At 39.8% G+C, this 71,944-nt stretch overlaps 1 protein-coding gene across 1 annotated transcript; it reads right to left on the bottom strand.

Moving 5' to 3' along the window:
- Positions 1-19,695: 19,695 nt before the first annotated feature.
- IL23R (interleukin 23 receptor) lies at positions 19,696-70,474 on the bottom strand. Its single transcript, XM_004588752.2, has 10 exons — positions 70,386-70,474; positions 68,545-68,841; positions 61,970-62,093; positions 48,861-49,021; positions 47,337-47,482; positions 38,942-39,098; positions 28,864-28,953; positions 26,439-26,541; positions 23,051-23,141; positions 19,696-20,632 (listed from the first exon to the last, which is right to left on the bottom strand). The coding sequence occupies exons 1-10, from the start codon at positions 70,453-70,455 to the stop codon at positions 19,994-19,996; spliced, it is 1,878 nt and encodes a 625-aa protein (XP_004588809.2). The 5' UTR covers positions 70,456-70,474; the 3' UTR covers positions 19,696-19,993.
- Between the last annotated feature and the right edge of the window lie 1,470 nt (positions 70,475-71,944).

Here is a 71,944-nt window from a genome sequence, read left to right as displayed (position 1 = left end):
GGGGATTGGCAACTGCAGGTGAATGCCTAGGGATGATTGGTGAGTGGGTGGAGTCAGGGAAGGAGCTGGAAGATTGGGGGTGGGATTCTCAGGTGGAATGCCAGGTTACATCTGATTGGTGAATGGCTGGACTGGCACGAACTTCGTGATCAGCTCCTTGTTTATGACCTGGGAAAGCAGCAGAGGATGACCCAAATCCGTGGGCCTCTACACTGACGTGGAAGACCCAGAAGAAGCATCCAGGGCCCGGTTGTGGATCAGATTAGCTACGGCCGGTGTGGCCATTTGGGAAGTGAACAAGAGAATAGATGACCTGTCTCCTTTCCTTTCTGTAAAAATATGCTTTTCAAATAAAAATAAACAAACACTTTTTTGGTTTGTTTTTATCTTTACTTTTGTTAAAAGAAGAACAGAGAGGGACCACAGGGCTTGCTTCCACCTATCCCCTCTCTTCACAGCAGTCTTCCTGTCCCCAACTGAATCTCTTCATAGCCAGGTGGCAGCAAACAAGGCTGGTTGCACAGACATGTGATATGTGAAACTGCGCAGACCCCAAGCTTAGGAGACTCTTCCTCTTGATTTACTGCTTTGCCATCGAGTCTTGCTAATTTTGTAATGAGTGGCTCCACCTTGTCACATGGCACTGGGCTCCTCATCTTAGGTAGTGATTTGGCCTGTAACTAACATGCCATCTTATCACTTTAGCATGCTCCTTGGGACTTGTGCCTTGTGAGAATTGTTGTACATAAGCTTCTCAGGATACTGTTTAAAACTTTTGAACTAGAATCTGTTTTCAAATTTGCTCCTAGCAGGTTGAATGCACAATAAAACTCAAGAAGTATCAATTCAGGTCAGTTCATCCCTACATATTTTAAGTAGAGCTAACTGTATCCCTGGCTCCTGTGCTAGGCATTGATCTAATATGGCAAATGACAGCAACTCATTCCCTGGCGACAGTGACTATTCAGTGTAAGTATGTGGTTCATGTTATGCCAGGCAATCTGTATATTAGACTTTGTGTAGGCATTGCTCAGCCAATGTCATTTATTCCCCGCTTGGACTGAGTAAGGTAATGCGAGCCTGATGTTGTTAGGGTTGCCATCCGAAGCCTGAAAACTGGGCCAATAATGCAGAAGGATAAGGAGACCCACGGGGAGAAAAACCTCTTGATACTATTGCCTGAACTCTTGGGTCAATGTGTACTTAAAGTTAAAAATATTGTTGGGCTTTTCAGTTTCATCGAAGCTATTTTGAGTCAGATTTTCTATTCTCTGGAACAAAAATAATGCAGATGGGTAAATAGCTCTTCCGCTCACATTTATAGCAGGCAGACCTCAAAGATAAGAGAGCTATTTGGTTGTAACAGTGCGAACGCACACTAGGTGAATTATTTGTATGAATTATCCAGTTTGTTTACCAAGTTACAGAAGTTCACAGGATAATTGACAACTTTCCACTCCTTTCTGTTTTGCTTTAAATGGCCTTGGCACTCCTTTGAAAGTCGTTTGCAGGTGTTTTCCAGCTATTGCCTTTTTTTAAATATATTTTTATTTTGAATTTTGAATTGTGAGGTACAGTTTTGTGTAGGCTGGGATTCCCCCCCAAACTCCTACTCCCCATCAGATTTTTCCCATTTTGGTACAATAGTGTAGTCCTTCATAAAGAATCATAATTCTATCAGTCTCTTATTTAAGTGTACTCTGACATTGTTTGTACAGACAGTGTCAGACAGTTCAGCATACAACTTGCTTGTAGCTACCAATGGGATCGGGAGTGGGGGGAGAACAGTCAATTTCAGTGTGTAATAATACTTTCTTCTGGAGTGAACGTTTTCAACAACACGGAGAATGATGAGCTCCTATTTGCACATGATGCATATGTTGCTAGAAGACTCTCAACAAAACCCACTTCTCCACACTACAGTTAACGGAACTGTAACTCAGGTTCCATTAACTAAAGGAAATGATTAACCAAGTTTTTGTAATACTATCTGAGAGTCCTGTTTTCCCCCATCGCAGCATTCCAAAGCTGTTTTATTCACCCCTGACTGGGTGGTTTAATCCTCTACATAAAGTTCACAATACTCATAAACAGGTTAAATCTTATATTTTAATGTTACAACTGTATCTGGAACATTATGCCTAGAAGGGACCTTAAAGATTCTTTAGCTAAATCCTTTAGACACAAATCCACTTTTTAAAAAAAATATATAAAATAACATAGATATCTTTCCCATTCACTTCCTTCGCTGACTAGAGGTGATCATTATGGTGAAGTTGATACAGGATAATCCAACATATATTTTTGTACCTTTATGATATATTTTGTTGTCTGAAAATTTACATAAGTCAAATAATAATAAAGGTACAGTTTTTTTTTCCTCAATGTAATTTTGCAGCTTGCTCTTTTTTTAAACTAAAAGTAACTTTCTGAAGTTTATCCATGTTAGTACATGTGGTGTGTTTGCATATAGGCACACAGGAGAGGAACAATATAGACAAATCGGGGCAGGCATGGTGGCTTGGTGGGTTAGACTGCCACTTGAGACACCAACATTAAATCTCAGAGTGCCAACTAAATCCCACCTCTTCTTCTGACCCAGCTCCCTGTTAATGCACTTGGGAAGGCAGTTAATGATGGCACAAACATGTGTGTTCCTGATGTCTGTGTGTGAAACTCTGATGGTATTCCTCTTTCTTGGCTTTGGTCTGGTGAAGCCCTCATTATTTGTGGCATTTAGGGAGTGAATCAGCAGATGGAAGATCTCTACCTCTTTTTCAAGTTATTTATTTATTTATTTATTTATTTATTTATTTATTTATTTATTCATTCATCTATTTATTTATGTAAAGTTATTTTTAAGAAGGAATACAGGGCTCAAAGTAATGGCTCAATTGGCCAATTCTCCGCTAAGAAGCACCAGAATTCCATATAGGCACTGGTTCGTGCCTTGGTTGCTTCACTTTCCATTTAGTTGGTTGTGTCTTGGGAAGGCAGTAGAGGATGGCCCAAAATCTTGAGTCCAGTCGCAGCTTCTGGCTGTGAATCTGCTTGGCTCCAGCCGATGTAGCAATTTGGGGAATGAACCAGCAGATGGAAGATCTTTCTCTCTGTAAATCTGTCTTTCCGATAAAAATAGATAGATCATTATAACAAAAAAGCATACAGATGTTCTATGTAGTGCTCTTTCTTATAATAAGGGGAAAAAAAAGTGAAAGCCCCAAATGTAGGGAACTGGATAAATTGAGGTCTATTTAGATAATGAAGGCCAATCCACAGCTAAAACAAAGAACTAGGGCCTGGTCCAGAGAAGTGATGTGAAATAGCAAATGTCACTCAGATGGATAAATGGCAAATCAGAATTTGAAACAAGGATTCCCGGGTCTAAACCTGGTGCTCTTCTCTTTGAACTTTTTTTTGTGAAAAATGTGTTTGAAAGAGAGAGAGAGAATCTTCCATCTGCTGGTTCAGTCCTCAAATGGCTGCAATAGCCACTCTGGGGCAGATGGAAGTCAGGAGCCTGGAGCTTCTGTCAGATGTCCCATGCAGATGCAGGGGCTCAAGCACTCAGGTCATCCGCTGACATTTTCCTAGGCACATTAGCAGGGAGCAGAATTAGAAGTGGAGCAGCCATAAGGGATGGTGGTATTACAGATGGAGGCTTAAATGGATACACCACAATGATTACCCAAAATGCTTTTCTTTATTAACTTTATATTTTAGAGTTATTTAAATTTTCAGAAAAATTGAAAACTAAACACAAAGAATTCCCATATACCTCTTATGAGATTATCTATTTTAACATTTTGTCACATTTTATTCATTTTCTTTCTTTCTCTCAATGTGTGTTTTCCCCCAAACCATCTAAGACAGACTGCTTCCATCCATTATGATTCTTTACCTGTAATCATTGTTTTTCATTTTAAATGAAGATGTATATTTCTAAAAGATGTATTTTATTTATTTGAAAGGCAGATTTACAGAGAGAAGGAGAGACAAAGACCTTCCATCTGCTGGCTCACTCCCCAAATGACTGCCTTGTCTGGAGCTGAGCTATTCTGAAGCCAGGAGTCAGGAGATTCTTCCTGGTCTCCCAAATGCGCACTGGACCTAACGCTTTGTACCATCATCTACTGCTTTTCCAGGCCAGAAGTAGGGAGCTGGATGGGAAGTGGAGCAGCTGGGACACAAACCTGTGGCCAAAAGGGATCTAAGTGCTTGAAGGGGAAGGATTAGCCAGTAGAGCCATTGCACTGGCCCATTATAGCACATAGCGTCATACACTGAGACTTTAGTTTCTATCCAACTTGGCTGTCCCATGTAATACCACTTCAGCCTGTTCACAGCAGGAGACGTGGAAGCTGACACTTAGGTCATTTCTTCCCCAACTTCTGAGAAAGTTACCTGGTTTCTGTACAAGCAGTGATAGAGGTGCTTTCTTTTTTACATGCTACACCCATCACCCATGGTACCATGCGAAAGATGTTTGCTTATGTAGTCACAGAGAAGGAAATTTGCATCAGCTTGCCTGAGCATTTTGGTTAGCCATACATTACTCACATTCTGAAACTCAACTTTGTAATCTAGAGGGAATTTCCTGTACTTAGATGATATGTAATTTCTTAGTCCAGGAATTATTACCAAGATGGAAAATGACAATTATAAACAGTACAAAATTAAAATACATTAGAACTTAAAAGTAAAGGGCGTTAGAACTTAGTTTGGTTCTTCACATTTCTAAATTGGATGCACAATGACTGGGTAATACAGCCCAATGTTTCCTCATAGGCTTTGAAAACAACATGTTTTCTTCAAGCTGGATTCATATATTACCAATTCTTTTATCTGTTATTGCAAACAGATTTTTGCAAGATGACCTAAGGACTAACTCCAACAACAATTTATCGCAAAAAATGCAAGAAATTTTTTTTTGTGTGTGTGGTGGTTCCTCTTCAGTTTCAGAACAAGGTACAGCAAACACCATCAGCCATTGCTAATCATTGCTTCATTTTTAAGATTTATTTAGTGGAAAGGCAGAGTGGTAAGGGCCAGGGTACAGTAAGACAAAGACAGAGATCTGAGAATCTTCTATCACGTGGTTCACTCCCCAGATGGCCACAGTAAGGCTAGGGCTGGGCCAGGCTGAGTCCAGGAGTCAGGAACTCCATCCTTGTCTTCCTTGAGGGTGATACAGACCTAAACACTGCTCGTTCTCAGGTGCATCAGCAGGAAGCTGAATTGCAAGTTGAATTCCAGAACTTGAATTGGCCTCTGATATGGAATGCTAGCTTTGCAAATTGTGGTCTAACCCAGGGCGCCTCTCTACACAGCCTACTGCTAATAATTATTAAAAGAAAATCATGCAAGTTCTCGGAGGTTAAAATTTCAAAGCTATGCAAAACTTTTTTTTAAAGTTGTATTTGAACTTTGAAGTGTAAATAACCAAACCCTGATCCCAACTAGCTCAAGAAAAGCACAGATTATATGAGAAGTTTCTTAGGAGGTGTGTGAGAGAATTTCCAAAAGTTCATGGAAAGTGGAGTTGAAAGATAAGTTCATTTAATGCAAAAGATTTGAAGCCTATGTATAGCTTTCTGCTGATATATATTTTCCATCAACTTTTTGAAGTGCTGTTACAAATCATAAACATGATTGAATTTTGTTATCAATTAAGACCAGGAATTTAAATGCATTAAAGAGTCTCATTCTATTGCTTCTCTTTGCCCTTTTCTATTTGTCTTTTTATTCATCTTGTTCTCTGTATGCAAACCATTCTTTTATCCTAGCCACATGGAGGAAAACAAGCCTGAAAACAGCTTCTGAACTTAGCATCTAATCTTCTGTCCCTGTACGGTCCTTCCCTTTCAGCTCTGTATTGCTGTATCTATATCTATCAACTGGCTAGCTATCATCTATTTATCTCTGTTCTATTTGTCATATCTCTGCCATTTACTTATCAGTCTTCGGTATAATTACAAAATACCTAGGGAAAACCTCCTTCATGTGTGACATCTATCTTCAGGTTACATTCTGTTCTCATGTGACTACTGGTGCGCCAGCTCTCTTGTCTACTCTCCAGTAGTAAACAGATGGAGAAAGAAAGGAAGAGAGGAAAAGATTTTTGGATTTTTTGGATTTTTCCTGTCCTGCTCTTGAAAAGACATGTAGAAATCAATCTAACAGCTTCTCTGTGTGTGTCCTGTTGTACAGAGCTCAGTCGCAGGGCCACACCTAGCTGCAAGAGTGTCTGGAAAGTGAACTTTTAAGCTGGGGGCATTGCTGCTGTCAGCAGCAAGGGGTTCTATTAGTAAGAATGGGAGAACAGACATTGCATGCATAGTCAATGGTCTCTGGCAGTTATTGTGAGGCAAATGCCTTGGTGTGTATTGGCAGCTAGCTGAGTATGGCAAACAGATGACCATAGCCAGTCCATATGGGGGTGTGCTTCAAGGGGAGAGTCCAGTGCCACATGAAGAGGTCAGCCAGGATGGCACAGGTACCCGTTTTTCTTTCTTGCAAATCAAGAGAGAGAATGTGTGAAGGTTGCAGATGGTTGATGGTGGGGGTGCCTGAGTTCGTGCCTGTTGGTATTTCCTGACCTGCGACAGAAGAGGTGATGGGGCAATCAGGGTAACAAATAATAATGGACAAAATTTAAAAAGCTGTTTTCTCAAGGAGGAATAATTATGTTGGCAGCTGCCAATGTTTGACAGTGTATAAAACAAACTTAAAGTATCCCTGGGGCCTATAGTGGTGCTTAGGCTTCAGTGATTTGGCTTTAGTAGTCTGGATTATTTTCAAAATAATTCTAAAGTTAGCCAGGCGATTTGAATGCTCAGGCAGGGTAACAACCTCTGCTCCATTTCCAAGGTGCTGATTGCATGTGAATTGCAATAGAGCCATGGACTAGGAGTCAGGAAGACGGGAGGTATCTCCCGAATGCTTTGTGGAAATCAAGTCAACTACAACTTCATTAAAATTGAACAAATTCTAATCAGAACAAAGGTAGCTGGCATTTAAAAACAGTAATAAATAAAATGACCTTCTATGGATTACCTCTTACTGACTATTTCAAGTAAAACCATCTATAATTTATAACAGAAGTGACAGATTGTTTTACACCAAACATTCAATCGGGTACAAGAGTGTCTAGTCAAAATTTAGCAATTGTTTCTTATTGGTAAGATATTTAATTGACATTCTGGAAGGTGATTTAACACCTGCTGGCTTGCCCACTTTCTTTTTTAGCATGCATTCACTCTTTGTCTGCCTCTGATTACCAGCCAGAGAGCTGTCTAATGTGTGGGGCACCTAGGAGGATTTCCTCCCCCAGAAATAAGGCTGGAATTTGCACTCTGAGGTATTATTAACTCTGCCATTTTAGTCTGTGTGAAGAAAGGGTTTCAGTCAAAAGTGTAAGTGATTCAAAATGACTGTCACATTAGAAGGACTTCAGAAAATTGCTTAGATGAGAAAAATGTGTAACTTTACACTTTGTTATTGCTTATTGGTCATTATAAAGTGGTAGCTCAGGGGAAAACAACACTGATGATAAAATAACAAACCATTGGTGCTGGCATTGTGGTGCCATGGGTTAAGCTGCTGCTTGCAATATTGGCACCAATAGCAGAGTGCTGGTTTGAGTCCAGGCTGTTCAGCCTCTGATCCAGCTCCCTGCTCAGGCTCCTGGGGAAGCAGTGGAAGATGACCCAAGTACGTGAGCCCTGTCACAGACATGGAAGATGGACGGAATTCCTGGCTCCTGGATTCAAACTGGCCCAGCCCTGACGATTCTAGCCCTTTGAGGAAGTAAATAGAGGATGAAAGTCTCTCTCTTTTCCTCTCTGCCTCCCTCCTTCTACCTCTCCTACCCCCACCAACTAACTGCCTTCTTCTTACCCTTTTTCTCCTTCTGTGTCACTCTGCCATTCAAGAAGAAAAAAAGACAAATCTTAAAAAAAAATAACAGGGTATTATAAAAGAATCTCAGAAAGTATCTCCAAGTCTGAGGTCTCTGATGCCTTCATGTAATATTGTTTTCTTCTCATGAAAAGCAGGTACAAGCAATAGATTGGTCTATCCATTTTTTCTTTCAATAAATGTTTATTGAATACTTACTATATGCCAGTAATTGTTCTAAGCATTACTTATTTACAGGGAACTGGTAACCAAAATTTATAGGAGAGTATTGTTTTGGATCGTGTTCCTGCACTAGGCCTTCCTGACCAAACAAAATGGAGTCATTTGGTGTTAAATGCTATATACTCAAGCTCAAATTGTAAGAAAATCATAGAGTATGTTACCAGAATTTGCTGTAATCCTTACAAAAAGTAATCTAAAGTTAGTCAGTTATTTCTTTTTATTCTGCTTCCTTGTTGTCGCTGTAAAAACCCATTGGTTTGCTATTGTCACTGAGCGCTCTCACTGTTGATTAGAACAGATTCTCCCTCGTCCATGAATCCTAAATAAAAATCAATTAGATCTGTGACTAGAAATGTTTTAACTTTATCTTTAACAAAATAATGCAGGCAAAATTTCTGTTTTCCTGGATCCATATGACTCTCATGTCATAATGCAGTAGGAGACAGAGAATGAACAAGATTAGTGAGTAAAATATGTGAAATTATTCAAGTTTAGATAGTGGTGAGTGCTGGGAAGGCAGGAAAAGGAGAACAGGAAGCATGGGATGCAGGAAGATTTTAAAGGTTTATGTATTTGAAAGGCAGAGTTAAAGAGATAGAGATAGAGATGATGATAGAGAGACAGAGAGAGAGAGAGAGAGAGAGAGAGAGAGAAAGGATCTTCCAAACACTGGTTCATTCCTCAAATGGCATCAATAGCCATGGTGTGGTAAAACCTGAGCCAGGAGCCTCACGCAGGACTTCCAGGTGGCTGGCAGGGACCCAAACACCTGGCCCGTTTTCTGTTGCTTTTTCCAGGTGCATTAGCAGGGAACTGAAACAGAAGTGGAATATCAAGAACTAGAAGCAACCACATGGGATACCAACATCAAAGCTTTACGTACTACACAATAGTGCCAATCCTGAGGTTTGCAGTTTTCCCCAGAGTGGTTAGGGAAGCCAGCAAGGCCTGAATGAGGAGGCTACAGCACTTCCCAGGGGTAGTGAGCCAGTGAGCAATGGAAACAACTTGGGAAGAGCTTGATAAGGGGAACAGCAAGAGCAAAGACCCCGGCGTCTTTGTTGGGACCAGGATAGCTGTAGCTGTGTGATTACAGGTCCAGGCACTGGGGCAGGCACAAGCCATTGCAGTGACTGGGACTTCTATTGTGTCGGATGGGAAGCCATTGGGCGCTTTGCAATAGACAAGTTTTTATTCGCAAAATCAGCTATTTGCTCTCTCAGGGATTAACCTTGGGTTTTTTTTTTTAAATAACTCATGCAAGAACTGGTAGTAATTTGAACTAGAGAAATGGATTTGAGATGGCTAAGAAGTGATTCAGGTCTTGGAAATATTTTGAAGGTAGGACAGATAAGATTTCTTGAGATAGTTGATGTGAACAACAAAAGGAAAAGAAAATGTTAAGGAGACACCAAGATGTTTGATTAAATGGAAAAATGGCAATGCCATTTATGGAGATGGTGACATCAGTGAAAAAGAGAAAGCTTGGCTGTCACATGACTCGATATACAAACAGAGATGTCAGGTATATACTTGCGTATTTGAGTCTAGGTAGAGGTTGGGTGAACCTGTTCTCATGACATACCTATAAGAATGGAGAGATCATAAAGGTAGGAACTTAGACCTGAGCTGTGGGTCTCTAAAGTTGAGGTGATGGAAAGCAGACTGAGTAGGAGTGGTCAGAGAAAGGGATTATGTTGTGATCATGGAGTGAAGAAAAGTGTTTCAAGAAGGAGAGTCCACAAGTCAGACAAATCTTTTCAAGTAAAGTACAACAAACTCTATGTCCCCTCCCCCAAAGCAGGATAAAGTGTGTGCTGGGAGGGAGGAGGGAACCAGTATGTGGTCCAGCAGTTAAAGTGGGGGTAAGGAAACTCTTATGCTACTTCGGAGTACCTGGGTTCAACTTTCAGCTCTGGCTGCCAATTTCAGCTTCCTATTGCTCATGCAGAATCTGGGAGGCAGTGGTGGTAGCTTAAGTAAGTAGGCTCTTGCCACCCCTATCAGAGGCCTGGATTTAGTTTTCCCCAGCTTTTGCAAGCATCTAGGGAGAACAGAATACAGCTCTCCGTCTCTGCCTCCACTCCCCAGAGGGACAAGAAGGCAAGATGATGCTGGTGATTAACCAACACCCACACATGGCATTTCACAAGCTTGAAATTCAGAAATCCCAATTGTTTCTCTTCACTTCAAACTTTCAAGAGAAAAGCTTTAAAATCAAGGTTTAGCTTCAGCTATTTGCCATGTCAGTTACACTGGTGTTTGTAAACAATACATGCTTTTTTGAGTTGTTTTCATTGAATGAGGACATCTAGGCCTTAGGAAAGCAAAAGAAATAAGACCAAAAAGAAAAAAAAGAATTTAGAGTGCCATTTTAGAAAGAAATGTATTTATTTATCTTGGAAAAGTTACACACACACACACACACACACAGAGCGGTTTCCCATTCGCTGGTCAATGTCCAGATGGCTGTAATTGTAGTGCTGAGCCAGGCTGAAGCCAGGAGCCAAGAGCTTCACCTGGGTCTCCCATGAAAGGCGCCCAAGCACAGGATCAACTTTTTTTTTTTAAGATTTATTTATTTTTATTGGAAAGGCTGATATACACAGAGGAGGAAAGACAGAAAGGAAGGTCTTCCGTCTGATGATTCACTCCCCAAAGGCTGCAACAGCTGGAGCTGAGCCAATCCAAAGCCAGGAACCAGGAGCTCTTCTGGTCTCCCACATGGGTGTAGGGTCCCAAGGCTTTGCGACATCTTCGACTGCTTTCCCAGGCCACAAGCAGGGAGCTGGAATGGAAGTGGGGCTGCCAGGATTAGAACTGGCGCCCATATGGGATCCTGGCACGTGCAAGGCGAGGACTTTAACCACTATGCTATCGCGCCGGGCCCAGGACCATCTTCTGCTTCTTTTTGCAGGCCATTAGCAGCGAGCTGGAACAGAAATGGAACAGTTGTACTTGAATGGGAGCCCATATAGGATGGGAGCATGGGCCTTGTAGGTGGCTTTATTCACAGAGACATAATGCCAATTCCAAGAGTGCTTTTAAAAATCATTTCTTAAAAGTGATAATGACGTATTAAATCTATCACCTGTTGTGTTTGCAAGAGTCTCAGGGCTTTTCGGTGTTTGTATTAGATTTGCTTTTCTGTGTTGCTCTGGCCTCTAGCTGGCCCTCCTGTCACTTACTGCCTATATTCTGCCAAAGGGAATCTCCAAAGTCTCAAATTAAATGGAAATTACAATGAGTACTAAAATACGCGATAAATAAAGAACGAATGAATCTACAAATTTGAAGAATTGGCAGTTTCTTAAAAGCCCTATTTCCTTTTTTTTTTTTAACGAAATACAACTGAATTCCACTTTCAGCAACTAAGAAAATAAATCTTCATAAAATTCTACACTAAAGTGAGTACTGAACTTAGCTTAAATGTAAATAAGAGGTTTGAGTAAGTATCATTGGGGCCTGTATCACATGATTCGCACACTTGGCACATTTACTATAGATTCTGAAATCTAGCATGAAGGCTGAGGAGAGGAACGGGTAGCTGGAGTGGATGCTGTCCTGTAGGTGGGTGAACACACTGGGTAATGTCTGCTTTCTGAGCCTGCTTGTCCTGTTCCCTTAACTCTTGTACAGGGATCGTCTGCTTCTTCTTGCAGGTGCCGAAGAGTATTCTCATTCCGACTCTATTCAAATTTGAGCAATGCCTTCAGTGAACGATACAATCTGCAGAGCTTTCACAGCTTGTTTTATTTAATGCTCCCAAAAACTGGTCAGAGGAAGCTGTTCTCGTGAACAATGCTTTAAGGAAGAAGGAACCACATAGCCAGAACCTGAGAAAATAGAATTCTTTTTTTCTTTTTGCAGATTTATTTATTTTTGTTGGAAAGGCAGATTTACAGATAAGGAAAGAAAGATCTCCTATCCACTGGTTCACTCCCTAAATGGCCACGTGGCTTGGAGTTTAACCCATCTAAAACCAGGAACCTGGAAATTTTCTAAGTCTCCCATGCAGGTGCAAAGGCTCAAGAACTTGAGCTATCCTCTGCTGCTTTGTCAGCCATTAGCAGAGAGCTGGCTCCGAACTGGAGCAGCGGGACATACACGAGCCTCCATAGGGGATGCTGGCACCTCGGGCAGAAGATTAACGTGCCACATCAGAGTCCTAGCCCCAAGAAAGTCAAATTTTAATTAGATCTGTAGTCCTCCAATGGCCACTGTTTTCCCATTACTTAATATCACCAGTAGATATTCTGTCTTTAAGATACATTTTTCCAAACATGATACCCAGTCCAGAAATCACAAAGAAAAACAGCATGAGATTGACTACACACAGCATGAAAATTTATGTTTGGCTAGAGATAATGTAAGGATTGAACAGCAAATGATTTGGAAAAAATTACTCAGAATATATGTAACAAAAAACATTATATTTTAATCATTCCTAAAGTTAATTAAGAAAAGAACCAATTAATCCAGAGGAAAATGGCCAAAGAATGTAACAAGGGCAAATTAAAAATAAGAAATAAAAAAAAAAAACCCGCACAATTAAGGTAGGAGAAAATATTCAGCTTTATTTTCTAAAGAAAAGGTGTATCCTGAAAGAGGACACCTAACAGATTGTTAGACATTTTAATCTCTGATAATACTAGCAAAGTCTTTCTGGAGAAATAATTGGCAAAATTGAGCGATACACAAATGATCTGATTTCTTGATCTAGCAATTCAACACTTAGGCATTTACCCTCACTCTTCCCCTGTTACCAAAAATGTAATGCTATGCAGATAATGATATGTCTAAGAGGATTTATAGTAGTGGGTATAATTGTGAAAACTTTGAAACAACAAAGATGTCCATTAATAAAACAGGCAATGGATGGAGTTATGGTGCAGTGTCTTGAGCCATTCCTGGAAAGAGTTGCAGGTCTGAGTCCTGACTTTTCTGCTTCCAGTCCAGTTCCCTAGTAATGTTCCAAAGCACCAAAATCCCTCCAACCCATGTAGGAATCCCGGACGCTGTTCTGGTTCCTGGTTTCTCTCTGGCCTAGCTAGCCTTAGCTGTTGTGCACAGTGGAGGAGCCAGTGGTTAGAAGACCTCTCTCTCTTTCTCCACCTACCTCCCCATCACCACTGCCGTTACTCTCCAATTCAAATAAATGTTTTTTTAAAAAAATATTTCTTTTTATTAGAAAGGCAGATTGGAAAAGAGGAGAGATGGAGAGAGATCTTCCACCCACTAGTTCATTCCGTAAATGGCCACAATGGCCGGATCTGAGCTGATCCAAAGCCAGGAGCCGGTAGGTTCTTCTGGGTGTCCCACGTGGGTGCAGGGTACCAAGGACAGGAGTTGTCCTCTGCTGCTTTCCCAAGCCATTAACAGGGAGCTGAATAGGAAGCTGAGCAGCTGGGATAAGAACCAGTGACCATATGGGGTTTTCATGCTTGCAGGTGCAGATTTAGCCAATTAAGCCACTGTGCTGGCCCCACAAAAAAAGTCTTTTAAAAATGGAGTGCATTAATATAATACATTTATTCCATGTAATGCTATGCAACTATACAAAATAAGAAAAAGTATGTGTAAAGGCTTATGAATACGTCTAAGATATCACTAGGTGAAAAGTAGCAAATCACAGAATAGCACCATATTTTAATCACTTAAACACACTGGGAAGAAAAATACTGTGTGGTGAGAGTTACTACCTTCTGCAATGGCAATAGGAAGCAGGGGTGTGAAGAGGAACTGTCACTTTTCACTCCTTTTTTGACTGTTTCAGATTTTCAACTACATTTTCATGAATTACTGTGTAGTTTAAAAATAAAAATGCTTTCTCTTTACTTCACTGTTCTTTCTCTCTCAGCCTCTTCTAGTAAAACTCTTGGGCAGGATGTGAACACACAGAAAACAGCAAGGGTTATTGACTTCCGGATCTCACACTTGGGTTCCAGTGTTTGACTGTTCATGATTTCCTTCCTGTGCCCTGTCAGAGGCACTAATTTTAGCTACACTTTTATGGTTAGATACAGCGTTTTGTTTTTCGCTTGACTTTTAAAAGTGTTTCTACAACATGAATGCTCAGCCTTGCTTGTTTCCCCTCATCAACAAGATCAGAAGGGTCTGATCATCCCAAACAAACATTTTAGAATGAATTCTCAATCTGTTGCTGAATGCTAATTATCAGACTTCGATGATAATGAGTATTCCTGAACATCAGCTTAAAGAGGATGAGTTTGTAGATGGGAATTTTGTATATAAAAGATACAGGATGGTTATCCTAAATTAAGAACTGCAGTTAGCAAAGTGTCAAGAGTTGTAACACAGAGTATTAATTGGATTTAATAGTGTAATCATAGCAATGGGAAACAGACATAATCTTATGTCCAAATGTTTGTTAGTTTCTCGTAATCTTGCTTTAATTATTGCAACCCAGAAAGTTGTGCACAACTCATTCCATGAATCAGAATCCAATTATTTTCTATTAGTCTCATGCTTCTACCCAAGAGAGCTTTATAAGTTATTTTTAATCACTTCTTTTATTTAAAATCAATAGTGTCTGCTAAGTGGGTAACATTTCCCATTAAAACATAACCTCCTATAATTGGTATAATTACTTCATAGAGATAAACCATAGCACACTTTGGCAATTTTGGGTTTATAAAATATAATTATGTTTAAAGCACAATATTTTATTTTTAGTGATCTCAAAAAGAACATAAACTTGAACAAACTCAGACACTTATAATAAACTAATTGGAAAGGAACAAGGTAATTACTGCATTTAGTACTGTGTGTACTGCCTCCAGTAAGAGTCTCTCAGAGCAAGTGCTGGTTGGCAAAGTCCTTAAGGATATAGGGAGCTTTGGGAGCATTCTGGTTTCCTTAGCCTGAGTTGGACTCAACCCCAAAGTGCCCCCAGCAACCAGGCAACCTGAGAAAAAGGAAAGAAGCCCTAGCTTTACATTTACACACAGGCAGGTGCAGAGGAGAAAGGGAGGAGGCTCTGAGGGGACCACCAACTCCCACCGCCAACTCTGTGACAACAGGTTTGCTCTCATCTGCTTTACATTTTGTGATTATGGAATACACTGCATTTAGAAACAATCTGTTGCCAGAATTTATTTTTAAAGACCTGTGTCCTATGCGCCAGTCATGTGTTGTTCGAGATCAAAGAGAGAGGACTGAAAATACAGACAAAAGAAGTTGGGAACACACCAGGAGGCAAAAAGCAATTCATGTTTCCAGAGAACCACATTTAAAACTCACCAGCCTTCTTTTCCCTTCAGTATTATGTTCAGTTCTGATTTTTTTAAAATGCAAATTTATAAAAAGGTGGAGCAACCATACACACACATACACAGAGACACACCAATATGCAGCAACATGAGTTAGACTCAGTTTTGCTACTGCCATTGCTTCAATGCCTGAAAAGGATGCTAGAAGGCACATTAGATACTTGAGCAGAATGAAACTGGATATTCCATAAATTGCTTAATTCATTCAAAACTGTGGCATTTCTTTGGCTTCTGCATCTCTAGGTACTATTGACCTGTCTCTCTTTACTTTCTCTCCCTTTCCTCTTTTCGAATGGTTCCCTAAAAGGCTTACAATGAATTTTTTTTTTGGTTTTCTTATGTTTATTAAAGACAAAATAAGTGTACCTATTTATGGATGGGATACAATATTAGATCATGACACATAAATACAATGTATGAAGTCCAATCAGAGTGAAAAATACATCTCCTCAAACACTGAGCATTTCTCATCTCCATGGTCAAAACAATCAAAGTCTTACCTTCTAGTTTTTTTTTTTTGTTTGTTTGTTTGTTGTTGTTGTTGTTGTTTTCTCCATTAATTACAATGTATTACGTGACACAATTCATAGGTACTGGGATTCTCCCCCCTTCACCCCAAACCCTCCCCCCCCCGGTGGATTCTTCCATCCTGTTGCATAGCCACAGCTCAAGTTGTTCTGGGATTCCCTCATTGCAAGCATACACCATACATAAGTGATATTAAAAGAGTCTATGGAAAATTCTGGCTGGAACAAGGAGAAGGTGGGGTCAGATACAAAATGAGTGAGTGGCAGAGAGCAATACATACAGGAGGGAAAGACAGAAAGGCATTTTCCACGCAGGATTTTTTTTTCTAGAAGGGACTTTTAGTGGCAAACTGAATCCCCACATGCTGGCACCTGAGGTTCAGATGGCAACCTCAATGTCACTTCTTGGGAGTGATTTTTGCTGACCACTCGTTGTGAAGTGGCCACCTCATTGCTCCTCTGGACATGACCCCCCTTTGCTTTGCTACACAACACTTACTGAGCTTTTCCTTTTTTATTTCTTTCTGCCTCTTTCAACCTTTACCATTAACCCTTCCCCAGTAAAATGTGAGCTCTTTGAGGGCAATGACTTGTCCTCGTTTACTCTCTTTGTCTACCCCCTAGTATTCAAACACCTCATGTTCTAAACAATAATATGCAGATGAATAAAAGCCACGGCTATGTCAGCTTCTGCATCCCTCGAAGTACCTTGTATATAGTAGAGACATTTAGTGGTTCAATGAATCCTTGTCAGATAGAAGAAAACCTTTGTCTCTTCGTCAAAGTTGCTCTGCAACACAGTTTAAATTATCCCCCATGAGTTTTGGGGTTAATGGCAGACAATAATCCAATTGGTAGTTCATGGCAACTCACAAGGGTCAATGGCAAAAATGGAATTGATGTAGGTAAGAAAGTAGCTAGTAAGAGGCTTAAGCTCACCAGCTCCTCCCTGTAGCCCCATCTGCTCTGCTCACATTTCTCTGAGTCCTCCCTATCCTCAACACATGCACCAAGTAATTGCAGTTTTCATGAAACTACTACTTAGAACTAGTCCTGCTAAAAATAACTAATACGCCACTCCATCCTATGAATATTCAATTAAACCTGGCCTATGCCACATCCATGTCCCAAAAATCATATAAGGAGGTGGGCCCAAACCTTGCTGAGTGCAGCTCATCTTTCAGCATGCCCACGTTCCCTTTTAGTGTGTACTTTCATTTTGCATACAAAGAAGTTTTGTTCCTCTGCTGAATTTTGCCTATATCTTTGTTCTCAGTCTTTTTCTTGGGCCACAGACAATGACATCTTGACCAAGCTGCCTTATGACAGAATCACAAGTGCTTCCCCCATTCTGAACAGTAATGTGAGTGAAGGGAAGAAGCCAGGCCCACTTTCCACCTCTGGAAACAAGAAGGAACTTTTAAAGGAGGTTCTCACCTCCTGGGAAGCATCTGAACAATATCACATCATGTTGTGGTCCTTCAAGCTTGGGAAAAAAAAGCATTATGATGAGCAATGGGTCACGATTATGGTGAAATGCATTATTAAAATAATTTTAATATATTACTAAATATCCTGATCAAGTTGGTAAACCCAAGTTTTGCCTTGGTCTCTGGTCACTTGTGTCTCAGATACTACCAGCTTCTTTGCTTCTTTATGTTTCTTCTTTCAGAGCAGAATAAAGCAAAGGGATATGATAATGTACAACCCAAGATATTTTACAATGGGCTCAGTGCAATAGCCTGTTAGCAGTTAAAGTGCTTGCCTTGCAATGCAGTGGGATCCCACATGGGCACCAGTTCTAATCCCGGCACCCTTGCTTTCCATCCAGCTCCCTGCTTGTAGCGTGGGAAAGTAGTTGAGGATGGCCCAAAGCTTTGGGATCCTGCACTTGCATGAGAGACCTGGAAGAGGCTCTGAGCACCTCTCTTTGGATTGGCCCAGCTCCAGCCATTGCAGCTGCTTGGGGAGTGATCAATGGATGGAAGACCTTCCTCCTTGTCTCTCCTTCTCTCTATATATCTGACTTTCCAATTAAATTGAAGCTTAAAAGATATTTTATGTTAATATTTCATTAGTAATTAAAATATATTTTTTCAGAATGCATAAATTATAATATTTATCTATATCTGTGAAGATGAACAGGATAGAACTTCATAGCATGGGATTTCTTTTTTTTTTTACACTGAATAGTTATGTTCCATGTTGGAGCAAAATGACATCAGTAAATAATAAAAAGTGAAATAAATAATTTTTTCACATGAAAAGATGAATTCTGGCACATTGCATGTGCCAGACATCAAGCAGACCTCGTAGGCTGATTGAGCCTGTGCGTTAACCGTCCACACACGATGCTCTGACAATGAGAAGGGGGACTCATCCTGATGATCACAGGAACCATGAACCAGACCCAGGGCAGAGCAGGTAAGCTCAGGCGGGGACACTTTCTGACAGTGAAATTGCTTTTAGATTTTTAAAATTAAAATAAAGCAATATGGCTTCATCATAAGCAAAATACTCAGTAGGCAATGGAGATTTTTTTTTAATACCTGATTTGCTTAGAAAAATGAAACTGGGCCCGGTATAGGGGCCTAGTGGCTAAGGGTCCTCGCCTTGAACTTGCTGGGATCCCATATGGGCACTGGTTCTAATCCCTGTGTCTCTGCTTCCCATCCAGCTCCCTGCCTGTGGCCTGGGAAAGCACTAGAGGATGGCCCAAAGCCTTGGGACCCTGCACCCATGTGGGAGACCCAGAGGAGGTTCCTGTCTCCTGGCTTCTGATCAGCACAGCACCGGCTGTTGCGCTCACTTGGAGAGTAAATCATTGGACGGAAGATCTTCCTCTCTGTCTCTCCTCCTCTCTGTATATCTGACTTTGTAATGAAAAAACAAATCTTTTTAAAAAAGAAAAATGAAACTAGTAAGTCTAAGCACAAGTTATTATTGACAAGTGTTCTAAGAGAAACAGAAATTCAGCAAGCTATTTTCAAATTGTACTGATCATTAGAAAAACTTAGAGGATCACAAAAATTTGTACGGCAGAGAACTCTGCTGTGGATCATTTCTCAGCTTACAACATGCATTGTGTTTCTAAGGTCATTCCTTTCCCACATTGTCCTGGTTGGTACTCTCATCTCCCGTCCTGGTTCTTATTGACAATGGCCAATAGCAGCATGGATTGAGAGGTTCTGAGGTCACTGTAGATCTTAGCAGAAAGATATGTGGTGATCAGTTTGTGATGTCTGCAAGAAACAAAGGACATGGAGTAAAGGCAGGTGGGACAAGCATTTGTCATGCAGATTTGGACAAGGATCTCTTTTTAGCAATTTCTGATACATATATAATACATGGTTAATAACAAGGAATAATTACATCTGGATGACCCTGCTACTTCTCACAGATTTCACTAGTGTAAAAAGCCGCACCACCTTCACCATAGAAGAACAGTGCCATCCACTCTTAACGAGAATAGAAAGAGCAGTGTTAGGCATTCCACATTTCACTGTTTTACAACTCTGCCACACCAAAATCACATTAACGACACATCAAATCCCTGATCTGTTCCCTGAATGGAAAACAGTGGGGAAAAATAACATAGCAACATACCAATTAAATGTTTGTCTATCCTTATTTTAGGTCTATATTGTTATCTACCCAAGAGAACTCAAAAGTGATAAAATGAAAATTCAGCTTAGTTTTCCCATTGCTAGTGCATGTTAGCGTTTTGATTTTAAAGCACTGTTTTCAGTGTTTGATTTCTCACCACATATTTTTTATCATGCATCCTTACTTTATACAGAATAGAGGGCTGCTCTGCCCATTTTGTGGAGGGATAGAAAGAGGAAACAACCAATACTTTAAACTCAGATATAGGAATGCTACTTTTCTCTAGATCTTGAATCATGTTCTTTCTTTGGACCTTAATTCTCTGATTTTTTTTTCAAAATGAGAATGAATTAAATTTCTCTTGAGGAGGAGATTCAAGTTCCAGCTGCAAGGTAGCTTTTCCATATAGTTTTTGGCCACATAGTCCTACTTTTCCAAGAGTAAAATCTTCTTGAAATTGTTTTCCAAAATACTTTGTGGAAAATAAGAATGAGGAGAAGGCAACTCCTTGTTCATGATCCCCAAACAGGAGACAAATTCATCAGGCAGCAAGGTCTGTTCTGGCTCAGTCTCATTGGGCGTACTGTTTTCCAAAAGCATGGTGGCTCCTGTATCTACTGAGTTTTCTATGTCAGGATGACTGCACTCTCCTTGGTTTAAAATGAGGCTTAACTCTTCAAAAAGCAGTGTGTTGCTTAGAGAATTCATGCTGGAAATAGAAAAAGCGAAATGTGGCTGTTTTTTAAACCTGAAATCCTTTCCCAGGTCTAGGGTGTCGGTTGGTGTTTCCAGAGTTGAGGAGGCTCTCTCATCACTCTTGTCGAGAATATTTGAAATCTGGGGTTTATATCCAGTGTTGAGGTCAGGAATGTATACAGGTGCAGAACTGGCAGACAGTGACTCCTGCAGGCAGCCGTGTGTCTCCTGGAATCCTGTGCTCGTTTCCTTTCTAACATCTGCAGGCTTGCGTTTTTCTGAAAGAATGATTTCTCCTATCTCTGTAATCACAGGGTCCGCATATGACACTTGTTCACTCAGGTCATTATTCATAAATTCACTTTTATCCTAGGAAAAAAACAATATCAGTTTTACAAGAAAAAAAAAACTCTTTAAAAGACCAAATGAATAATTGAAAAAGTACTGAAATTCTGCTTTCCCTGAATTTCCTCTTCCCCCCTTTATCTGAAATTATTTATCTTCCTCTGTGAGCTCCTTCTTCTGCCTTCTAAACCCTTTTTAAAATCTCCCATGAGGAGACTGCAGGAAAATAACAGTAAAAATAACCCATGTCTTAACAACATTTCTTGATTTAAAAATTTTAGAGAGAAGGATCTCATTTATCATTTTGGGACCTTTCTAAAGTTGGGCTTTGGAATATGTTGGGATGCTTCTTAATTTTAGGGAGCCTATGCCAAAAAGATATGTTGCTGCTTAAACCAAAGAAAGTAGGGAGAGACCTGTTTTACTTACACACTGAAAATGAGATTGTGGTGTTTTGTGCTGAGTTTTTATTTTATTTTATTTTTATTTGAAAAAGAGAGGTACAGAGAGCGGGGGGGGGGGGGTCTTCCATCTGCTTGTTCACTCCCCAAATGGCCACAATGGCTGGAGTTGGGCTGATTGAAGCCAAGAACTAGGAGATTCTTCTAAGTTTTCAAGGACTTGCGCCATCTGCTGCTGCTTTCCGAGGGAGCTGAATTGGAAATGGTGGGACTGGAATCAGTGCCCACATGGCATGCAGGTCCTGCAGGCAGAATCTTAATGTGCTGCACCACTGTGTCAATTCCTGTGCTGAGGTTTGAAAGGTTGAGTTCTGTTTGTAATGATCAGTACTGGGGTGAAAGTTTCAGGCTGATGACTCCCCTCTGGCCTGGGAATGGCCTGGAAGAGGGCTTTCAGCAGGTGTTTGCCTTTCCAGGGCAATGACTCCCACATGACATAATTATAAAATTATAGCCACCAGAAAGTTTACGTGTCCTTTCCAAATTGGTCTGTGGAAATCAATGTTACAGTACTTGGAGGTGAGAGCTTTGGGAGGTAATTTAGTCACAGGAGTGATAGCCTCATGAATGAATGGGATAAGTGAAAAACAGACATGAGAGATGATCTCTTTCTCGCTCTGCCATATGGGAAAGCACCCTCTTGCAAGAAAAACCTTGCCAGTAACCCAACTGACTTGCACCTTGATCCCAGATCTCTCCCTGGAACTGGGAAGCCATTTGGTCTGTGGCATCCTGTTAAGGCCATCCAAGCAGGCCAAGACACCATTCTTTCGTCTCTTGGGCAGAAAACAACCTCATCAGAAGAAAACCTGAGAATCACCTCTAATTTCAGGAGCCTGGAAGAGGGAGAGAGGTAGGCATAGGGAGGAGCTGAGTAAGGTGGCACGAGTATCACGTCTCTAGGCACAGCCTCCACTGGGAACTCAGTGGGTTTTGACAAGAATAGCATGTTGGGTGAGGATTACTGTAATCTTACTAGAAAGGTGGTGGGGATCAGACCTAGAGAGGCTTGGGTTGGGGGATACAGACTTTGCTCCATTTTTTTGACCAAATTTTAAAACTTGTTTTTAGCCTAGGAATCCTTTGTTCAGATGATATGGGTTTGGGGAAAGATTTGGCTAAAGGCTCACCAAAGCTTTAAGCAGAACCATTTTTATTTGTTTTGCCAAATACTCTGTCTTCATACCCAACATGTTGCCCTCATTGCTTTACCTTGGCTCATATTTTCTCCACTTTGAATGTTCCCTTTTTCTGCTGAACAAGTCCTTCTCATCTGTCAGTGTGCTTATTTCCTCTCCACTCCCTCTGTATGTTTTAGGCTCATTTCTGTCTCTGTGCACACAACACTGCATGGCAATGCCTGGATGAGATGGCTGATGTACTGACTGGATTGTGAGCCCCTTGTTTGCAAAGAAGATAGCAAAAATAGCGGAAACACTCACAGAGCAGATGCTGCCCCTCCTCGGAAACCAGTGAAAATCCCATAGCCCCAGGTCTTCCTGATGCACGCCCTTCTTTCCTCTGTTCAAATGGAAGCTTGGCATGCCACCCTGGTGACACCATCTTTCACAGCTTCTGACATTAATGTTCTTACATGATAAGGAGTCTGAAGAATGAAGTGATACCCTCCTTGGGCTCACCAACTGCTCTGTCTCATGTGAAACAGAAGTGCATCTGAGTCATGGAGGCTCCAGTAGGGTGCTTTTCTTCCCCACTCCTTTGTCTCTGAAGATATTTACCAATGCTTGCTTACCACATGACTGCTGCTCCTGTCTCACAATAGTCCCCTCCATTTTTCTCTTGGAATCTTCCTTTCTTGGAATCTTCCTTTCTTTGATTTGAAATGTGTACAACTTAGTTTGCACATGTATTTATGACTATGTTAGTATGTCTATACACTTACTCATTTGAATGAGGACTTCTACATTAATGGTTAGAATGTCAAATGTCACTGAGACTTAGTTTGATAGTTTTTGGTTACCTGTAGCAATTTCAGAACATTACTGTTTTCCATATTAGGAATATCTTCGTGGAGCCACTTTGGTATTAGCAGTAAGATTCTTCTTTTAATTCTAAAAAATTAAAATGACACATTAAGCTGATATCATTTTAGTATTAGGAGATTACAACTTGACTGAAAATTATAGGAAAAAAAATCAAATCCCTGAAGTGTGGGTAAGGAATCCATTTCACTGGGATGAGGAATTCATTCCACTAGTGAGGTGGAGTGTGAATGGCGGGCCCAGCAAAATTCTTGTCCTGTAGTTAAGATCTACCATGGGACCTCAGCAAGTTAGAAGAAAGTGGAATGAAAAGAGGATTGTATTTAGGTGCAAAAAAGAGGAGGAAATTTATGCATATGTGAGGTCTTCAAAAAGTTCTTGAAAAAGGTGTGTACTGTGGTACAGTAGACTTAGATCACTGCTTGGGACACCTGCACCCCATATGGATGCACCTCCTGGCTGCAGCATGGGTTGCTGTTGGCATTTGGGGAGTGAACTAACAGAGGGACAAACCCTTCCTCCCTGCCTTCCTCCCTCTCTCTCTCTCTTTCTTCCTCCCTTTCTTTCCCTTTCTTTCTTTCTGTCTGCCGTTCTTTCTTTCTTTCTCTTTCTTTCTTTCTTTGTTTCTTTCTTTCTTTCTTCTTTTCTTTCTCTCTCTTTCTTTATGTACTTTTCAAATGCATAGATAAATAAATAAATACTCTTTTTTAAAACGTTCATAAAAACACACAAGAAAAAAATATGTGGATTTCAAAACTTTTTGCACCAAAATGGAACTTTCAATTTCACTTTTCTGTAGACCTCATGAAGGACCTTTGTACAGTCTCCTTTACAATTCTAAAGTGCGCAAATCCTGAGAAAGTACCTATATGTATGTAGATAGGTACATAAGTAATACAAAGTATTAACTTGCATCTTGCTTGTAGTTTTGGGTACTTGACAACAAAAACTGACATGAAGCTTCTCATCATTGCTGCTTATCCATTGTGATTAAAAAAAAATCATGCACTTTGAGGGCAAAGATTGAATAACAAATTTTCTGATACAAGGACCAGGGTTTCTCTCTCAAAAATAAAAAGCTAAGTGGGAACCTCATGGACTATCTTTCAGGTTTTCCTCCTGTTTCTGTTGGTCTCCTCCTTCTAACGAGCAGCAACACTTCAATACATTTACACAGGAGTTACGAAAGTGGGAGAACCACCTTGTTAGTGAAGTGGTGCACACGTTAATTTTGGCAGACCACTCTGAGCAGTATGGAATAGTTTGAAAAACGTAGAGGGTATTTTTCCAAGGTGTTTACAAATGCATAGTATTAAAGAAGAGAATGTTACTTAGTGAAATTCTATATTTCAGGTTCCTCTAATTCTCAATTACATAACTAATCCAGATAGGGTTGCAATGGGCAGTTTGGTTCCAAACTTGCTTTATGTGGAGGAAGTAGGAGCTTGGGGTGCTTGCCTTGCAATTGTGTAGAACACAAGGAGCAGTTCTTCTTTAGCATGTGTGCTTCTTAAGGCTCACTGGAGACAGCAGGAGGTGCAAAAGGAAGAGAAGCTGTCAGGTCCCCCAAACAGTTCCTCAGTACTGACGTTTTATGCTTTAACTCTACAAACTGATCTGAGCCAGAAGGTTGTGCCAAGAACTTAGAAGGGACTAGACTAATCTCAGGCCTGTTTGCATATGTTAAGACTATACCCAGGAACAACAGATCAGACTTGTGATCCATTTTACAGGTTCTCTAAGGATGTTGACTAACAGCTGAATGGCTAAATGAACTTCACTAGTCCAGCTTGGCTTTGAACTTTAGGGTAAATGATTTCTTTTCACATATTCATATAGTATTTTAAGGTTCATTTCGCTAAACTAATTCACACTCTCTGTATCTCCAATCAGACCAAACTAGTAGGTCTATGCAATAGCAACACAAGTTTGTATAGCATGCTGATACTTTGAAAACATATTTTACTTGTAGTTACCTATTCTTGGTTTTATTATATTTAAAATCTTTTTCCTCTGTTGTCTCATTTAGTTTTGTTTCTGATATAAGGCTTTTACAAGTAGTGTATGGTTGTATTAAGTAATAGTATCTACTCATAAGTAAAATGCTTATATTAGAATTATCCCTAGTTTCTTTTATCTTTTAAAAGCAGTACTTACTTAGATATTAAAATTATCAAAGGATTATACTGATTTTCTTTGTTATTACCATACCAGGGGAAAGTTTTTAGGTTATACTTTGTAACAAATTTAATGTTGCTTATAAATTCACGCTAACCAGGACATCTTTGGATAACTGCAGAAATATTGATATTTTTATGTGGCACTGATTGGGAAGTAAGATAATCCAAAGGATTTTGTAATCAAGTATTTTTTAAAATCTAAAATAAATAAATAAAATTCCCTGTCAGTTTGTCCACCTTACAATGACATTAGGAGCACATTTAATAAAATCTAATCTAAATTTTGAAATATGCCAAAGTTCTAAGGAAGAAGCCTATGTAGACAAGAAATCGTGAGTATGCTTTATTTAGAACAGCTCATTTAAAGTCGTCATTCTGCATATTGATTATAAATTTAAACAAAAGTAATGGCAAGAAATACTCAGTGTGAGTTTGGCAAATACTTATGCATATGTGTCAAAATCTGTGACTCATTGGTTATACTGGGAGACTGCCACATGAAACAACTCATCTGTTAACAGATGAGAAATTTCCATGTATCCAGGAAAGTTTAGAATACCAGAGGCCTTGCTTTCCTTGAAGTTTTATTTTCAACAATAAGGCATATATCTTTTCTGGTACCATATTGGAAACACAAACACACACACATGCACACACATGCACACACACTTGAATGAAGGAAGCTAAGAAGGGGCTTTGGGCCTGTATGATAGAACACCAACACAGTTAGTAACAAAGTGACAATTTAAACCTTGTCTCTTTTCTCTTCTTACACATTTAGTGGAATTTATTTGGTAGGACTAAAGGCAAACCGTAACAAGCACTCTACAGAATCGAGTCATAGTGATAAGCTAGAAGCACAGTGAACACATGAGTGTCGGTGTCAATTGTGTCTGCACTCCTGGCTTAGTGCTATGTGGCTGCAGGCAGAGGACTGAGCCTTGCTCTAAGCTTCAAGTCAGTCTTCTGTAAAACGAGCCACAGAGCTTGCTGGCAGGGCCATTGTGAGACAAAATGAAGCCCTTTGGAACAAAGTTTGGTGGGGATAGATAGGCTGCTTTTATTTTCCTCGTCCTGAATCAAAATGTTCACAGATTTTTTTTTCCAGTAAATACCTGGATTTATTTCAATTTGGTGATACACATGCATAGTCTAAATGGAAAGTAAAAATTATACAAAAACCTACCCAGTTCGGAGTGATCTGTTAAATATCCCAATCAAAGAGAGAATTGACAACAGAGCAGCACAGAAGACCATTCCCAACAAAAGTCCAATGTCTTGTCTATTGTCTAATGGAAGGAAAGAAAAATAATTTTAACTATGCATTAGTGTTCATGCGATACTGGGATCACCATCTTCCCTGCTGTGCTCAAAGTGAACATCATTGATCTTGAAGGAAAGGGGGAAGCAGGAAGCAAAGTCACCCTTTACCTTAAGCTGGAAAGTGACTGCTCCTCTAAGCCGCGCTCCCATACCTCAGGAAACAGCCATTTGCTTCAGAAAATTGGGCTGCACAATCTAATGTCAGTGGGTTTCTAGAAATGCATCTCCAGCAAATGTGGTCAGCTTGTACATGCATATTTTATATAAATATGTTTAGTGACAAACCTTGTTTGTTCTGACATAGCTGAGAATTTCCAATTCCTTGCAGCAGGACATAAGGCTGACCACAATCATAACTGAGGTGTTCTTTTTAATCTTTCGTGCACAGTAAGCAATTTGTCATCATTCTTCAATATTTATTGTTCATGAATTTTTTTCCTTCTAAGAAAGACATTTACTCTACTTGAATAATATTCCATAAAAATAACACTTGCTATCTATCTTGCACATGGAGTTTTAATGAAAGCAATGATTTATTGGATTTTCAAGTTGAAGTAATTAGTGTAATTTATTTAGTATGGGTTATCCAGCAGGAGTATCACATTTTCTACATGGGATGTGAAAAGCCCTATCTTCAAAGATCTGTGGAAGGTAGTTGACACATGGATTATACATTGGAATTTAGAAGTCATGCTGAGGTTTGGTTCCCTATCCATCACTCCTGCCCACCCCTCCTTCCTACAAATGTTTATCAGATACTCACCACATAGCAGACAGTGCATTGGCCCAATCCTATTTATTCCCCATCCATGCCTACAATGCACTTGCTGGTTTCCAGCCCCTCTTCTAAAGCAGTTGGCTTTAATTCACCCCCAAATCCCAGTGTTTTCCCTAGGGCAAAAGGGCTATTGCTGAATATCTCAAACATAAATGGTGATGGTGGCAGGTAGCATGTGGGGGAGAGTGGGGGGAGGGGAGGTGTCTAACCTTAGAAACACCAGCTTGAGTGCCTGGAGGAGGATAGAGCGCTCACAAATTAACATGGTTAACACATAGTCTAGGGAGGAGAGAAAGTGACCACCAGCATCCCTTGAGATACCTGAGTTCAAACTGAGCTCTGCTGCAGATCAACCCTGTGACCCTGGGCCATACTTTTAAACACACCAGGGCTCAAGTTTCCTGCTGTATAAAAAGAGATCATAGTGCAGACCCAATAGAGGTGCTGCAATTCGTAGAATTCACAAGTCCCACAGAAATATCCAAGCACAGGTCTGTGTAGACATCTGCAGTTAGGGATCCACACAGAACCTAAGCACAGCACATGGCTTGCAACTGTTGCATGTCCACACATTCAGAATGCCAGTACCTGCTCTACACTCCCCGCAGGGTACCTACCACCACCTTACATACTGTCTTGTCTGTGACTTTTCTCCCTTGTTTTCTAGCATAGAAGCCTCATAAAGATGGGGATTTGGACATATTCTTCACTGCTGATCCTCCAGCACCCAGGACAGTGCCTGGCACATAGGAGTTGCTGTGTGACTACTTTAAAAAAAAAAAAAAAAAACGAAACTGCAAATAATATTGATTGAAGCTGAGAAAGTTCTTGTACTTTTCTTGCTTTATTTCTATGCAAGGAGATGGCTTGATGGCAAAATAGTCATGCCTAAAGATCTTTTCCATGAGTCTTATTTGTCCCTTATACAACCTGGTCTAATACATATTTTTTAAGTCTAGAACATTAATATTTGCTTCTCAATAGAAGACGACTTAGTCATACTAACAAATGAAATGGGAGCTGATTTTTTATAAAAGAACAAGTATAAACTTCAGGATTTAAGAAAACCTGATTTGAATTTTTGTGTTTTGCTTAGCAGCAGCATGACCTTGAATAAGTTCCTCGATTCTCTGAGCTTCAGTTTCTCATTTGCAAGATGGGTACATAATAACTTCATGGATTGTTTCAAAGATTGAAAAAGATGTTGTATAGGAAACTCCCGGCACATAGTAGATGCATAATGACATTTTAGAAAGAAGTGTTATGCTTTGAGACACAGCACCTATCAAAATGAAGGGTATCTAACCCATTGTGAAAGCAGTCATATTCCACCCAAACCACTCCAAATTGACTTAAGTAGTTGGCAGTTGGTCAATTATTTTCCTACAGAAAGCATATAATATACCTCGTTATCCAGAAACTTAAGCTGAATCAATGATACTGCAACATGGAGGGTTAAAATAGGCAATTGCTAAAGTGAAGCCAAGAAGCCCAAGTGGTGTTCTCTTACCAGAAATAAGTTGTTCTTTAAAGATGGAAGCCACTAGAAGGCCAGAATTCTGAGTATTGTGGTGAACTGATTTTGGCATGACCTGGGAAACTTAAACAAAAAGAATCTCAGCTTGTCACACTTGGCACTGCAGTTTCTCCTTATTTAGAGTTGGCTAAACGTGGACCTGAAACTGTAATAGTGTTGGAAAGCAAAAAGCAATGGCTGTGTGTGTGTGTGTGTGTGTGTGTGTTCTTATTTAATTGGGTGACTCTCAAAGAAGGAAAAACAGCAAGGACAATGAAAAAGCTACCTAGGGTTTGTGAAATTTCAAGGTGTGTCTCCTAATGTCCTGAGGCATGTAGGCAGCAAATGCTAAACAACGTGGATTCCTCGAGCCAGAAAAAAAAAATGCACAGTGACTGCTTTGGGCTTCTTTTCAACAGATAACTCAATCCATTTTGCAATTCCTTGAGGGCCTCCACGATGAGTTACTTTCGCCTTTCTGCAGTCTTTGGGGAGCTGCTCACCATCTTTTGGCTCCCTATGAGAAGCCCAATTTTGATTAGCAGATGCTCTGGGTTGTAACATAGAGGTGGAATGTCATTAATGACTCCTCTCTGCTTTCCTCCTGCAAAGAGCATGGCCAGCCGTGTCTCTTCATCAAGGCCAGCCGGGCCCTGCTAATGAAAGCTTCTGATCAGGGTTAGCCTTGGCAGCTAACTTTCTTTCTATCTGAATTCAAAAGAGTCATGCAGTGGTTTTGCCAGTTTCCTCCCTCTGGATCATTAAAAAGCGCTCAGAGGTGAATTCAAGGACACTACTCTCCCAGCTGACATTTCTGAAGATGGCTACAAGCTTTGGATGCCTGAAAATGCTTCAAAGCCTATTTATTCAGTCAATCTATTTTCAGGGTTCAAATTGCTCTTTTCAAAAAGTGACTTTTGCAGCCAGGGAGAACACTGTGACTTGAGGCATCCTGTCACCGAGCTCTCACGGGCTTGTGTAATACGCTACGTGCACTACGGAACTCTCTTTGAGAAAAGGATCACACATGTCACAATGAAAAGGTTCCGACAGGTCTTTGGAAATTTTTGAAAAAGTCTAATTTGAGTGCAGGCCCAGGATCACTTGAAGGGTATTTTTATGGGAACAATGGGCAGAGGATTGTAGGAGATGAAAACATCAGAAACTGTAAAAGTTCTTTCCTGTGCTTTTATTCTGGCTAATCCAAAGCGAGCAGAGAATGTGTCCTGTGAATTGTGACAAACCAGAAAGTCTCTTTGGCTTCTTGATGCTTGGCTAAGTTTCTTTTGCTCCTCGGTGTGCTCTGTTTCAGATGCTGGGGGAACAGTTATGTTCTAAAGCCAAGAGCCAAGTTTATTTATCCAAATTAGTATTTATGGGTCAATGTTCGCTCTCAGGGAATTCAAGCAAATTCTACATTATCCTGAAATTTAACAATATAAGTATTACATTAAAATGTAACATAGCTTTCAATTTGTCAGAATTGTGGGATTATAGCATATGCTGCTATATTATTTTTGTTTTAACTGATTATTTTTAAATTAGTATTTTTCATTTAAAGTTGGTGAATGGTGTTACTGACTTTTAATATAGGTTAATGTTATTCCATTGTATAAACTACAGGTGGTTATTTGGCAATGAAACCTGGCTCAATTGCTAACACTGTATAAAAATAATTTTAGATTTGGAATGGTGCTTTATTAGCCCCCCAAAAGAATAAACACAATCTTTGTGAGTCTGTTATCATAGTTTCAAATCAACCAGGAACATTAATTCAAATTATATTAACTAAGTCATTTAGAACAAATTCTTAATTAACACAGGGTAATTTCACAAACCATCAGATAGCTGAGTAAGATTACTTATAAACACGATAACCAGAAAAGAATCAAGTCTATGACAATGATTGTAGACAGGACTGAGAAGTCACACGGAAAATATTCTTCAAGGCATACTGCCACCAAGTGGATAGGTCATGTCTTCTCAAATCATACTTACCATACATCAATGTAAAAACAGCAATGCCATAAGGGAAAACAGGAGGAAAAAGAACTATACCTAACCCCATCTCCCTAATGTATCTGCTGGCAGCATTTTCTAAGATTCTTAAGTAGTATTTCAACATACAAAAGCATCCACACAGAATGACATGAATGCACCCATCTAATTTTTATTACTGGAAAGCACTGGATATCAACCAGTTGTCATCATCAGTGTATTTTCTAAAGTGCTAGAAGAAAGTGCTGAAGAATGATATTTTCATTATTCATTTAATGTCTGTGGTGTTATGCCCATACATGACAATTATATATACCCTCACAGCAGAGTTTTACAGGACGCTGGAGTGCACTCAGCAAATGTACGTCATCTCCATTTTAGGAAGAGCTTTTGTATAGTTTATACACTGACAAGAGATATCAGTCCTACAGGAGACAGTGTGTAGGGAATTCATAGTGGTTTCAAACAAGAAACAGTCTCTTGTTCTTCATTATATTGTTTGACCCAACCAACCAGGCTAATTTAATCAAATCCGGTTTTAGGAATACTGTAATGTTTTCCTTTTGCGGGGGGCAGGGATTGGTGCCAAGTTTATCTCCTCAGATCTGCTCTATCTTGGGCAGCATCTTTGTCATCTTATGTTTCAAGTGACTTTAGTTACTTTCTCTCATTTAATAATCACAACAATCTGGTCATGAAGATAATAATACGATTCTCATTTTATGGGCAAGGAAACAAGGATGTAGAAAGAATGAATAACTTGTCCCAGTAACTAGGTGGAGACTAAAGAGTGACGATCTCCATTTAGTTCTGATGCAGACTTTGTCCTAGTCATTTTCCCATTAATTAATACCCTCACTTCTGCAATGAGCGTGTGCCATGCAGCCAGGCAGCAGGCGATCTCTTTCAGGATGAGGCCAAACCTGGCACTCCAGGAGCTGACCATGATGACTTACAGTTGCCTGTCCTTGCTGAGCCAGTTAGTTGCTTCTTAAAGAAACAATTTTCCTTGATTTTGCAAACAATATATGTGAAGCTTGAAGAGCAAAGGAAATACAGTTTCGTGTATGCTTTCAAACTAGAAACAATCATTTTTTAAATCTTGGCTGTTTTTATCTAGGTCTCTACTCTAGCATGGATGACATTCTTTAATAAATGTTATATCCTGTCTTTTTTCACTCAATATTACATAGCAAACATTTCTTCATTTTATTAAAAACTGTTCAAAGCATCCTGGTGTTCTTCTATTGTACATACTCAATGATACTTCTTCAGTGGTACCCCACTGAGAAAGGTCAGGACTTAGTGGTCCCAAACCTTAACACCGAACTCAGATGAAACAATTCTACCATGTGACGTAATATGGCTCTGTGACTCAGTTTCTTCATTTGTAAAATTGGTTAATAGCAGTGTTGCACTCACAGTGTTTGATGAGAGAGTTTACATCAAACTTTTAACACCGTGTTTCACACAATTTAAAACTTTAATAAGTATTAGTTAATACTGCTGTCAGGCTTTTAGATTGAGTCCAAGTTCTTACTTATTATCACTATGGGTGGACATCTTCACATATCTTTATTTCGTAAGACTAGACTTCTACAGGTGGAATCAATGGGCCAAAAGGTATAAATATTTCCAAGGTTTATTTACTTTCATTTTTGCTAAACTTACCAGGAAGGGCACACTAAGTGAGTTTGCATTATGAACACAGTGATTGGAGCTAGCAGATGAAGCTACCTGGACTGTTCTTGCAGGAATTCTAGATATTCACAAAAGAGGAATCATGTTACAAAGGGTAAAGGGTGTATTTTTTAAATTATTGAAGTTTTTTCCTCTATTGTTTTTTTCTTAAAGCATAAGATTTCTTTTTTGTTTGTGTGTTTCTAATATTACTTAAATAATTCAGGTTTTGGGGGCTTGGTACAATGGCTCAATTAGCTAATCCTCCATCTACAAGCCCTGGGAACCCATATGGGCAAAGCTTCGTGTCACATTCTGGCAGCAACATTTCCCATCCAGCTCCCTGCTTGTGGCCTGGGAAAGCAGGGGAGGATGGCCCAAAGCCTTGGGACTCTGCACGCACACTGGAGTTTCAGAAGAGGCTCCTGGCTCCTAGTTTCAGATCAGCTCAGCTCCGATCATTGTAGCCATTTTGGGAGTGAAACAGCAGATGGAAGATTTTCCTCTCTATTTCTCCTTCTTTCTGTATATCTGCCTTTCCAGTAAAAATAAACATTTAAAAATTAAAATAATTCAGTGGTTTCACAGTATTTAAATGTTATCTTTCCAAAGTAGGATAGTTCAGTTCCATGGTTGGAATTCAACATTACTGGACCATGGGCAGAGATTTGATCCTAGCCTATATCAATTAGCAAGGCAAAAACAATGACCACACATAACAGATAGTCCAGAAGCCCAGGACAGAAGAAAGCATATGTAACAGCAGATTTACTACAACATCTTGCAAGACAAGTCAAACAGTGAGTCATTTAGTAGATGGTGTTATCAACCATATCAATTAAGGATGTCAGACTATACATAGCACACATGTAAAGGTTAAGACATTAGATGTCTATATCCCATACTGACTCTAGCTTCCAATTCCAGGTTCCTGTGATTGGAGACCCTTGGGGGCAACAGTTATGGCTCAAGGGATGAGGCCCTTGCCCCCTATTAGGGAGACCTGGATTGAATTCCCCGCTGCCAGCTTCTGCCCACCTAACCCTGGCCATTGCAGGCACTTGGACAATGAATTAGTAAGTTGGCAGTGTTGTCTCTCTTTTTCCTTCTTTTTTCCTCTTTCCCTCCCTCCCTGTCAAATATATGAAAAATAAAATAAAGTGATTGTTAAGAATCACCATGTGCCTGTATGTCTAATTACCACAGTTTTATAATGCAGATTCTATATTATAATCCATCTTGACATGGATGAATCACGAATCATAAAATAAGTAGAGATAACAAAATTTTTGAAAACACTCTCTATGAGCCACCATCTAATTTGCATTATATTTAGTATCACATTTAGTTCTGATGGCCCAAGATTAACTTTTTCTCCTTTAGTCACTAAAAGTCCTGCAAAATTAATGAGAATCTCTAAGGACTCAGAGGTGATGCAGGAACCAATAGTGTTTTGGTATTCGCTTTTTGTTTTTACCAGTGGTATTGTATGAAAACAAAGAAATATGTTGAGTGTCTTGCTCATACTTGCCTTCTCTAGAAAATTGAAAAAAAAAAGACAAAGAATAATATGAATAATATGAAATGTGATATCTCTGGGAAATGTTTTTCAGATATGTAGCAAAGGCAGCAAGTTAATTAGCATGCACTGTGACTGCCCTCCCCACAGGCCTCTAACTCCCATTATGGAGAGAATGGAGCCTGTGCTGTAGCTTCATTCTAGAAGGATCTGCCGTACTGGGCAGAAGTGAGAAGACTGTCCTGTCTCCAAGGCTCGGTTTCACCTTTCTCACATGAGCAGTGTCTAGTGTCTAGTGCTCAAGGTTCAGTGTGGGTTTTCCCACTGACTAATGATCTTCCTGGCAGAGTCCTTCTGCCCTGATTTTTTTTTTTTTTTTTTTTTTTTTGCATCCAAGACTTTTTATAGTAACTGTGCAGGCTGGTGGATTGAAAGCTCTCGCATCAGCAGCCTGGTGGGGTTCTCAGTGTCTCAGCCGCAGCCTGAATCCAGAGGCAGTGCAAGGTCTGGGCAGAAGGGGCAGTGTGCAGCAAGGAGATGAGCTGGGGCAGCCGACTTGTGTCCTGTGCTGCTTGGGACCCTGTGCTGACAAGCAGGGTGAGCAGACAAAGAGAAAGCAGGCGGGGATCTCAACATGAGAGACGACTTCCCCAGAGTCTCCATCCTTCTCCAGCTCCTACAAACACTTAATGAAGGGTTGGACAACTGGGTGTCTCCTTTTCCATCCATGCGTCCTGCTTATATACTGTATTATCCTTCATGACACTTCTGGCCCCATGTAGGGTGTCTGGCCTCTAGAGCAGTGGTTCTTTTTAATTTTTTATTTATTAATTTTTCTATAGTCTTGATTATCAGTGATGTAGTGTTTAGCCTGCTTGGTCTATCCACTTACATCCCCACTTCCACAGTGGCTAAGAAAAGTAAGCTTTGGCAAGTCTTCTACTCCTGCAAAGTTAGAAACCTCAAGACGGGGTGATGGACACAAAAGCCTTCCTGCTTGAGATCAGGAATGCTGAAATATGCTTTTAGGAATTAATCATTTTCAATAGAATTTGAGGTGGGCAGTTGCTGGCTTTGATTTCCCTTCTGTTTTTTCATTTTAGGCAAACTTTTTGCCCTTTCTGTGATTGTTCAGTCAAAATGGCAGACATTGGCTGAGGATATTTGAGAAATGTTGCATCAAAGGAATATCCTATCGCTGTGGTTAAGAGCAGCACTCAGGTGTGGCACCGCTGAGCACACCTGCTCCCGGTGCCTCCTCTTCCCTTCTGTAAGACGTGAGCAATGCTTGCCTTCACTTAGTTCCTCCTGTGTGAGTGGGAAGGTATTGATAAGCTTGGAACTGCTCTGATCATTTAAAAAATCGTTCTCCATCTGTCTATGGCAGGGGTTCTTGCTCAGCACTGCAGAAGGACCAGTGCCCTGGCATTTCTATTGCAGGTGACCCACAGATGTCACTCTGAGGAGTACTGCTCTCCTGCATCTGGGCTGGCGGAAGAATGCAGCAGATATTCCATGCAGTGGTCCAGCATGTACACTTTGACTTGTGTGTCATCCTCATCTCAGATTTGTGCCTCCCAGGGTTCCTAGAGTTGTGGAATTTCATTCTCACTGCGCCAACCAGAACCTGCTTCTATAATTCGTGTTCTGACCAAGGCTGGTATAAGCAAATGGTGCTTTTCTGATGTATTTGCATTTTCATAACAAGCCCTCTGTTGGAAATGAAGCTGTGCTGGTTCAGTTTTATTACCAGCTACTGTGTATAACAGGACTAGGCCAGGTGACCGATGGGGTGGAGGCAGGCAATGTGAGACCTGTCTGTATTTCTCAGGAAGAAGACTGGCAGAATAACAAATACTGGGTGAGGGCTGAAATTCCACAGCCTGAGTTATCCCCAGCTCTAGCAGCTCCAAGTTTGGTAACACTTGACAAAACTGCTGCCTCCTCCAGGCCTCACTTGCTTCATCCACACAGTGCAATAAGGATCACGCTGCTTTTCCAGGGTTGCAGTGAAAAGGGACAATTCAGAAGTGCAATGCACCTTATCCAGCTTCCAGCACACAGAAAACACCCAACAAGTGTTGGGTCTTCCTGATTCTTCTCCTGAAGTTCCCCCATAGTTCAGCCACTTACTGATCCCTTGCTACCATATTAAGATAGAATAAAGTGAGTGCTTGCCTAAAGCCGAATGTTGTATTCTGAAGAGTTGATTTTCTTCCTCTCTTTCTCTGTCTTTGTTCAGTATAGAGCTAAACTGCAAATATTTTAAGGGGGAAAAAAGAGAGAAAGAGTGAATCCGAGATGTTATTTGCAGCCTTTCCTGCAAATGAGTTGGCTTGGTTTCTTACTGAGGCCAGGTTTCTAAAGTCCGAGAAAACTAGGAGGAGGAATCCGAGGCGGCAGGGACAGCCAGCCTCTACTTGGCAATTTGTCCCACCGTGCTAGTTGGGTAAGATTTTTGAAGGCACATGATATTGCGATGACTCACAGCAGTAATGCCCACACAGGAATTCTAGAGACTAAAACAGGAGACTTTCACAATGGGGAAGCATTCCTGCCTGGGTTCTGTTGGCTCCCACACAAACCTTTCATTGTGGGGACAGTTTGGCTGCCACAAAACCTTTCTAGCAAATATGTTGGTCAATCAATATAACCTTGTAGAAACTTCACCTTTTTGTTTTTTTCCCATTACCAGAAAATTCCAACTTCAGCTGTGACATCTGAATCTTACTGCTTTTGTTATACTTTTATTTGCAATGTTGTATAGTTATGTAATGATTGTGCTTGGTGTTTAAGGTTTCTTCTCTCTGGAATGAAACTTTCTGAAGGCAGGGATCTTGTTTTGCTCTGCAAGCATCTAGCAAGTGCTTGACGCATGGAGAAATCTAACTGGGCATTTCAGGAGAGACTGAGGGAGTGTTCGTCCTTCCATGATGCCTTTTTAAAAAGCAGTCAACAATACAGATTTATTATGAAGCATATTTGGCAACAGATACCTGCATTTTTAAATGTGTTTAGCTTTTGAGCAATGATTCTTCTTTAGACATAAAGAAATGAAGTGAGTTGTAATAAGTTAGTCAAATATGTTCAGTGATAGTGAAAAAAATGGAAGTGACCTAATTTTATTATTTAGTTATTCATGTAATATGATTTAAATAGAAAATGACCAAATTATAGTACATTCATAAACTGAAAGGATATGCAGCCTTTAAAATGGTCTTAAAATGGTCAATGAGGTAGATTAAGTAAGAAAATCAGGATATAAATCAGTATCAATCAGTAGAAAAATCAATACATAACATCAATCAGTAGAAAAATAAGGGAATAGGAAAAACATTTTAAATGTAATAGCCAAGTACTTTTCCATAAGCTTGTACTGCTTTTGCAAATCAAAAATGAAGAAATAAATCTCAAAAAGAATGAACGTTAGCACTTTCCATAGCATATATTCGCTGCTCCTCATTTAGTGTCTTAGATGAGAATTTGCGTTAAGAAAATAGTCTTAGATAAGATGCTAAACTTAGACAACTGATGGTTTTCAGGAGGACTGAGCTGATATTTGCCTTTTAAGAACTTTCCTCCTTTGGGAAAAATGCCTTTAAATTCAGACAACTGAAGAGCAAGTATGCTGTTCTTATTCCCTACCTCCTGACCTTAACGAGCTTTAAACAAAGAACATCCTGGCACACAACATTGGTGGCTTAAACGGTTGGGTCGCTGCTGCTCACATGGGAGGGACGGATTGGGTTCCGAGTACCTGGCTCTGGCCCCAGTACTGTCGTAGCTGTTGTGGGCACTTGGGGAATGATCCAGGTAGGAGTCCTGTCCACATGTTGTTTCTCTTTTATGTCTCTGCACCTCTCAAACAAATAATAAACAATTTTAAAAGGAAATAATTTGGGAGAAAAAATAAAATTATTCCTTTAATGTAGTTTTAAGATGTGGGCATTAGGGGGCGCTAAAAGAACCTTTCAGCTCACTTGACTTTTGCTCCCTCTCATTTAGCTACTACTAATGATGTCAGAGCATACTGGTAACATAATCTTAAGATGTTATGATAATAAGGATATTAACAATACTGTGATTATGACTAAATCCTTCAGCATTAAGAAGAAAATTTTAAATGCAGTGCATAAATTACCTATGGTAGGGAGGTGTCTTCACGTGAACAAGGTTGTTATGAAGCATTATGACTGTAATAATAGATACATTTTATGATTCTTACACTTGGCTAGTGTAACTTGCTAATTACATATTCCATTGGGATCAGATATTATAGAATTATCTGAGTAAGTGGATATAAAATAAGTTAACAATATTAGGAATACAAAAACATCTAAAGATAAACAATAGCTAGATACTATGGGAAAATAATCTCATGTTATACTGTTTTAACTCTTTCAGATTGGTTTACACACAGTAGCTAATCAACATTTGTTGCTATTATTTGTGTTTCTTCTAGCAGAATGTATGTTAACAGATGGTCTAAAGAAGCTAATGTTTTCAATATTTTTCTTGACAAGATCTTTGATTACTGTATACTCCACATTCACACAGGACATTTGTGGCCGTGTAAATTTTGAGAATCCTTCGCTTCCCACCATGGAATCAGACTCTCTGGGAGTGGGAATGCTGAACGTGAATTTTAAGCAGACACCCCCAAGTGGTGAATGTATGAGAACTGTTGAATCCACTGCAGTCAGTCTCAGTGAAATCAGGGTGAGATGACAGTTTTAAAGTTCTGTCAACTATAAGAGTTCTGTCCTATGAAAGTTCTGTCAACTCTATTATAAGTCAGGAAGGAAAAAAAATATGTAGCTAGAAAGGAAACAAGGGTAAAAACAAACAGACTAGGAGAATAAAGAGTACACTCACTTGTTTCAGGCATCTTATGAACGAAGGATGAACTCCAGGGCTGCCAGTACTTGTTACCTGTTTGTTGACATCTCACTTGAAACACGTAAGTAGTGTTTGACTCCAAGCAGAACTCTGACCGCTGCACATATGTAAAGTTGGTGTCAAATTTTCTAACCTAAAATGGATGACAATACAGTGAAAACACAATGATTATTACATTTAGCAGAAGTGTATGAGCACCTGTAATATTCCAAGAATTCTTTCAGAACTTGAGGAAGCAAAAGGGAACAGACCACTGTCTACGCAAATGTTCTTCAAAAACTTCATGGTAAGATAGAAGCAAAATTATGAGTTCATTTTAGTGCAAAAGCCTCCAGCAAGATCTGAGAAATATATATCATCGGAAAGCAGAGCATTGATTTCATTTTTTTTTGCACCAAAATAAGACTCATAATTCAATTTTTTCATGATCATTTGGAAGTATCCTTGTAAGACATGGTCACATAAAATCAAAAACATATTTAAAACACTAAAACTGTATTATGCATTGCTTTGAGCTTGACAACTGTTTCAAACTTTTCAATACTAAGGAAGTCCAACCTGTCATCTATTCTTCATAATGAGGGGAAGGAGAGATTCACTAACAATTGTTTGATTCTTCTCTTTCTGTAGTGGAAATATAGTTAAATAATTCTTCCAGAAAAATGAAATAACTTTACTTCCTAACGATAACTTTTGGAGAGCACTACTCAGTTAAACTGAGTTTATTATAGGTTTATGCAGATTATAAGGCCTAATACATGAGGTATCTCCATAAAGTTCATGGAAATGTGTGTCATAGGAGGAGGCTTGTATCCCAACCCTGGAGACTCCAGGATCCTCACCAAGGACTATCAGTACAGGCACCAAGGACTACATCCCCACTGCCAAGGAAACCACAGGGAATTGGAATGCCTTCAGAGGCCAAGAACTCTGAGATCATCCACCCCCATTTGGATCTACCACATGGGATGGAAGAAGCCCAAATCCTTCCTCGCAGGATCCAAGACATCGGAACAACAGCCAGGAGCCCTGAGCAGTCCGCAGAAACAGAAGAACAGTAAACTTCCTCCGGGACTAGGGAGGGGAGCTTTCTCTGGTCCTTGTTTAGTTCCAACTTTGGATCTCCATCCTCTCTTGCAATGACAATCAGGGTCGCTCTGGAACCCCCCAAAACAAACAAACAAACAAACAAACAAACAAAATAGAATAGATAGAGAAATACAAGGAAAGCTTAGAATCAGACAGCATGAATTCACACATACCTTACTAGGTAGGACACAGAGATTAGTTACTCCTCACTAAGGTATTGAAGATTTCTCTGCACACCCCTCCTAAAACTGTTCTGCACTTCAACTGTTGACGTATGCCTTGTTAGAGTTATAAGCCAGTTTAGACTATCCTAAAAACTGCCAAATTCAGCAAAATTATGCTTCAACACTATAAACCGGTAAATACTGAAATGAAAATAGACACGAGACAGCTGAATAGTACTCTACAGCCATTTAAAGGTGTACAGAAGCTGGTTGTCAATGAGTGTCAATGAAGTAGTCACAGGAGGTGGTTAAGAACTTGCATTTTTTAACATATTGGTTACTCAATACCATGTCAATTAATTCCATAATGTTGTAAACTGTTGTTGATGTTGTGCTGGGGCTTCTCATTGATCGGGATGATATTCTGCCAGCTCTACCTTCAGACCAGAAATGGTATCCCCAGGAAACTGTTGAATTTATCTGGACAACAAGATGCTGGACTCTATGTTTGGTATATGCTTGCAATGAAAGAATCTTGACTGAATTTGAACTATAATACTTGCAACAAGGTGGAGGAATCCACCATGGGGGGAGGGCACGGGGAGGGATTGGGGGAATCCCAGAGCCTATGAAATTGTGTCACATAATGCAATGTAATCAATAATAATAATAATAATAATAAAGAGAAAAAAAGAAAACAAAGAATGCAAAAAAATTAAATACATACTTATATTTTTATGTTGACTTAGGGCAAAAACTACAAAACATAAATTTATGAAAGCAATAAAGGAGATCAACTAAAGAGGAGAAAAAAGAAAATGTATGTCATGAATAAATTATGCATATAATTAAAAATATTCTTTCAGGAAAATAAGCTCATGTTCATTGGTTGTGTTTGAACAGGACTTTGAGACATGATGTCGAAAAGGGCCTCTACCAGAGCATGAATTCTTCACAAATTCAAAGAAGAAAAAAGTATCAAATGTATGGTAATGGTTGGGTGGAAAAATGATAAAAAATTTGATGTCCTATAAAGTTTATGGAAACACTCCCCAAACAAATGTGCTTACAACTGGATAATTTAAGAAGGGATGAAATCCTACTGAAGGTGATGCCCGTGGCTACAGTTCCTTCCCCCAACCTGTGAAGAAAATAATTATCCCTGCTTAGGCTTCAATTGGAGAAAACAACAATTCACAGAATTACAGCCAGAACCAGGGATGCCTCAACAGCTTCCGCATAATTCTGACGGAAAACTTAGGGTTGAGCAAATTTTCCATTTGATGGATACCGAGCCTACTGAGCCCGAACCCGTTACAAACACGGATAGAGCTTTCAATGGGGATTTTTATACATGGGTCAAGATTCCGAAGCTTGTCTTCAAAGAATTGCAACAAGAAGTGAAACTTGGTTTACTAAAACCATGTGAAGACAAAGCACAATCCAAGCAATGGCTACCAAAAGTGCAGGGTCCGAGCCAGAGAAGACGGAGGTCAGGAGCCAGGACTGTGGCAGTGGCGTTGGGGACTCGGGATATGTTGATCGCTGACTTGCTGGGGGATACAACACTATAGAATTTGTTTACTAGCAGTGTTTTGAGAAATGTAGACAAAGATTTAGCAGAAAAAATACACAGGGAAACTTCACAAGAGAGTCCTTGTGAGCTACAAGAATGCCCCTTCTCATTTCCTCCATCAAACAACAATTTGGGGAAAATTTGTCTAATTGTGAAAATTAATATTCTTTAAATATGCACATATTATTTATTTGAAAGAGAGGGGAGACAGACAGACAGGAAACTTCCATCTATTGAATACACCCCCTCAAGTGGTAGCAACAGGCAGGTGTCCCTGAAACCAGGGGTTTGGGTATCCTACCCAAACCTCAAGGGAGAAACAGGAGCAGTGAATATTCAGTTTTGCGTGGCATAAGCTAAACTACTCTTCATATTTTGAAATGGTTGGAAATGGAAGAAAGGCAAAACAAGAATTTTCCATTATGCATGGAAATTATGTGATATTCAAATTTCATTGCTCCGAATAAAACGTTATTGAAACAACTCTATTTACATATCATGTATAACTGTTTTCACAATACAAATATAGAGTTGGATAGCTGGGATAGAACCTTATGTGCTGCAAAGCTTAATATGTTTTTAAAAAGAAGTTTACCTACACTCTTACCTAGATTATGTAGAGAAAGAAGTCATCATTTATCTCGTGACTTAATTCACAGTCAAGACTTTCCTGCCTTGCTATCACTTAGGCAAGACACTGTTGAAAGCAAGTAATAATAATGGCAGATGCTTCATATATTATCATCATGCTCTAGATATTATAAAATCAGTGGAGATACAAAAATTATAATGGCACAGGCTTGTCTTCTAGAATCTTCTTATTATGGCCTAGGGAAACGGAAGTAGTAAATCTCCTGAAACAGAGTGCACAGGAGTGGGCATCATTTGCTGCTGTCAGCTGAGAGCTCTGCTTTGGATGAGAGTCCATGAAGATGCTTACAAATAGCTGGGAATGTGGACCGTGTTTTGGAGGACCTAAGAGGTATTCAAATTCTAACCTACAGATGTTGAAGGGGCCTGGGGAATGAATGAAAATAGCAACAACGTGACGAGAGAGAAGGTATAAAGGGGATGCCCACATTTAGGAATAGGCAGAGAAGAGTAACAGGCAGGGTTATTCTTTACTGTTTGGAAAGACAATGCAGTCTTAGCAGGGACTAACTAGTTCTACCCTAGAACTTGTGGCGCAGTGTTTTCTTGATTACATGTTGTGGGAACCTGCTATAATGGCTCATATCTTTTCCTTGTCTTATATCCTTGGCCTTTGCCATGCGGCCTTAAGGATCTTCCCAGACTGACTGCGTTTGGCCATGTGGCTTCTGTGGGCCAATGGACTATTGGTCCACACAAGGCAAGCAGAAGTCAGAAATGTGTCAGAAGGCCTGGGATCATGTACGCTTACTCTCTGCCATTGGCATAAACATGATGTAGTTCCAGGAAAGGAGTATTGATACATGGAGGACAGTTCATGGTCAGGCCTAGCTGAACTGCAAGCACAGGTCCAATCTCAACTGCACCAGTAGAATCCCTCCTTCCATCCACTGACCTGGATGGCAAGGAATGAATGTTTCTTATTGCATGTCACTTCAGTTCTTTGGCAAACTGTAACCAATGATTTTAGCACTAGAAATCAATGCACACTTTCAGGCTAATAAAGTAAACCCAAGAGAAGGTTTTAAGTACTAAAATTTCTGTATTTAATTGATAATGTTAGGCAGGAAAACAAACCAACGTCTCTCTCTTTGTCTCTCTCGCTCTATTTGTGTGTGTGTGTGTATAAATAAAAGCCAGGAAGGGGCCTGGTAGAGTAGCCTAGTGGCTAAAGTCCTCCCCTTGCTTGTGCCAGGATCCCATATGAATGCCCGTTCTTTTCCCGGATACTCCACTTGCCTTCCAGCTCCCTGCTTGTGGCCTGGGCAGGCAGTAGAGGACGGCCCAAAGCCTTGGGACCCTGCACTCACGAGGGAGACCTGGAGAAGGTTCCTGGCTTCTGGTTTCAGATCAGATCAGCTCCAACCACTTCAGCCGCCTGGGGAGTGAACCACTTGTCTCTCCTTCTCTCTATAAATTTGACTTCCAATAAAAATAAATAAATACATGATTTAAAAAAAAAAGCCAGAAAGTCTGAGGGAAGAGACCTAGATGCTTTGAAAATAACCCAATACTTGCACATCAGAAGTCCACCCAACGATGGACTTTCAACGGTGGAGGAGGTTCTGTGCCTGGGAACATTCCTGCCCCATGTGATAACATAGTAGAGGAGATACAGCACTTGGGAACCTTCCTGGAATTAGTTTCTGTCCTCTCCCCCAGAAATCCCAGGGGAATCTTCTGGCCCAAGACTCCAGGATATTTCTGGTTGATCACACTGCGCCATAATCCTCACCCCTAAACCCCAATCACTGGGCGAGCATTATATGTGTGTAAAGTCTTTCACATGCCACAAGAAGGGTAGGGGTACTCATGGTGGGGAGGGTAGTCATAGTGGGGAAGAATTTACCCTACACTCATAAAAACTCCAATGCAGGGGTGGGGCACTCAGTTTCCTGCTGAGAAACCAACTTGATCTGTTATTAAGCATCCCCAGCTTGCTTATCTCCAATCTCTCTCACTAAAATTCTTTTCCTGCAATAACACAAGGATCTCCGTATCAGCCATCCCGGGAAACAAGGGTAATCCGAGGGACTTCACTGGCAGACTTGAGGAATGTCTTACCTATAGCTTATTTCTCTAACCTTTCCCACCTGTCTTGCTCAAGGGACAGCCCTGGTCTCTGTTGCACCCTCGCAGGCAGGGGTCGAGCAGTTAAACGCTGGAGGGCGCTCTCTGCTAGAAGACGCCTATGCTAGGCTAAGCCAGGCACAGAAGTGGGGACGGTTGCATGTCACCGGCCCCCAATGTCCATGCTCCGTAGACATGCCATAAGCGCGAACACACCACTCAGCTCCATTAGGAGTATCTTAAAAGACACCAACGCTTACCTTTTTTTTTTTCTATCTGAGGAGGTTTTATTCCAGCGGGGCAGGAACGGGACAGGGTGGTGGGGAGGCGAGGAGGAAGGGGCAGGAGGGGGTGGAGGGAGGCCGGAAGGAGAAGAGAGAGCAGCACCTGGGGGCCTTTAGGCCGTTCAGGTGAGCCTGCAAGGTGTGGGGTGGGGATTGGGAGGGATTAAGGGCAGGCTTTCTCCGCCCTCTTGACCCTCTTCATCTTGCTTATGCCCTGACTGGAAACTGTTTACTACCCTCTCCCCTGTGCTAATTCTAGCCAATGTTTTTCTCTGCTTTTTGTGACTGATCTAGGAAACACGGATTTGGAATTTGTGGGTTGCTGGAAAGGTTTCATGTGTTCTTTGTTGTCTATGAGTTCTGTTGCTTAAAGAGCATGAGAGTTGGACTTACGTACTGTTGCCTAGTGAAGGCAGAGCTGTCCTGACTGCGCAGCCCAAGGCGTTACTCATGCCTTTGTGGTGGGGCTGGGGTTAACAGGCTCACTGTGCTGCCGGTGTCATGAAGCACAGCACGCAGGATTCCATCCAGCACGTCATACTCTGGCAGTAAGTGGCTGTGATGCTGGTGTGTGCGTCCGCTCCACTGTTGTGGATGGTGATTTTGGCTTCTTTCCTTTCTGCTTATAAAAACATGTTGACTCCAAAACAGCGTGCCGTGCCACCCTAGGCTAGCCTCAGGCAGCTCATGCTTACCATGCTTCACGGTTGCATCAAGTGACTGCACTAAGTTTGTGTAATCACAGCTATAATGTTTGCACAATCCAATTGCCTAACAGCACATTTCTCAAGATACATTCCCGTTTAAAGCACAAACAACTGAGATTCCTTTTTGTTTTTAAGCATTCTTATAGCGTATTACTTCTTTATACCAAATAAAGGGATTTGGCGTTCTTAGCATCTCTCCTTTACTGCGTCATGACGGAAAGGCCTGCAGTGGAACATGTCACTTAATGCAAAAATCTGAGAATCGCATTTGGATTGTTTTTGACATTTACCCCGATTTTCTACATGCAAAGGGAGTCCAGCAAGATCTTCACCTGGTTACTGACACAGTGACACATGAACTCCTACTTCAGTGCAGTCAGACAACTGTAAAATTCACGTGTGGATTTAAGTGAGAAAGGTAAAGGAAGCCCTTAGGGTGCGTCACTAAATCACAGCAGCATCACCCCCAGTCACCCCCAACATCTTACTCTTCAGAGAAACTGACATTCAAAATAATAAGGCTGTAGCTACAGAAGCCTTTGGAATCACGTGACTCACCAAAAAAGCACCAAATTATGTCTCATGGATGTCTTAGTGTGCTAAATACACATCATTTTATTTACGCCCGGTACACCGCTAACTCACAGCAGATAATAACTCTTCCATAAATAAAGCCAGAAAATATTTTTAAATTGTGCTACACACCAGCTTGTTGTAGTTGAAAACAGTTAAATGACATTTGTTTTTCCATTATGGTACATCAAATTAGAATTTTTTTCCCTAAAACCTATTAGTGTTCCTGAACAGGTCAAGCTAATGAGTTTTGCTTACATTGTCATAGATATTTGATTTTATTAATGAACCTTGCAACCATGCTTCCCCGAAGGTACCTATTTCTGTTCATGTTTAGAGATGGCCAATTTGTTGGGGTAGGAAATATCCAGCCCAACCAACCATTTGGTCGCCAAGGCAATTACAGGCATGGGTCAAACTTCACGTGATTTTCAAGTTGATAATTTGTATGGATTGTGCCATACAAATCATGAATACCCAACACCCTTGGCAGTAAAACTGATCCCATCTTGGTAGATGTTCACTTTTACTTTAAGTTCTTCTAAGGCTAAGATCTGTACTAACAACAAATCTTATGCTTTGAATTGCACATTCTTATTGAAAAAGAGAAATCCAAATTCCCTTTTTTGAACAATTTTTACTTCCCTGGATGCCTGGGGAGCTTTGGCGTGGAATACTTAGATTTCATATCCATGACCATTGTGTTTGGAATGCAATGTAAATTTTGCTGCCATGAATTACAAGGAGCTAAGTGGACAGATTCCCCTGAGCTGGAGATTTGTGTACTTAGCAATTTGTAAAAGGCAAGAGGATTTCTCAGGAAGCAGTTCTCTGGAAGTGTGTGGTAACCACTATGGATCATTCTAAGTCTACTGTTGCCCCCGACAACTGATTAACTTTTCTTTTTTTTTTTTTTTTTATCATACTGTAAAGGTATATTTACTTATTTCATTGGGAGTCCTACTTTTTGCATAAAGGCTGTTGTGTATCAGATAAACATGATCTTTATACTTTTTTTTCTTTTTTTTTTGTTTGTTTTTTTATTATTGTATTGTTGTTGACAATCTTTACATAGTTAATTACAGTTAAAGGAAAAAGAAAAAAAAAAGAAAAAAGGAAAAAAAAGGTTCAGGAGGATAGGAAAGTGGGCAATGCCATTATGTCCATATTGTTTCCATCCTGCATCTGAGGTAAAGGGGGACTTTTCTTTTTAAACAATGCACCCACATATTAAAGAATCATGGAGGTTTAACTTACATTCCAAGTTTGATTTGTTGTAGCCCTGTATCTCATTTCACAGGAAACCTTTTCAATGGTTGTTTGACTATTCCAGTAAATGATAGTCTTAGGCACAGTGGCATTTGTATTCTCAGCCCTGGAAATGATGGATGCAGAAGGTATCACTAGAAAAACAAAACAAAACAAAACATAACCTAGCAGTTTAAAACCTGCCTAGGAGAAACTGGTATATTTTTTGTCAGTAGATAGGCATGCTAAAACTCGAAAGTAAAAATATCTATATGATCTGATTAATGATTAACTTTTTATTTGCTAATCTATTATGAAGGAGACAGTTTATTATTCAGGAAAATCTATTTCTGTCTTTCTTCATCTCTTTTAATCCTAACTCTAATAGCTCTTTCTTTCCCCTACCTGCCACCTGATCTAATCCTAACAAAATTCCGGGCCTGAACTTATTAACAAAAGGTACATGTAAAAAAAAAAAAAAAAAAAAAAAAAGGGAAATTTCTCCTCTTGCCTGATTTTGCATCCAGTTCACAAAATCTAGTTTGGTAATATGTTGGATTAACACTTTGCTTTCACAAAAATGTTCTTATTTTATGTAGCAGGGGAATGTATATAAATATAGCGATTGTTTAATGATGGTCACTGTTGAAATCATTCTTACCAGTAACAGAAATCAGTTGTACCTATATCTCCAAAAACAGAGCAGTTATTTACCCTTCATGATCTCCGAATTTTTATTTTAAGACCTAAATGTACAAGGCTCATGAGTAATTAGGCCTTGGAATTTTCTTCACTATTAGTGAGGAACTTCTAAAGAAGTTTGCTCAAAGCTTATTTATGTCAATATAGTTGCCAGCAGCAAACCAAACCAAACAGAAAACAGTGAAGATTTCCAATGGGAAGGGACTGAATCACTATATTCTCAGACCTTAAAACTATTATTGTAAAATAAATATTATAGATTAAATTAATAGAAGTGTTTGTGACTTATTTTAAGTTTTTAAAAAGCAGAAAACCTTAAAATATCTGAAGAGGTGATCACCTGTTAAATCTGGCTTGTACACAAAGAGATGTCCACACAATTCTTTAAAATTTTACATGTATTTTTTAAATTTCTCAAAATAAAAAAATGTATATAATACAGTGTTTTAGTATACTGTACTTTTAACAAAATAAGACTTATCGCTTTGTTATAATCTTTATTTCCATCTTTCTGGTAGATTAAAATTTATGTCACAGCATGTTTCTGCTTTATTTTATTTTCTCCAGCTCTAAGAACAATGGGTGGAGTATGAGAAATTCCCAAAAATTTCTATCGAAGCACCTACATCTGTGTAGAAAGGGACATAAGTGAAAATGGTGGGAGGACTCATCTCTGAGTTGTCTCTTGCAGGAAGGATTATGAGTAATTTCTGTTTTCTTTATTATAATCTGCAAGAACTTTGAGACCCTGTTTTAGATCTAGACTTTATTTGAACAGCTCAGCATGAACTAGGTGTTACTAAAAACGTTACTGAATTTCTTATACTTTACCTATATCATCCAGGTCAATTTGCAGTGGTTCTGATGTCTCTGTGCCTAGCACATTTGCAGCTTGTACCCAAACTAAATACTTCTTGCCACCTTGTAATGAATCAGTAGAGATGTTAATAAAACTTGAGGCGACATATTGTTGCTCCTCTTCTGTCTCTAAACTTTTTTTAAAAAAAAGATAATCATAGTTACCATCAGTTTTAATTAAGCATTCCGGGATTATTGGTTTTTTGTTGTTGAAATATCAGGGAGAGAGAGAGGAAGAGACAGAGTGCAGAGATCTTCGTCCACTGCTGCACTGGCCCAAATGCCAGGACTGGGTCAGACCAAAGCCAGGAGCCAAAAACTCCATCTGACCCCTGTGTGGATGGAGGCGCCCAAGTACTTGGGCCATCTTCTACCACCTTCTCAGGCATAGTAGTAGCAAATTGGATTAAAAGTAGATCAATGGGGAATTGAATCAGCTTTGCAAGCTGTGTCTTAACTCCACTGCACCACAACAAGAGTAGCTCCAGAATTAGTTTTTGATGCTAATACTTTTTAGCTAGCCTTTTGACATGAAATTTTACTGAAAATGAACTTGAACCAACTTGATCTGCAAAAATTTTAAAAAGCAAATTCAGATTTGGCAAGGATTGTAAATATTTTTGCTTTCATAGACCTCCTCCTCAATTAAAAAAATGCAATGCTCTCTATATGTTATGTAAACATACAAATTTAAATGTATGCACTAACTTATAAATATATGCAGCATACATACACATAGACATGTACTAACCTACATGTGTTCACACACATTGTTTTACAACTAGATCGCTCTAAAGGGAAATAGTATTATATGCTACTTATTATATTTTCTTTAATATAGCATTTTTTTATCATCTTCTAATTTTAAATGAACATTTTCATGGAATCCTAGAATTGTTGTGGGGATGGCACTGTGCCTGTATGCATCCCATAGTTAAGTTGGCCTGGAAAGAAATGGCTAAAAATAAAGGAGGAGTCTCTAAGAGGAAGCATTGTACAGGTTCAGTAGAAGGATTTTGAAGTCAGACATTTCTTCCAGGAAATAGGGTGAAGGGTGAGGACAAGAGTAAGGGTTGGTATAGGGTGAGAGATCATGATGGGGCAAGGTAAGATCAGCTCTTTCAGCGGGGGGGGGGGGGGGGAAGCATGGAGCACACATCACGTTGAAATGCTGCTTGGGAGATCTGTATTCCACATGGAAGTGTCTGGTTTGAGCTCCAGCTACACCTGTTCATATGACCCTGGGAGGCAAAAGGTGATGGTTCAGGTACTTGAGCTCTTGCCACTCACATGGGAGTTCCAGGCTCCTGGCTTCGGCCTGTGTTGGCCCTGTTGGAGAGTGACCCAGAGAACAGAAGCTTTGTCTGTCTCCCCTCTATCTCTGCCTTCAAACTTTAAAAACAACTAAACTTAAAGAAAAGCACAATTTTAAGAGAAAAGCAGGATGTTCTACAACAAGTAAGTGAAAGGTCTTGACATTTCTGAGAAAACTCAATAGTGCAATCCTCTAAAGCATGAAAGTAAAACAAGTACGTTGGCATAGAGCAGGCCAGGTCAAACACCTCCATGAACTGCTCATGGGTAGGGATAATGCCATGTGACGGACAGTGCATAAAATCAAATTCGCACTACTTTGAGGGTCCCTGTGATATGGGATAGGCAGGCAGCTAGATGGGCTGGCTGAGCTGGAAGTATCCACAAACCACCCATCCACTCCCAGCCATACAATTCTATCCTCCTAACTGTTCATCAAAATCTGTCCTTTCCCAGGGTGCATCTGCTTTATCTGGAATCGAAAGAAGTGAGTGCTGTGAAAATATGGATATTAAGCTCCATGTGGAACTTGAGGAAGTGCCGTATTCCAGGTAGCATCACAACTACAATCACCACTTCCAACCTTATAAAAGAGACAACAGTTGGAAGGGGCTGTCTCTCTTTCCACTGCAGACCATGGCTGCAGGTGCTATCCACACGCTCTGCTGTCCCCTCTTTCTCATGCCTTCTCCTTTCAGACAATCTCCTTGCCCACTGCACACTTCATGATGGGTATTTCCCTGTGTAGGGCAACCTGCTGTGTGTCTGTGTCTCTCTCTGTGTGTGAGCTCACTTTATTACCTTTTAATTAATTTTTATCACATTGTGCACCTCATTGCCATTATACTTGACATGAACCTGGAGTAAAATTTATATATCCCTTGCCACGTCACCTGGGGGTGGCACTGATTTCTAGGGCTGAAGGGCAGTCAGGTGGAAAATGAAAGTGGTGGTAGCAGAAAAATAAAATCTGTTAAATAATTTAAAAATTCTTAGTCTGAAGTAAATGGAGTTTGTTGGGGATGGACACAAAGGACTTTGAAAGTAGAACTGACTGGAACTGGCAACTGATACTGCCCCAAACAGTAAAGATGATAGAAGAGAAAGACTTAGTTTAAATGGAGATAGAGGGCATGGCGCGAGAGTGCAGAAGTTAGAGTCTCTGCCTTGAATGCGCCAGGATCCCATATGGGCATGAGTTCTAATCCTGGCGGCCCCACTTCCCATCCAGCTCCCTGCTTGTGGCCTGGGAAAGCAGTCAAGGACAGCCCAAAGCCTTGGGACCCTGCACCCGCGTGGGAGACCGGGAAGAAGCTCCTGGCTCCTGGCTTTGGATTGGCTTAGCTCTGGCCGTTGGGGCCACTTGGGTGCGGATGGAAGATCTTCCTCTCTGTCTTTCCTCCACTCTGTTTATCTGCCTTTCCAATAAAAAATAAATAAATCCTTAAAAAAAAAGAATTTTTTCGCATCTAATTGGCTAATAAGAAATCCTCATTTAATTATATAAGCATGGATATAATTTTAAATGATATTTAATAGCTCTATTTTCCATTTAACAAATCTTTTTTTAAAGATTTATTTATTTTTATTGGAAAGGCAGATATATACAGAGGGGAGAGAAAGAGAGGAAGATCTTTCGTCCAATGGTTCACTCCCCAAGCAGCTCCAACAGCTGGAACTGAGCCAATCCAAAGCCAGGAGCCAGGAGCTTCTTCTGGGTCTCCCACATGGGTGCAGGGTCCCAAAGCTTTGCACCATCCTCGACTGCTTTCTCCAGGGCACAAGCAGGGAGCTGGATGGGAAGCGGGACTGCCGGGATTAAAACCGGCGCCCATATGGGATCCCGGGACACGATAAAGGCGACGACCTTAACCGCTATGCTATTGTGCTGGGCCTGAAAACATTTTAAGTGTTATGTATTAATGCTAAAATTTGCAATTTTATTCATTGATATTGGCTTTGGACAGAAACCTTGTACTTCTGTTTTAAAATTTCCACCCCCAGAATAGTCACATGCACAGTTGTTTGGGGAGGATATAGGGTAGGGTAGTGATGAGGATGGTGTTCCAAGTGCTTCCTCCTAGCTCCCTCTCCCCCAATCTAACCTCATCCCACTGCTCCCCACCCTGCCCCTGGGAAGATGAGGAACCTCCTACCCATCCATGATATATGGATGAAGATGTGAGCATGTGTAGCCAGGATGCTTTTCTCCTCCTTCTATTGGGAGCCAGAAGACTACAGAGACAAATGATTTAGGTCTGCTTCTCCAATATGTGGGCTAAGTCCCCCCGGTGCAGCTGTTCTATGCTGGCTGTGGAGGGGAGCAGGGTACACATGTTTACTCTCAGAGAAAGTTTACCCTCACATTTCAAAGTCATGCTTCACTGTTAATAACTATCACTCATACTTAAAATATTCAGTTATTTGAACATTTGAAAGTAATTGTTTAAATATAAAGTTAACTGCTTATAATTAATCGTTAAATTATAACAGTTTGAATGGAAGTCCCTGACTCTGCGGTGTTGCTCATTTGGTTTAGATCACATGAAGGAAGGTTGGAGATATCCACCAAGGCCCCCTCTGCCCCAAATCATACCCCATTGTCTATAGTCAGGCCCATCTGTAACACAGCAGTGGTTTCAGTGAACTTTGCTAAGTTGACATGTGTCGAACTCTTTGAGCACTCAAACACATTTCCTTTTCTTAAGTTCTCAGTAGGGTTTTCTACATTCTTAAAAAATTCCATCAGATTACTATTCATGTTTAATCTTTCAGCCTCATAGTATGACTTTATGTTTCCCAGGAAACTGTTCTTCTAAAAAAGAGTCCTTCCCATGGCGAAGTGCTCAGATCTTTGTCTGAGCACCTGTCTCTCTGGCACTTGTATGTTGCCTCTGTACTTTCCCCCTGGACTCTCTCCTACTCTTGGCCCCAAGAGTTACTCCCTAGTATGGCTACTATACATTTTGGTTCTCCCTGGGAACTTCCTTAGGTGTCACACTGGGATTATAACTTAAACATATTAACAACTAAATTATCTTTCCATGCAAGCTAGCATTTAAACCTCATTGGCTACAATACTGCCACTGCGCAAAGCTAACAAGCTAGCATTTAAAATACCACTAAGTCCTAAGAATTTAATTCTGTGAATATATCAATGACATAATATTTATTTTGAAGTTACCATAAGTGGTATATTTATTGCTTAATTTAAATTTAGGGGGCATTCTATATGCAAGTTGATGGGATGGAATGGTTATAAGAATTGTGTTTGCTCTTTTAATATTTTTTATCATTTCTACAAGCAAATCAATTACCAAATAATGACAGGCATTTTAAAAAATGATATTTTCTTGGTGTGAGTGGTGCAGAAGTTGAGACACCACTTGGCGTGCTCACACCCCACATCAGAGTGCCTGGATTTGAATAACAGCTGCCTTTTGAATTCCAGCTTCCTTCTAATGCAGCCTCTGGAGGCAGTAAATATTGGCCCAAGGATTTGTGTTCCTGTTGTGATTGTGTCAGAAGACCTGATTGAATTCCAGGCTCCAGGTTTTGGCTTTGCAATGCCTTGGTTGTTGTGGGCATTTGAGGGAATGACGCTGTGGATAGTTGATTCTCTTTGTGTCCTTCCTTGCCTTTCAAATGAACCAAACAATTTCAATAAGTATAAATTTAAAATCATATCATTGTCTTTTAGCTTTTCTTACTGTTCTCATATCTAGGGGAATGGTCTAAGCTTTACGTTATCTGTTGTTGTATTATCCATAGAGTCCCAAGTTAATGGTACCGCACTGTGAAGTCTAATTTGAGCCCATGTCTTCATTTACAGGGAAAATAACTCAGAAGTTTAAACAGCAGAGGAAAGGTATGAGGCATGTATTCTTATCTTGAATGACTGGAAACACATCACAAATGTACATGTCATCCTTGGTCAGGGTCATCTCTGTCATCTGTACTATTCCAGTTATGGTATTCAAATTCCTGAGGTCAATTCCGACGTGATTTCATTATCTGCCACCATCTCTTCCTGGAGGACTGCTTGGATGGGCTTTGTGGCCAGCACAAAGTTAAAGTCATTGCCATTTCCTCCTAGAGTTTGGCTCCAGGTCCTGTTACTACTGTGTCTATTCAGAACCACAATACCCCAGTCAGGTTTTCAACTTGCTGGCCCCTAATACTTTCACATGCTTCCTTGCTGAGATATCAAAAAAGGAATCAGTCTTATGATACCAAGGCAAAAATGCATTTAAGAATCAAATACTACAGCAATTACATAGGGATGACAGCATTGTTGCCAACTTGAATAATTAGGGTAAATGAATGCCTGAGATAAGAAACCAAAATGGCTTCACACATATTAAAGGATTCCTTGAACAAAAAGTTACCATGGGTTAAAAGGCATTTATGATATGACTTTCATACATTTAACGAATGCAAAGGAAACTTTTTAAATTGCTGTATTTCAATCAATGAAATTTCATTCATATTACATTATCCAAGTATAAATAATGCAGTTAAATTTAGATGCTTACATAGTTGCTTTATATTCTTTCTGAAATAAGAGAGAGCTTGTCAGAAGGAATGCAAATCTACTGAAAAAGAATACAAATGTGAAAATAAGAAAAATGGCAATTGTGTAAAGCGGTAAGTAGGACACCTTTAAGTATTTTCCAGTTAGAGAAAACCACACAGATGTTCTCAATTGGTTTGTGGCTGTTTCTTTTACCACACATACTGAGATCACAAGTCAAAATGGAAACTCCTGTTCAAACCGACATTAGCTATAGTTTCTAGGTAATTTAATTTTGCTTTTTAAGTCTACCCCATATTAGCATTGAGACCACAAAGTGCTAAATCTTTGTAATTGCCAATGTGTTGAGAAACTTTTTTTTTTAAACTAATATGATGATTAATGGGGGTGGTACTCTTGCGTGGCTTCAGAATGGTGGCTAGTTGCAGGAGGAACCATTCATGTGAAGAAAAGTTTGGAACTTTCAGTCCCACACTTTAACCTCCCACCTGTGGGGAAGTGACAAGGGTTGAAGCTTGAGTAGATCATCTATTGCCAACAATGAAATCAAACACATCCTCATAATGAAGCCGTTCGAATGAACCAAAAGAGCAGTGTTTGGAACACTGACCACAGTGGATACCTGACCACATGAAAATGCCCAAGGATGCTGTTCCCAAAGAGGGCATGGAAGCTTCACACCCTTTCCCACCTGCCTTGCTCCATGCATTTCTTTCATCTGCTATTTTTCACTTTGTTATCTTCTGTAATATCCTTTATAATAAGTGTGTCAACATAGATAAAGTACTTCCCTAAGCTCTGTGTGTCACTCCAGCAGGTCAGGAGGGAGTCCCAGGGACCTCAACTTTTAGCCAGTTGGTCAGAACAGGTCACAACCTTTGGCTTATAATTGGCATCTGATGTAGCAGCTGACCTTGTGAGCCTGAGTCTTCAGCCTGTAGGAGTGTGAAACTATCTCCTGGTAAACAGCATGAGAAACCAATTGGAGGACCCCTACTTAGTGTGTGAAGTACAATTAGCTGGGGTGTGGGAAAACCTCTCAGCCCACCCACATTTGATGTCAGAAGCATTGTGTTGAGAATATTTCTAACAGAATTGCATATAACAAAGTTTTTGAGTTTATTTTGTATGGGATCAAAATATAACAAATAATTTGCTGAAAGTGATCTAGGCAAGCAGGTAGCTGATGGGTAGAGAGGAGCAAAGGACGGCCAACATCCAAGTCACACTTACTCAACATGGTTGAAGATTTGGTACAGCATCTCTCCACTGCACAAAGTCTTACTTCCCATTATGACCATTACACCTTTCTGGAGGTCACCACACACACCCAACCATCACTGTTTATCCTCTTAAAGGACAGTTCTCTTATGCTGTGATCACATTTATGTTTGAGTGTGCGATAAAATTTGCCTTTCAATAAATATCCTGTTTTTCTATTCAGCTCTATCTACATCTCCTGGATGTATTCCTACACAGGGGAAGATAAGAACCTGGAATGGGTTTAACCCACCTGAAGTTCCTGATTCTCCCAACAAAAGCTGGGGGTTCTGACACTCCATAGAAAAAGGAGTAAGCATGATTAATATTTTCCTGACTTTTTCATGCCCTCGGCCTAAATCGGTAATCAATAAATTTCTCAAAAAATATCACTGATTGATAGGGGTAATAGTGAATAATATCTTCCACTCATTTAATCACTCGTTTAGCAAATACTTAGCACTGACTGTGCTACAGACATATTTGTAGACACTAAGAGTGTGATCAATGAGATAAAGTCCCAATTTTCATGAGGCACAGATTGAGGTGAAAACAAATAAATATATAATATGTCCTATGGTGATAACTATTCCGCAGGAAAATAAAGCATACTAAGGGAGTTATAGAGTTCTGAGAGTTAGGTGGATGACTTTTTTTTCCTCAGGGAGCTAGAAAAAGGTCTAAACAATAAGGTGACATTAGGGCCAAGAGTAAGCCCTGTAGCTCTCTGGAGGACAGCATTACAGGTGATGTGCAAAAGCCTGAGGCAGGACCTTGCTTGGACTAGTCAAAGAAAAGCAAGATCAATGTGGTTTTAATAGCAGGGAGATGGACCGGAATCGTAGACGAGGTCAGAGAGTTTTGGAGGAAAGCATGTTGAGTCAGTAGTGCCCTTAAGGGACTCTGGCTTTGGTTTCTGAGTGAAGTAGAAGATGATATGCTCTAACATGCATGTAAACAAGATTAATGTGACTACTTGTGAATAAGAAATCATAGAAGGCAAAGACAGAGGTCCCAGGAGATCCATTAGGAAGTTTTTGTACTAACCCAGAGAAGACATGATGGGGCTCAGGGAGTACAGGTGGAGAGAAGAGGCCAACATTTTAAATAGACCCAGGTGGTTTGATTGCCTGGCCAGTTGGACAATCAACATGGTGCAGAGGAGTCTAGGAGTACTCCATTGATCTTGACCTGATTAATGTGAAGGAACTGTCACTTTCTTAAATTGGGATGCAAACTTGGAAGAGGAAATTCAGCATTTGGTTTTGAAAAATAAACGTGTTAGATGTGTGTTATAGACAGAGCTATATAAATGTATAGGTGGGGCTTGGCAGCGTGGCCTGGTGGCTAAGGTCTTCGCCTTGATCCCATGTGGCCGCTGGTTCTGATCCCGGCAGCTCTACTTCCTCTCTCTGTCTCTCCTCCTCTCAGTATATCTGACTTTGTAATAAAAATAAAATAAATCTTAAAATAAATAAATAAATAAATAAATAAATAAATGTATAGGTGTATAGATGTATAGATGTATGTTAAGACAGAGCTGTAGCCCACCATTGTTTTACTGGAAATGTAGATGAATCAGCAAAAGAGATTGAGGAAAAAAAAGCATTCAGGAAAATAGAAAGAGAAACAAAAAGGAGCAGTGTCCCAGAAACAAAAAGAAGGAAATTAACAGCTGGGTGAAAAATAAATAGAATAAGGACTGACAAATAGGAATAGAACGGAGAGTACTACTGGATTGGACAATGGGCAAATGTTATCAGTGACTCCGATAACATTTTAGTGGAATAGAGGGTAAAAACTGAGATTAAAGCAGATTTAAAGGAAGCAAGAAGAAAGTGGAGAGTTTTATGATAAAACTTTTGAAGAGTCTAGTCATAAAAGACATACAGAAACGTGCTTTTCAGAAGGGCAGATGTGACAGCATGTTTGTGAATGATTCAGTAAATATACATGAGTGGCAAAGAAGACTGGAAAACTATTGTAGAGGTGTTCTCCAGTAGGCACAAGGAATAAGATCTAGTATAGACATAGAGAATTGGCGTTAACAGCAACGGTAATTTATCTGCAATAATAGAAAAGAAGATTGAGTGTATAGATACAGATGTCTAAACATCTGTAAATGAAGTAAATTAGTTAATAAATGTGGTATTTGTTCAGTAAAATAGGAAGTAGATCATCAATGGAGAATGAGAAGAAAAAGATGCTAGAGAGCAGAAATGGGAGAAGTACTGACATGATTGCCTGGCTTACTGTGTGCAGGCGTTGGGGATGCTGGAGGTAGGATATGACTCGGCTAGCAAAACGTAGTAAGACTACTGGAAGTTCTCTATATTCATCAATGGACATGAATATTTGGTGATATTAATATATAATGCCAAGAAGAGAGGAAACATTGCAATATGTACTTCTCCTGAATAAAAGACGGATTCTCAATGAAATTGTTAAATATGTCTTGACAATGAAATGCTGGACTTTCTACTATTGTCTATACCTACAATGTCATTATACATTTAAATAGAAGACTGATAGTCTTGTGACTGTTGCTGAAGGATTATACTATTGTAATAAAATAGGGGAAAACAGTTGGGGGCAAGGTAGATGGGGAGATTGGAAGGGGAAATCTCTGAGCCTGTGGAATCGTATCATGAAAAAAAAAAGTGATACAAATCAACAAGATTATGTTTATCTCCCAGAAAAAAAAAAATTAATTGTGAGCGCACAGTTAAGAAATAGATTTTAAGATATGGACTTGTTTACTGAGTTCTAAAAAACTGTTGAAAACTAACATCACGGCCTTGAAAATATTTGCAATCTCTAAGAACTCCTTATGGTTACTGAAATATGCAGAAGTGGAGAAGATGTGGTAAAAATGAACAAGCCTTGAATTAGAATTATTAGCAGCTTATTTTAAGAAATCAAAAATGATACCTTATCTAAAAATATTAACCTGATTAGTCTTCCACGTTACCTGAAAGCATGCCCATTGTTATTATTCTATAATGTTGATGAGTTTACCACACAGAGATAGTGTCTTTCTTTTTAATCTACAAAATTTAGCACACTGCCAGGAATACATCATACACTAAACAAGTAATTGTTAAACCAACTCAAATGTAGCAGAATGTAAGGCCGTCATTCATTCCTTTTTTGAATCTTCAGCAACTATTTGTTGAGAAGGCCTGTGCCATACAGTGGAAGAGTTTCCAAGACAGAGACAGAGCAGCAGCACCAGCACTGAGCTGTTAAAGATGGTGGGATAACAGTTGTGAGGCACTTATTAGCAGAGACTAATTGTTTTTTCTACTCCAGTCCATTGGTCCTCAGCAAAATGCAGGAGGCTGCATGAGTAGTCAAGCAGCTCACCCACTTGAAGAACTACAACTATGATGGCTCCACACAACTATAAGCTGACACCAGGAGGACCCTGAAAAGCTGAAGATCGCCATAGAGGGAATACTGACTTTCCACCACTGGTGAAACCAGTGGGTGGCTGAGGTGAAAGGCTTTTCTATCAATGTAGTTTTACTGGGAAACAGCCACTTGAGTTGGAAGTGAAACCTTGCAAATGCTGATACCCACCTATCTGCCAAAGTGGAAAATCCCCTGATGGCCCAGGGGATGGAAATGCTTCTTTAAACCTGATTCTTGATACCTCAACCACAACACACACTATAAGTCAACTTCTTCCTGGTGGGAAAGAACTCTTTGGTGGAGAAATCAACTTTCCTCTAATTATTTTCACCTCACTAGTTTGTTTTTAATTAATTATAAGAAGAACCATATTTGTTTCCTTTTCCTACTTGTGTATGCTTAGAGGAGCTCATACACTCAGTTTGTTAGAGTAGCAAATTCATTTTTAAGCTAATAGCATTATGTCCTCAAAGCCGACATCCCATATGGGCACCAGTTTGTGTCCTGGCTGTTGCACTTCCGATCCAGCTCATTGCTAATGGTCTAGGAAAAACAGTGAAAGACTGAAGTGTCTGGACCCTTGTTACCCAGTTGAGAGACCCTGATGAAGTTTCTGGCTCCTAGTTTTGCTCTGGCCCAGTCCTAGCCATCGTTACCATTTTGAGCATAAACTAGTAGATGGATGATCCCCTTCTGTCCCTTCCTCTCTTTTTGTAAAACTGACTTTCAAATAAACAAATCTTTAAAAAAGACTCTAAAATCCTATTAGCCTGGACTTTCTCAATTCAGAATTTGAGTTAGGTTTGTCAGAGTTTGTTACTGCTTACAGATGGAATATCCCTTCTCCAAAATGTTTGGGCCCCGAATTGTTTAGGATCTTATATTTTTTCAGGTTTTAGAATATTTTCATATACATGGTGGACTATTTTGGAGATAGGATCCAAGTATAAACACAAAATTTAGTTGTATTTCATATATACATGACCTGAAGGTAATTTCCTGTAATATTTTGAATGATTTGTCCATGAAATAACTCCACAGTGTGGAATTTTCCATTTGTGGTGTCAGGCATATAATGAAAAGTTTTAGATTTTAGGTGTTCAGATAACTGAGACAAGTGAGCTTAACTTGTACTATTGGATTTTAAGAAACAGAATGGAAAAACAATTATGAATGCAAGTGATCTTGCATTGTTATTATTTAATTGGACTGTGAACAGAGAATACATTAAATTAGAGTTGCACTCTCATGAATAAATTTAATATTCTTATAAAAAAGAGTTGTTCGGAGAGAGAGAGAGAGAGAAGCAGAAAAGAGAACTACCATTTGTTGGTTCACTTCCCAGACACCCACAAGAGCTAGAACTGGGTAAGGCTGAAACTAGGAGCAGAGAATTCAATGCAGGTCTCCCACACAGGCGACAGGGACCCAAATGTTTGAGTCATTCTCTGCTGCTTTCCAGTATGTGCCTTAGCAGTAAGCTGGAATCTGAAGTGGAGCTAAGACTTGATCTCAGGAATTTCTTCGTGGGATGTGGGCACCCCAAGCTGCAGGTCAACTTCTATGCCAAATGTTCCCTCCTGAAAAGAGTTTGCAGGAAGCTGCCTTTCTCCTTCACCATCCAAGGATGCACACGAGGCACAGTCTCTACAGAGTGGGTCCTCACCAGACATTCAGTCTGCTGGCAACTTGCCTCCAGACCTGTGAGCAATGAATGTTTGGCTTTGATAGATTCCCAATCTGTTTTGTTACAGTAGAACAAATGGACTAAGCCATTTATTTTTATTTTTGTTGTTTCTCAGCATTTCCTTCATGCAAGCTATTTTCTGTCATTTGATTCTATTTCAGCTTTTTTTTTTCACAAGAGATAAAAGCTTAGCAAGCCTAAATAACTTTTCCAAGGTTACACAACCAGCAACTATGGTAGATGGATGGCAGCACTGCATTCCATCATCAGTGTTCTCAGCCCAGGTTCCCATCAAATGGAGAAGCAAGACATGTGAGCCCTTTTGGCCAATGTCAAGTAGGTATCAAAGTCCCTGGGAGCCTTTTATTATCTCTTTGCCATTTTTCCGTCCTGGAAGCGGCAGCATGAACCTCTGTTGGAGACTGAGATAGCTCCTGGCTCCTGGCAAGGACTAGATAGGGATTGGGCTGAAGTCAGGAGCCACAAGCTTCTCCTGGTTCTCCTACATGGGCACAAGTGCCCAGGCTCTGGTGCCATCTTCCACTGCTTGCTCAGCTGCAGTAGCAGGATCCACATCAGCAGTGAAGCAGCAGGGACTTGAACCAGGTTCATTAAAGATAGTGGCTTAGCCTGTTAGGCTGCAATGCTGGCTGCTAAGCAAGGGTTTTGAATTATTCTGTTGTATCATTAGGTTCCTGCTAACAGCCACGCAGTAATGCGTGGAACATAGAACACATTGCTTCACATCATTAGAAAGTCCAGGATAATTGGAATAAATGTTGAATATGCAAGACTTGAATGTCATTAAGAAGCACAACCTAAGGTGAACTGGAATGGAAAAGTTTAAGTGAAACCTCAAAGGAAGGCACCTACCTCTTCAAATGTACCACATACTTTGTGGCTATGTAGGTGAGTTTCCCAGTATTCCAGGTACAAGTCATATTGCCAGAGTATTCATGAATGACACAGGTCACCTCCTTAGGAGCATCTGGTGGATCTGCAACAGAACGTGTCACTTAGCAGCCACCATTTTGCCTTTTTTATTTTTATAACAGCTGAATGTTTTAAAAGAGTTAAGTATTCTTTATCTCCCATTTATGCACAAGCCCCAAACAACCAGGAATTGACTGCCACAAGTCCGTGTTTAAAGGTTTTATGTCCATGCATTCTATGTAATATTATCCAGTTGTCAAAAGAAAGGAAAGTTCTACACGTTACAACAACATGGGTGATGCTGCATGGCAATATGCTGGGTAAAATAAGACAAACAGAAAAGGAAAAATATTGTATGATTATACTTATTGAAGTACCTGGAATAGGCAGGTTCATGGAAACAGAAACTAGAAAGTCAGGGGCTGGGGAGAAGTGGAAATGGAGAGTTCTTGATTTCAATGAGGGCGGAGTTTCAACTTATAAGTGGAGACAGATAGTAGTGACTGTTTTACAACCTTGATTGCGTGACTGCGTTTAATGCCATAGAACCTGTATACTGTAACTGGTAAAAGGCACACATTGTGTTATGTGCATTCTATCCCTATCAGTGCAACAAATAGATTTATTTTTGATGTTTGATACTCATAGAATTTTGTTTTATGGCTCTTTGTCTACTCCTTCCTTCTATCTTTAAACATGGAAATAATGTCTCACAACCAAGCGTCTTACATCTAGGAATACATCTTGAATTAAATGTTCACAGCAAAAGAGATGTTCCCTTAAAGCATTGCTCATGATCATGGAAAAATTAGAAACTATCTCAAAATACAAAACAGGATTCAATATATTAAAACGCAATCTAAACACGCATTCAAGAAAAATGCCGTAGAAGGCAATTTTGGTACTATTTTGGAAATCATTAGAAATATATTGGTAACTAATAAGGGAGTGAAACAAAATGCTTTGCAGCTCAGAGAAAAAAGAGATCGAAACCAGAAATATATATTCCAAATCACTGAAGAAAAATCAAGGTAATAGTAAAATTCTGAGGTTATGGGATAATGGGCATTTCTTTTTTTGCTGTTACAACTTTTTTTTTTATTATGTTACATTATGTGACACAGTTTCATAGGCTCTGGGATTCCCCCATCCTCCCCGTGCCCCCCCGCCATGGTGGATTCCTCCACCTTGATGCAGTATTACAGTTCAAATTAAGTCAAGATTCTTTCATTGCAAACAGAAACCTTCAAACTTTTGGAAGAAAATGTTGGAAACACACTGCAACACTTAGGGGTAGGCCCTCACTTCCTAAAAAAGACTCCAAATGCAGTAGAAATCAAGACCAAAATAAACAATTGGGACCTCATCAAACTAAGAAGCTTCTGTACAGCTAGAGAAACAATCAACAAAGTAAAAAGGCAACCCACAGAATGGGAGAAGATCTTCGCACACGACATAGGTGATAGAGGGCTGATCTCCAGAATATACAAAGAGCTACAAAACAACCAAAATGTCAAAACAAACAAGCCACTCAAGAAATGGGCACGGGAAATGGGCAAACACTTCACAAAGGAACAAACCCAAATGGCAAATAAACATATGAAAAAATGCTCAAGTTCCCTGGCAATAAGGGAAATCCAAATTAAAACAATTTACAACTTTAATCAATACGTTATAACAGTGCAATCAATACGTTATAACAGTGCAAATTCTTAGCCACATCCTGTGACTACTTCATTGACCCTTCAATTTTTGTTTGTACACAGAGCCGGCTACTATACATCTTAAAGTGGCTATAAGGTACTATTCAGCTGTCTCGTGTCTGCTTTCATTTTAGTATTTAGCAGGTTTTTTGTGTTGACACATAATTTTGCTGAACTTGGTGGATTTTAGGATAATCTAAACTGGCTTATAAATCTAACAAGGCCTTTGTCAACAGTTGAGGTGCAGAACAGTTTTAGAAGGGGTGTGCAGAGAAATCTTCCATCCCCTAGTGAGGAGTAACTAATTTTTGTGTCTTATCTAGTAAGGTATATGTGGATCCACGCTGATCGTTTCCTGTTTGGTTCTAAGCTTTCCTTGTATTTCTCTCACTATCTATTCTATTTTTTTTTTTTTTTTGTGGGGGAGGCTCTGGAGTGATCCTGATGGTCATTGCAAGTGAGGGTGGAGATCCAAAGTTGGAACTAAGTAAGGACCAGAAGAAGCTTCTCTCCCTAGTCCCGAAGGAAGTTTGCTGTTCTTCTATTTCTGCAGATTCCTTAGGGTTCCTGGCTGTTGTTCCGATGACCTTGGATCCTGCGAGGAAGGATTTGGGCATCTTCCATCCCATGTGGTAGATCCAGATGGGGCTGGGTGACCTCGGAGTTCTCGGCCTCCGAAGGCTCTCCAATTCCCCATGTTCTCCTTGTCTGTTGGGATGTAGTCCTTGGTGCCCATACTGATAGTCCTTGGTGAGGATCCGAGTCTTCAGGGTTGGGATACAAGCCTCCTCCTGTCCACCTGCTCCGCTCTGGGGTCCCCTCCTGCTCTGTGCATATGACCTCCTATTAAGAGGTTGTCAGGATCGCTCTTGGTTCCCCCTATATGTCTTTGTAATTTAACTTACGTTTAATGCTGTTACAACTTTTAACGCTTTCTATGATGGGTGGAAATAGCTGAAAAACCATTTTTATTTCTTTTTTTTAAGATGCACTTTTTTATTGGAAAGTCAGACTTACAGTGAGAAGGAGAGACAGAGAAAAAGATCCTCCATCTGCTGGTTCACTCCCCAAGTGGCCACAACCACTAGAGCTAAGTTGATCTGAAGCCACCTCTGGGGTCTCCCATGCAGGTACAGGGTTCCAAAGCTTTGGGCTGACATCGACTGCTTTCCTAGCCAGAAGCAGGGAGCTGGATGGGAAGTGGACCAGCTGGAACATGAATCAGTACCTGGTGCACGCAAGGTGAGAATTTTTGCCAACAGACTGCCATGCTGGGCCCTGAAAAACTATTTCCAAAGAAAAAGGAGGACTCTAAGTACCGTAATACATTTTAATTTGTTGTAGTACTGAATTATGCTTATTTTTCTTGAAAGACAGAGTTACTAGAGAGGGAAAAGTAAAAAGAGAGAGGAGAGGAGATTTTCCACCTGCTGTTTCATTCTCCAAATGGCTGCTACAGCCAGAGCCAGGCTCATCTGAAGCTAAGAACCAGGAATTTCTTTTGGGTCTCCCATGAGGGTGCAGGGGACCCAGGACTTGGGCAATCCACTGTTGCCTTCCTAGGCTACAAGCAGGGAGCTTGATGGAATATGGAGCAGCCAGGACACGAAATGGCACCCCTCTGGGATGCCGGCACCTCCAGCAGAGGATTAGCGTGCACATCCACCGTGCCTGCCCCATGAAGTTGTTTTTAAGTCTGATTTCAGATAAAAAGTGGCATTGATTAGGCCACCACAAAAAATAATCATCAGTCTTCTGGGTTCTCTGATTACTCTTCAGCCTTCTAGTTGAAGTGAGTGCTGAATGTGCTTAATTAACTTTGCAAATGATCAAAAGTATGACTTTGTAAAAACACATGCAGAGTAGCAAAATGTTTGTTAATGTGAAGTGGCATAGAGATGGAACTGCCAAGTGACCAAGTGTAAACTTGATTGTGTGTGGTTACTTTAATTTCATATTTTCATTTTATCCTACAAATAATGTGACCTTGTTAGAACAAATATCCATGTATGTGCATTTAATCACAGATAAAATGTCAAAGCAGTGCTTAAAATTATTGCTTAAATTAGAAATTGTAATAATATAGTTTATATGTTATAAACTCCATATTAAAATACATTTGGTTATCTTTTCAGGGAAATCAATGACTCATTTATCTTCTACAATTTATGGATTGGCTTCAGTATGAAAATACAGAAATAATGCTTGTGTTCAAAGCAATAAGGCTGGTTGATGGAGACAAACAATCCTGTGACCAATGTGGTCCAGTGAAAGCGGGTGATTTCTAGAATGCCACAAACCTTCAAGAAACGTGTCTTGACCTACTTATGTAGGAAGTTTTGTTTGTGACACATATAGCTCCAGGCAGCTCATTCATCCGGGGGTCTGAGTAAATCTGTACATGGTAGTTAGTCTTTTATATTCATAACCAGAGCTCTCCACCAGGAGTTACCACACATATGCAAAATGAATGTGAAGAGTGGAACTCTTTCTAAGCAGCCATCAGCAGAGAATGCATTTCTATTGAGTTGTCTTAGAAGGGAATCAAAGTCATCATTCTCTGATGTACAGTTTTGCTTGGTATTAGCTTATAGGGCAGAGGCTCCTGAGCCAACACGGGCAAGGATGTTTGGAGTCATCAATCACACAGATGTCACACAGGGAAGAAGTTTTCAACAAAATTCATAAGGGATCTCTGTTTTGGAAAGCGCTCCAGTGCTAAATTCTAACTAATGAAATCAAAATGGGATCTCTTATGCCAAGTGCTGCATGTCACATTGAAACATTAAGAAAGCCGGTAAAGCAAACAAACAGAGAAGACTAGTTTTTCTAGAAAACAGGAGATTTACAACCAGCAGTGGAAAGGGCTAAGGCAGCCTGAATTAGTAAAGAGGTCTCTTCTGCTTCAACCATCACAGGGATTGTAACCTAATGTGAATCATTCTGCTTTTAAAACACATATTCTGGGTTCTAGCTTTTGAAAACTAATTGAACTGTCATGCCCAGCTGAACATATGTCCATTTTATAAAACAAGATTTTGCTGGATTAAAGAATCACAAAGAAAAGCAAATTAAATCTAAAACCCACTTTTATTGAAATTTTGTCTTCTAACAGATGTAATATTTTTTTGTTTTCTTTTCCCCTCTGGCTTCAATGAACAATTACCTTTTTCCATAACTGTGAAAATTACTTATCTGTCTTTTCTCCCCATCCTCGCCCGTGCCCAAAAAGATAGTCAATAACTAGGAGGGGTTTCAAACATTCATGGAAATTAAGCTAAAACATAAGTCTATATTGGTGCATAGAGTTCTTAAAAACACATACTTTTTTTAAATAGGCATTTTCCACGCACTCTTGAAGATCCCTTGAGGGTTGGTTTTGTTTCCTGGTGATGTGGACAAGCTAAGGAGATTTCATACATCAGATAAGATATCTATCTGTGGTTTAATTTCCACAATTTCGGGCAAGATGAGCATGTTTAAGGCATAGGCTTTCCCACATTATTCTTCAACTCCAACACTTACTGCTTTCCTGACTCAATTTCTACCACTTTCCATATGCATGATCAGGTGCCCAGAATGTAGCAGGACAATGGCCTCGTTAGAGAACAGGAAGCACCCGGCTCTGCAGGCTGTCACTGGAACAACCAGCTACTGGTGGCAACAGTGGCCTGGCTCACATGAGCAAAGGTCTGGAGAAAAGGAATAACCAAGAATTTGAATTGGATGTTTGGTGGTTTAGGGGGAATGGCACATTACAACAACTTGAAGCCTTCTGTCTCACTGGAAATGGACCCAGAGGGTGCATAGAGAGTGAATTTCTAAGTTTAAGTAGTGCTGAACTTAACGTAGCCTTCATAATCATAGAAACAAGAATTTAATGTACACAATTATAGAAGCCAGCTCATATTATCATAGTAATATGAATACCTTCAGAATGCTATGAACAGAAATTGTATTTAGCTTATATTTTTAAGATGAACTTGACTAAGTTTCGTTTTTGTAGTTAAAGTATAAGCACAGTGATTTATAACAGGGGCAGTGAGATTAGAAGCAGAAGGTTATATTAGAATCCATGTTCTTATCAAAAAGATGGATTTTTAAGGATTTAGGCATTGATGTTGCACTTTAAAGCCTATAATACACATTCAAATAAGATGATTAAATTCTGCACTTCACACAGCCAAATAGAATTTGCCTCACTTTTACATACAAGGGACTGAGATTCATATGGTTAGAAAACTTACTCAAGGTCACACAGTTGCAAGTAACATGTGGGGACTTTCTGGTTAGTTTTTGCAAAGCCCTGAATCATGACCTCAAAATTTCTCAGATTAATCCATGTCAAGGTTGATGCTATCAATGTACAAAACAAACAAGAACCACAAGTTAAACAAAAAGATAAAAAGAGCAACATTCTAAGTTTGCAGGTTTTGGCCCTCATACACACCTCACACTTGACCAGGCTAGTGATGAAAAAATTGGCAACTTTAAAAAATTTGGAGAGTTCACATTTTTAAAATTCCTATTTCTGTCTCACTTTGAAGAATGAGACCCTGTAGAAACCCTGAGCCCCGGTGATGCCCGGTCTGGGCAATGGTTGCTCCTTCGAGACCATTTGTGGGCTTTCTTACTGCACAGATTCCCCCCAACCTCCTCTACTTGTGACAGTTCAGCAACCTGGCCCTGGCTCTTCTATTCAATCAATCTGGAGCAAAATGTATCATTTTGCCTCCATTTTTAGACAAGACTGGTAACAAGCTAATAGATAGATGAGCTTGTGTTTGCATTTTAAATGTCCCCAGCACTTACATCCAGAAGAGATGTCCTCTCCACATATCAGTATCATCTTCCGTTGTCCAAGACATTCAGCAATGCAGTACATAGAGGCATGCGGTTCCATAAAGTTTGTATACTGAAGCTGTGCTGTTGTTTCATTAATCCTAGTGATGTGCAGTTCTTCTTTGTTGGCATTTTTGTAGAAATGGAATGTCCTTGGTTGGCAATTCCTAATTACTGCTTGGCAATATACAGAGACATTCATACCCATCTTAAAGACTGTGGATGGTTCTACCCAGACGTGACCAGAACAATTTATATTTGTAATACCTGAAAATAAACATGAGATAATGCATTCTTTGTGTAATGATAAAATAAAATTCAGAAAAAGAGAATGCAGCATTTAAAATTTATTCTTTTCTAGTAATTAATGATTTCATTGGAATAAGGTTTTAAGGTTCAGGTTGTTTTCTGTTGATTAATTAGTGAAAATGTGATTTAATCACACTTCTGCTGATATTCAGCAGTATAACTTATGACTAATATGTTTTAAAGTTAGAGTTATACACAAAGAGGGATAGACAGACAGACAGACAGACAGACACAGAGAGGGAATGAGGTCTTTCATCTGCTGGTTCACTTGCCAGATGGCCACAATGTTAAGCTCTGAGTCTGTGCAAAAACAGGATCCAGTGGCTTCGTTTGGGTTTCCCATGTGGTTACAATGGCTTTACCAGCTATGCCATAATGCTGGACCCTAGAGTGAGGCTTTAATCTTCCCTAAATGTCAAAAGATCAAATATAACTATGCCTCCCGAGCTAAAGTGGAGCATTGAGGAATTATAAAACTAAATCATTTTCCAAACATATAATTAGAAGTAACACTGAGCCCTAAGGAATCCTAATCTATTTCCTTAGCTACTCAACCAAACCTTCTTCTTTTTTTAGATAAAGGTTACTTTTATGAACGAATTATAATCATAACAAATAAAACCATACCCTTGTTGACGACAAAATCCAGGTACTTGGTAACTACCTAAATCCATCATTAATGCAGAAAATTTCAGGCTATGTTGTTAAGTAAAAATGCCATTTGCAACAATGTATCTAGTATAGGCGAAGTGTTAGAAAGAAGTCAATTTCTATCTTTTCCCTTTTCTCTGTCCACCTGCCTTTCAAATAAATAAAAGGATAGGAATAGGAGCCAGTGTTGCAATCCAGAAGGGCCTTAATCACTACATGCATTGCTGGCTTCTTACATCAGCACGAGCTTCAGTCACAGCTGCTCTGCTGTCCACCCAGGGACCTGATAATGCACCTGCAGGGACAGTCGACAGTAGCCTAGCCACTTGTTCTCCTGCCACTCGTGTGGGAGACCTGCATGAAGTACTGGCCTTCTGGTTTGAGACTGACCCAGATGCAGACATTGTGTATATTATTTGGGCAGTGGATCAGAGCATAAAAGAGATCTCTCTTTTTCTCTCTACTGCTCTGTCTTTCAAATGAATAAAATAGTATTTAAAAAGAAGAGAAGCATATTAGTAGCACATGATAGTACTACACACAGTGGTTGTGAGGAATAGAAGACAAGCACGTACCTGGCATGTCGTGGCCATCACTATGTGGTTTGTAGAAGTGAATTAAATTAAAACTTTCTGTAAGTTATTATGTAACAGTTGTAATGGGTAGAACATGTCAATTCAAAAATAAACTACTTTGTGGAAATATTCATTTATGAAATAAAAGGGCTGTCCAGAAGGAATATCTGAGGAAAGAATCTTGCTTTAGATATTTTAGCCTAACATATTCAAAATAATAAGCACTCAATATTCTACATGGTAAATAAAAGGGGATAAATATGTAAAGTACTATACCTCCATGACACCAGCTAAAGAGGATATAAAGAATTATGATCACATCCCACTGAATTGCGATCTGATTCATGCCTTAAAGCAGGAAAAAATTATGTTGTTTCTCTCTGGAAAAAATATTAAAATATTCAAATTTTCATAGTTTAACAAGACAATAAAAAGCATTACATTTTTTTTCTTAACAGCTGTTGATAGAAACCTTCCTAAAGAAGGGAAAGAGAAAGGGAAGAAGGAAGGGAGAAAACAAAGAAAGAAATGGCACTGGTGTGTGAGAAGGAAAAGGAGGAGCAAAGCAAAAGGGTGGAATTTCATGGCCACCAAAAACCACTATAAGACAAGCATTTCACGTTGCAGTTAAGATAAAGGTTACGATGCTCCCGTACTCTGTAGGGAGTGCCTCACACACATCCCAGGTCCACCACAATTCCTGCTTCCTCTCAAGGGTACCCTGAGAGGCAGCAAGTGAAGTCTCAAGTCCCTGGAACCTTCATGGAACACCCAGGTTGAATTCCTGGCTCCTGGTTTGGCCTGACCCGGTTCCAGATTTTGAAGGCTTTGCTGTCTGTTACATAAATAAACAATTAAACATGTTTTTGACAAATCACAATGAATTTTCTTAGCAGAATTTTTACTAAAATTGATAAAATATAAATTTATCCCAATCATCTTCTTGTTAGATTTCTTTATTTTCTGTTCTAATGGCAAATTATTCTCTTGAGAAGAGTTACAAACTTTTGAGTTCAAGAAATAGGAGTCTTTCATGAACAAAACTAGGGAAAAACCAGAAATTTTAGAATTCTCAGAAAAAAATAGGATGTAAAGAAAAGTGAAGTGAGACAAAAGCCTATGTGCCATCTTCAGTTAAAATTGTGGAAAGCATTTTGATCTCTGGTACCTCAAAAGAAACAGAACAGAAGCTTCAAACAGCAGTCTCATTAGTTTACAACTGGAGCTGCCTTGCTCAGTGAATCAGTTATTTACTCCTGAATAATTTACTTACCAAATAAATAATCAACATGATTCAGTCAATATATATCTTATCAGTTTAATAAAACCTGAGGCTTGAGAGCAATGATAATATGAACAATTCACTGCTCATCAAATAGCATCAAATATTTGAAAATATTTATAAACACCTGGGTACCCATGATCAGAAATACAACAAAGCCTTTCATAATTTTTAGTAGTAGTAGATCTTTCCTTTATAAGGAAGAGATAAAACAAGTCCTAAAATGCTCTCAGTTATAAGTTAATAATGATGATGGCATATATCCTATAAGATGGCAGTAATTGTTACTGAAAGGCGTGTGCTGCCTAGCCATATTTCTGATGCAGCTTTCTCTGGCAATTTTCCAGCAATTCCTTAATGCTGAAATATAAGAACTTAGAGACAACTTGGCCCCTGTATTTCCAAAAGGAAATAAAACAATCTACTTGAATGGTTGTGATCCCTTTACCTTTCAGCTGCTGGAAGCTCATTATTCCACGCAGACGCAGGAGGGTTCCCTCGGCTGTGTCATGTCTCTGTCCGCTCTGCTTGTCAGTGATCAATTCAGATTTTC

This window comes from Ochotona princeps, chromosome 2 (genome assembly GCF_030435755.1).
Source record: "Ochotona princeps isolate mOchPri1 chromosome 2, mOchPri1.hap1, whole genome shotgun sequence".
In the NCBI taxonomy this organism is placed as follows: domain Eukaryota; kingdom Metazoa; phylum Chordata; class Mammalia; order Lagomorpha; family Ochotonidae; genus Ochotona; species Ochotona princeps.
This window is presented reverse-complemented; position numbering and strand designations above follow the sequence as displayed.

What these genes read in the sequence shown, in the direction of transcription:
- IL23R (XM_004588752.2), bottom strand. Translation starts at nt 70,455, where the DNA reads ATGAATCAGATCGCAATTCAGTGGGATGTGATCATAATTCTTTATATC. An exon ending in CTTTAGCTGGTGTCATGGAG is followed by an intron (nt 68,842 to 70,385) that starts GTATAGTACTTT and finishes GTTTATTTTCAG; the next exon opens with GTATTACAAATATAAATTGT. An exon ending in CAACAAATCAAACTTGGAAT is followed by an intron (nt 39,099 to 47,336) that starts GTAAGTTAAACC and finishes CATCCATTTTAG; the next exon opens with GTTAGAAAATTTGACACCAA.